Below are 69,323 nucleotides of genomic sequence, written 5' to 3' on the forward strand. Positions count from 1 at the left end.
GAGGCGATGATCTGCTCGAGACGCTTGCCACAAATGCAAGTCAGTGAAATGGGGTAGTAGTTATCGGGGGGCGGGGGGGGGGGGGGGTGGGACAGAATTATCTCCACTCCTAAAGACCGGAACTACTTTTGCAGTTTTCCATTCGGTGGTTAGCTGTCCGGATGATTCCCTGCGTCCGAATTCTGCGTGTTCCCTGCGTTCCGTAAGTATTGGTCATTACAGTAGTGCCCCGGGATATTTTTTTATTGTTTTTCATTGATAAATATTTAGCTGCCTGAGGGTCTATGTCTAGGTATTTCAGGAAAATAAAGTTTTGCCACCCGCTTCAATATAGAGTTAACGCAGAGCTCAAGACATGGTCGCGAAGGTAGCAATATACCCTCTGTTCAAACAAGTCGCACGCTCCCGCGGAGCATATTACTCCACAGTTCAAAATGAGGGAAGTTGGAAAGAACATTTCCTTTATGTGCACTTGGATTTGCTCATTGTAACTACCACTTTCTTTGCTCTTTTTGTATTTAAATACCTAGGCTTAGAATCGGCTGTATAAGGCGTGCCGGTTGGGGATTTCAAACTAGAGTATTTACACGGGAGGCTACATGTGGACAGTGAGTGGAGTGCTCCGGCTTAACTTTAGCTACATAGCGATATCTAACTGGCGTAGGTATCTTCCTACATGGCCTGCTTCACTTTTTTCTCTCCATTAGAATCTGGTGTGCAATTCTTGAATGCGTATTTCGGGCACACAAGTTGATTTGCCCACAAAAGCAGGGCCTATACACGCCGCAGTAGGTGCAGGCGAATCAAGTGCACTAGGAGTTTCGCATTTAAAAAATTCATCAGCCCATCAACTCTGTGCAGAAAGGTGAGCAGCGAAGCTGTAGTGTGTTTTATCTCCATCGATGCATCTATGCATGAAACAAAACACATTTGCTTGTAATTTGGAATTGAGCATACTTGGAAGTTATTAGTTGAGGGAAACTTGGAAATTCCAAGATTTTATCCTAACGAACAAACATATGGATGTTTGTTTCCTTCCCTGAGATGGCCATGCATTGATAGCAGACGGGATCCCCGTAACTGTTACAATTTAATTGTGAACTGCGTAATTGCGAAGAGTAAATTAGAAAAGACTCAGGTTAGAACCGTTTTGCAGGCTATGGGTCACGTAATTTGTTCAGTAATAGTTTTGACAGAACAAGTGTTGCAGCCATTTTCTGCAACCATACTCCCTCCCTGTAAGGACAGGTAGTGACAGCACACGGGCAGTCTTCAACATTTACAATTTCACCGTGAAATTACTTTATAAGACGTGCAAACCACAGTCATGGTAACTATTTAACAATACTATTTGAGAATTTAAGCTTTTTAACTATTTAAGAATTTAAGCGGCCAATTTAAAAATACTTTTTCTGAGAGACAAGCGAGAGACTGCAAGCTACAGAGCATTCGTATAGAACTATAAACGATTTTTTTTGTCTACTCGCCGCAACGCGTAGACGTACGAACAATGGCCGCTGCCGCAGTTAGGCAATATACAGCTTCCCCAAAAGGTGGTTGGCATAAAAAAAAGCTTCTTCTACAAGATTTACGTTCACGTTAACTATTCCCCATGGACCCAACGTAATCCACTCCCATTCGCTACAGTGTTACGTTTGTCAAGACTCACGTTCATTTCTTTCTCCTCTAAAGCTCCAATGTCAAGGCAGTCGCTTGTGTAAAGGAAACGCCGAGTCCGTTCACTGGATGCGGACTGAGCCAAGACTGCTGCTGTAAGTAGAATAATAAGATGCACGGCCTTATGCGGAGCATACGGCGACGTTGGGCTCCTAACAAGAAGGGTTTTGTTTTACGACAACCGCTGATGACGCTGTTGCTCAACGCTCTCTCTCACCGTCCACAGAACAAGTTGTGCCCCAGATGTCCGATTTCTCGTCTCAACGTCACCACCACGCTCGGATTTGACTCACTTCCCGTTATTATTCGACACCATTCACAGCGCTGAATGCCTCGTGACTTGTGCTACACTATATATATATATATATATATATATATATATATATATATATATATATATATATATATATATATATATATATATATATATATATATATATATATATATATATATATATATATGCGGCACCCGGAAGCTTTGCATTTTGTAGCTTCGTTTATTTGTTTGAGGGAATGTGAATGAGCATTCGAGACACACGTAAGGCGCCCTGACGTGAGGAGTGGGGTTTTGAATGAAGGAAGCGCCGCCTGGCGTCTACGCGCGTTATCTTAACGGCCGGAACTGGGTATTTTCCGAAACGCGAGTGGAAGGCCAGCCATGGTCCTACTCAGGAGTGCGTTTGAGGAAATGTTCAGTAAATCCTTGTGTTTACCTTCCTAGTGCAGGAACTTGTGTGACGCAGTTAAGACGGCTCCTCCTGTTTTTTTTTGCGATTAGCTCATTAAATAATTTTTAATCACACACTTAAAACAAATGATCCTACGCCAGCGTTCTCCTGGTATGTCCGTGAGCTTCCCACCCTGTTTTGTTGTTCACGTATGATATGTGCGCAGGACCACAGGCCACTTAATCATTCTTCATGTCGAAAACGGTACAAGTTCCACTGCTTGCGTGTTAAAGTACAGCCTCCTTTCATAAAAAATATCTGGATCTTGTATAGCGTATTTCAGACCTGTGGAATCGAAACGTAATAAGTACACATTTCATATTTTACTCCCCGTGTTTTAGAAGAAAATCTCTATTTTCCCCGATACATTTCCTCGATAATACGCGAAACAGTAAACGATAACATGTCGCCATATGTCAAATGGAAAGTCGACCGCCTCCACACTTTTCTTGCTCTGGCTGAAATTTAAAACTAAACAGTCAAGAGCCGCGCGTAGACAACGTGAACGAGGGCAACGCCTTTCAGGTCTCCATCCGTCTGCGTCAGAGTTACGCAAGCATCGCGGCCACGAGGGCGTGGCCACTGCAATATCCACGCAATGCATCAGGGGGTAAGTGGTCCGATGGTGAGCATAACTGATCAGCTGAAACCGCTTCCGAAGCAACGTAAAGAGATAGCGCCGTCAAAAGAGGCGTCCGCGGGTTGAGTCTCCGAGGAACTAGTCAAATATCGCTCCATCGTTTGCGAGAACCATCCCGGCGCACCCCTCACGTTCGTACCCACCCGCCCCGTCAGTCCAATCTATCACAATGACCCGACAACACTACCTCAGAGCTCACTGCTGCGTTGCAGTATTGTTGAGGATATTTTCATTTGCCTTTTATACATCGCGCAAAGAACGCACTCTGTTACCCCACTGTTTGTTGCTGCTCCCACGTAAACTATTATATTCCGCGATTTAGAGCATATATCTCGTGTTTAAGTTTGCGTCTTCGTTGCGCATGCCTCCGTAACCCGCCGCGGTGGCTCAGTGGCTAAGGTGTTGCGCTGCTGAGCACAAGGTCGCGGGTTCGATTCCCGGCCGCGGCGGCCGCTTTTCTGATGGAGGCGAAAAGCAAAAACGCCCGTGTGTGCGAGATTTCGGTGCACGTTAAAGATCCCCAGGTGGTCAAAATTAATCCGGAGCCTTCCACTACGGCGCGCCTCGTCGCCTGCGTTGCGTCGGCGTGTTAAACCCTACCAATTAATCAATCGCATGCCTCCGTAACGGTTTCTTAGTGCTTTATTTTTTGCGTACATTTCTATCGAAAGAAGTGAAGAACATCGCGAGGGAGGGGCGTTAACCACTAATGAGTTGCATCATTGTTGTGCGGCTTGGCATGTGATTTATTTAGCCTGCCTTTCAAATCTGTTGCTCTGTTCGGTGTTTTTCCTGGACCATAAACTTCGATAATGAGCTATCTACTGATAAGTTCTGTCAGTGTGGTTTGCATTTCTTATGCGGGTGAAGCTGGTAAAAAACAGTCGTCGAACTGAATAAAACGGAAATGAGGCAATGACGTCTGCAAAAATTACGCCCATCTTCCCGCGAGGGGAACCATGATGTGATGCGACGTATCGGGGGGTTCATTTGGCGTTTCCATTGGTTGATTATCTATGGTCGTAACGTTGCCTTGAGCGTTTGGGGTGACGCTGGTATTGGATTGCGTCAATCCACTCGCTGAAGGGACCGTCGCTTCCATCACGTCTTCATCGGAAGAATCAAGCCAAGCATGAAGTCATCAATCGAAGTCACGCGGAGTCGAACGAGAGCGAGCGCTGACCGAACCGCCGCAGCGCGCTGCCCGCTTTATATTCCCAGCGCCTGAAGGACAGGAGACAGCGGAGGAGAGTCGCGCATGCGCGCACTTGCGCGACGGGAGCGGAGCGAAGCGAGCGAAGCGCACGCACGCAGCTGTTGTTTATGATAATGAGACGGAGTAAGAGTGTTGCGCACAGCTGCCGGAGAGAAGAGCGGAGGAGAGTCGCGCATGCGCAGGTGGCGAGCGGACGCCGCCGACGCCGACGCAGGAGGGACATGCCTCAGAGCAAGAGATGCGTCGCATCTAAAAGCCAAAGTATCACATCGCCAAAGAAACGCAGTGTTTTTGAATAAATAAAGTTTATTGAAGCAAACTTGCGCTACTGAATCAACGAGAAGAGGAAACAAACGTTCAAGAAGCAGTCAAAAAAGTTACACCCACAGTCGAGCGTAGGCGAATTAAATGCCGCGGCGCTCATCGGCACGCATTTATCTCGAGTGCTGCCGTTTCTGCAGACACCGTATGAGACCGAGACGATTGCTGGTCGAACAAGAACCATTTCGGATAATGTCCAAAATCTAAACTCTTTCCTGAAATCGCACAAGATTGTCGTTGCGGCATAGGAAAGAAGGAAACGCGCGCTTTGCCTGAACAACGGCGTTGGCTTGAATAAGGATAAGATAGCAGACCGCGGCCAGGCGCGGCTAACAAAGCGGAAGAAAAGAAATCACATTGCAAGTGGGCGGAATTCAGTGAATTCAAGGACAACAGAAACCATAACTGAGTGGTTTATTTTATAGGGCACTATTGCTAAGGTTATCTGCAACGGGACTAACACAAGTTCCCAGAAAAGAAGGGCTGATCACGGCTTAACAAATTGTATTCGAAGAATAGCGAAAACGCTAATTTTTCGACAACAGCGAGTGTGGCTTCATCGGTAAAGAATGCAAAGCTAAATTTACTCTCGCGCCATATTTCAGCGTTTATTGGGAAGTCAGGAGATGCCATTGCAAGCTGTTTTGGTGAGAGCTGGAGTTCGAGAAACTAATCTTGTACGTAACAGAAAAGCAGAACTAGTGCTTTTCTTCGACGGCACCAAACTATAGATTGACTAACTTGCGCGATGCCTACACGCGGAATATGCATGAATAGTGACATTACTTCACTGAAATGTTTCCCATAAATTACATATTTCTACATGTTTCGCATCTATGTGAGGCTTTCGCGCTTATTCGGCGCTTGATTACCCGCACATAAAGCGCCAGCAATATTCAACGCCCTCCTCCAATGTTCATGGTAAATAGCATTGTACAAGGAAGCATAGGATAATAAAATCAGGACCATCGCACTTTGTGAAGGTGGGTGACCGGACCAGCTATATAGAAAATCAACTTAGTTAACATGCCCTATGCAGTTCATGATGTCACCCGCCGAAAAAACACGCATTGGCCTTTTTTTTCAGAAAAGGATTTTATTAGGCAATCGATAGATTACAAAATTTTCGTATACAGAAGGACGTCCCATAGTCAGGTCACATTTGCAGAAGGAGGTCCCATTTGCAGCTTTTTATGCTGTTATTTTTTTACGACGACTTGGCTGTATATATCCTCGTTACGGATGAAAGACTGGTGGTATGTGAAGAGAGTGTACTGCAGCTGTGAAGCGCAGGTGGTGAAGGGAGAGGATCACAGTGGCTGCAAGATACGCACGTTACGACGCACGAGTGGCCAGTGTGCACAGTAGCTGTGAAGAGAGCGCCGAGGATTAAGACGCGAATACTGGAGAGGGTGCAGCGTGGCTATCTTTAGCTGTATCTGCCCTAAAGGATTTCTCGTCTACGCGCTCGGTCTACGCCCAGATCGATCTCCTGAACTCTAGCGTAAAACAGCTGCGCTGTAAAAATGTACTGCAGAACGGTTTTCTTGCATTCTGAACTGTATAATTTTCAGGCCTATAAGCCGGATATTGTCGTTCAAGTCTTGGATTCCCCGAATTGTAGGCATGAAGCATCGCCAAACTATTTTTGCCTGCTCTCTTTCAGGTGGTGCAATTGCTATCAGGGCTCTGAAGGGAAGGAAGGAGAGGTGTACCAATGATGCAGCTTACTTGAAACGGCAGTGTAGGTTTTACATTTTAAGGTAGGCATTGCAGCATATCGCAAATATTCCTCAAAGCAGTTAAGTCTGCCGGCATCCTTTGAAGGGAGAAGGCTCGCAATGTGTTTCAACGATTTCTTCACGGCTGCTTCCTATTTGCGCCCCTTGCTCTGCTTCAGTTTCTTCGTCTTTTTGTCGTGAATGATTTTGACTAGCTTCATGGCGTAGCACAGCGCGAAAGCCAAGATACAAAAAAATGGGGTTGATCCCTCTTTCATAGGAATTGGTAGAACGTGAAAGGGAAATGTGCCTTCACAGGAGCATTAAAATGTTTATTGTGAATCCGTATGAACTTGCGCAGCGATATTTATGTTACGTCGGTATGGCACCGTAGAGGCATCAACGTTAGACACTGGATTGCACGCGTCAGAACATTGCGGAAGTCCGACTGAATCCACAGCCCCTTGAAAACCATGCGAACGAAACCGAACCGAAACCGAAAGCAGTAGGTGGCGCAGGGTGCCTTAATTCACACACGTCCCATGCACACGAAGACGTTGGCATCGAGGCTCCAACTGTCGGCGCTAATTAGTTTCATTTGTTTCGCACTCGAAACCTGGCAGTTAATTGCGTGAAAGGTATTAAACCCGCTACTTAGCACAAAATATTTCACATGCTACCGACAGATCATATGAAATTGTTTTCGCGTGGAATGCTGCCATTGCTCAATTTTTTTCGTTGGACATTTTTCGCCAATCACGTTATAACTTGTTATCGTAAATTTCACAAACCGACGTTTAAACAAGGCCTTGGACTATTGTTTTTGGAACTCGGGGACACGTGAATAAAAGTGTGAGGCTGGCACTGCAGCCGGATGCGAGGTCAACCTTCGGTACGGTTCCAATGAAGGTGGGAGGCTTCAGAGCAGAGAGGAATTTTTAGCCTGATTTCCGCAATTCATGCCATAGGACCCGCCGCCACCTCGTACGATGCCAATCATCGCCACAAGAAAGTTTGCGCGGTTGTGGTCCGTGAAAACTCAGACACTTACAGTTAATGCAAAACGTTTCCCTGTGCATTTATTTTATTGCAAAGTGGCGGCCAGACTTCCCCGCTCATGAACCGTGATATCCAGCCACGCTAAGTATAGCGCCTTTGTTTTGGTGGCATTGCCTACAGGTAAAGCAGTGCGAGGTAAGCGTGTTGTTGCTATTACTGGAGCTGATGAATGCCTTAAGAATTTTTCCTCGTGCTTTCTCCTGCCAGGGAACGGCGTCGATTACACGCGGGAAGATGTTAGGAGGGCGTTCATAGTTATACGAGGGGCGGCATATATCCTGTCTTGTAAGCCGGCGGTCCGGTCGACCTCGATTTTGCTCACAAATGGCAAGCCGTTCACCGCAAACCTTTCGCTATCGGAAGGGGATCTCGAAGGAGCGCTGGAAAGCATACGGTTCGTTCACCCGTCTTGTTGGCATACGGGCAGGTGCGCCCGACTACGGGCCACGCTAAACGGTGATCTCCGCCGACAGCCATCATCTTCGTTGCGTCTGCCGCCCCTCTCTCAGCGTCTCAATAACTCTCCCAGCTGAGCTGCTGAGAAAGATTGTTACATTGCCTGTGAAAGATTACCACTAAAGGTCTGTATGTGCACCTAATGAAAACCTTTATGTGGCGTCTTGCCTGTTGCAAAACCTCGCCCACAGAAAGAATATCAATGCTGCGTTGTTAATAGTAACGGCCATCGCTTACCACTGCAACGTAATCACCCTAGAAATGAGGAGGGTACTTCTAGCGGCGTTGTTTTACCGCGTTCTGCAGTACCCCGCCTGTTGCTCTGGTTTCTGTATGCCAGCCAAGTTCGTGCCTGAGGAGCTGAAGGCATACCGGACAACATTGAAGGTTGAGGCCGATTTTAGTGCTAATTGCGTGCATGGTAGAAGTTGTATGCGGGCACGTTGATAGGCCGATCTATATGGCGCGTCTTAGGATGCTTGAAAATTTTGTGTATCAGCACACGGCATTTATTGAACCGAATGGCCTTGATTTTACGGATTATGGCAACTAATGTCATATTTGTTTACCAATGCGTGTACCTTTCAGAAGCCGAAGCCTCCAGGCCGCAGTCAAAAACGTATAATAGAGAAGTTAGGGCTTTACGCAGTAACCTTCATTAAACATGATTGAAGAGGAAAGTAAAGGAAGTATTGGGAAATTTTTACTATTCCGCATTCCATAAAGGTATAACCTAGCACAAAGGTTTATTGTCTCTACGTAGAATGCAAGCCTACGCTCCTGTCAAAAAGAACTAGGAGGCTGGAATTGCGTTAGGTGGAAATCAGTGGAAAGATGAAATCTGCAAGGTACTTTAAATTCCAATACGCAAAAACAACAAATATTTGACACAAACGTGTCAAGCGTCGCGAGGCGTATACTGCGATGTCATAGAAAAAAAGATAATTCATGTCAAAGGGAGGCCGCTTTCCCGTTCTGGTCCTCTGTAGCGTTCGATAGGGAAGCCATTTTAACGGAATAACCCAAATAGTCAAGGACTTGGAATTTAAGAGCGTTTACACGAATCCGACAGAGCGAAGTTCAAGACGGTCATGACGCCGTCCTAGACTTAGAAGTAGAAAATCATTAAGGTAACATAGAAGAGGTTAAGGTAATAGCCCATCAAACTCCACAAGAAGATAGCTGAAAGAGCGGGGAACCAACATTGGTAGAATAAATGAATTGCCTTTGCAAGGTATCGTCGGGTTGCTCTTAAAGGAGCACTGACACCAATTTTCGGCGTTAATATTATTGCACAGTTCGCTTCCTTCACTCAACAGAATACCCTGGCTGAAATATGAGCGGCCTGCGACGCGAAGAACATAGTTCAATTGGATCGCATTTATCGCGCCGACGGAGCAGCGCGCGGAGCGGCACTCAGCAAATGGACATCAGCGTGACATCACTCCAGGAGAGGAAAAAGAAGTGACGCGCAGCGCTCGCCAAAAGCTCGTGACGTCACTTCACGCGCGCGGCCCCACGAGCGGCGAGCGGGCGCAACACCCTCTCAAGCAGGCGCCGGTGACGTCCGCACAAAGCGGTGAGGTCAAACCGGGAGGCTGTCATATGCACCGTTCGGGATGAAAGCGCGGGAATTTGAAACAAACGATTTTCAGGCCGTTCAATGTAATTAACTATCGCGCGCTGAAGTATTTGAAGTGCTGTTTCAGGTTCGCCAGACCATTAAGCATCTATAAAAGCAATAAAAGTGTAACATAAAATTTTCGTGTCAGTGCTCCTTTAAGTTCGACGGACGCTCGCCGCTGGGGATCAGGCACCTGCCCACCGGAACGCACGGTAAATGTGCTAGGGGTGGAAGAACCAACATTCCCTCCAGTAGAAAACACTGTTGGGCAAGTTGGTGCATATTTTGAAAACTTAGGGTGTGATTCAACAAGGACGACAGAAAGACATCAAACACAGAGAAACACAGTAATCCAACAGACAGACGACAAACACAGAAAGACATAAAACAGAGCCCTTCTCGTCTTTGTAGTCTTTCTGTCGTGCTTGCTGCACCGCGCTTTAATATTCACCCCCTTTTAAGTGTAAAAATTTTTGATCATAAGGTTAGAGAGCGGCCATTTGATTACATCTCTTGTACACTTCTATATAGGGTTGTACATGCCTCGGAAGAGATACGAAATTGAACCTCATAATATTTATCAGTAACCTGCTCACCGCCATCCTCGGGGTTGTAGGAATGGCAGCACATCTGTAGGGTTGTAGGAATGGCAGGAATGGAGCACATCTGCACTGATTCATAAATTTTCGCTTTTCCGAGCAACGGCAACAGAAATCAAAGATCACTCATTCCAAAGAAATCTCGAGACCGCTTGCAGGAACGGAGACAATTTGCGAGATATTGAACCTTATCAATCGCCAGGCGCACGCTCCCTTCTACTTCGGCCTGTTTCACCCGAACACTCTGTGCCGTCAGCTGATGTGGTTCAACGGACAAAGGTTGAACCATTTCTACCATCGCCGAGGAGTCGCGAAGAACTCGGCATGGTTTACCGTTGACCACGGGTTAACGCACGTACTGCTCCAGAAACTGCCTGCTCTCCTTACTCTGGTCTATTACGCGAAAGACGAGCTTGCCTTTCTTGTAACTCGCACTGAAACGCCCCTTATCGCTGCAGTTCTAACAGATAGCCTGTTTGCGCGCTTCAAAAGCTTTCTTTCGGCGCTGCTCCTCAGTGTCTGCGCTCTTTTCCTTTTCACGGGCCGTTTCGCCATCCGGGAAAATGACTGTGCTGGTTCCACCATCTTCCTGTGGAGCTCAGCCTATCGGCCCTCACTTATCAGGTCTGAACTCCTCTGTCTGAACTCCTCTTGGCCGTTTTTTCGGCTCCTGCATACCTCGACGTGCGACGAACTCGTCGTCTAGTTGAGCTGCATGATCCATGTGCACAGTATTTACCACTGGCCTGGCTTGCACCAAAAGTCTCAAGGTCTCTGCTAGTCGACGGTAAAACTTTTCCAGACCGAAGGGCTCCACTACCTTGTCGTGCTCTCCAAAACCCTTTGCCTCTTTGAGCCACTCTTCGATGTTAGCCCTCAGTTTACAGCGAACTCCTAGTATTACTCGCCCTTATCTATCTCGGCTTCCCGAAATTTCTGGCGAAACGCCTCTACCGACGTCGCATACTTACGCAGGAGGCTCGACTTGACTTTATCGTAGTTTTCCATCTCCTTTTTTGGCAGGCGGGCTATCACGTAGAATGCCTAATCTGGCAAAAGCGTAAGAAGCTTGTGCGGCCATGTTTCTCGGCTAAAATGGGCCTTCTCGCACGTATGGTAGCAATTGACCAAAAAAGGACGATGTCCTCCTACCTTGTAGGGTCGCATTACGTCACTCATTTGCAATGTAGGTCATTCAGTCACCGCATACTGCGCACTGCTGCCACTCTGACGACTAGGTCGAGCTGCCGCGACCTCTGGAAGCTTCATTTCCAGCTCATGCGGTCGCTTTCTTCCATCATGCTCTCGCTTCTCTCGCTCCAGTTTCGCCTCACCAGCCTGCTGTTTAGCGGTCTCTCTGTCACTGCTCAGCTCAATGCACTCCGATAGCTCATCATCGTCAGCCCCAACAGCGAGTATAGCCTGTATCAGCTCAGGCTTTCTCAGCGCGTCCAAAATTTTTAAGCGCAGCTCTTTTGCAAGCTCCAACAGGTGTGTTTTTTTCAACGCTTTCATATTCATGGCCGGGTTAGAGTACGGTTCTCCCACTCCTCCAAAATTGTTTTTCGCGAATAATTCACGAGACAAAAACAGATTCCCTACCAGCTATCCTCAGAAGCCTGGTAAAACTCAGTGAAGAGCGGTGTTTTGTATTCAGGAAACTCGTGAAAATGAAGCCTTTCCTCCAAGCTATGAAACGCGAAGCTGCGAAATAAAGAATCTCCTGTTTCCTGAGGTACCATCATCATGATCATCATCATCATCACCCTATCTACGCCCACTGCAGTGCAAACGCCTCTCCCACTATTCTCCAATTACCGTGGCCCTGTGCTATCTGCGGCCAATTTATCCCTGCAAGCTTCTTGATCTCATCTGCCCATCTAACTTTCTGCCGCCCCTGCCACGCTTCCGTTCTCTGGGGATCCACTCTATTACACCTAATGACCAACGGGTATCTTGCCTTCGCATTACATTCCCTGCCGACGTCCATTTCTTCTTCTTAATTCCTACTAATAGGTCCTTAACCCGCGTTTGTTCCTTGACCCACTCGGCTCTCTTCTAGTACCTTATGTTACGCCTATCTTCCGTTCCATTGCGCGCTGAGTCGTCCTCAATTTAGGTTGAACCCTCTTAGTGAGCCTCCATGTTTCTGCCCCGTAGGTGAGTACCGGTAAGATGCCGCTTTCATACACTTTCTTCCTCAGGGACAATCGTAGGCTGCCTTTTTAATATATGAGAATACCTGCCGAATGCACTCCACCCCATTCTTATCCTTCTATATATCTCTGCCTCATGGTTGGGATCCGGGGTCACAACTTGGCCTAAGTAGACATATTCGCTTACCTACTTCCACTACCTCGCCCCCTATCCCAAACTGATGTGCTGTCCCGAGGTTATTGATCATTATTTGGGTTTTCTGCATAATAATTTTTAGGCCCACGGTTTTGCTCTGCTCATCCAGTGCGGAAAGCATGCTTTGCAATCCCCCCTCCCCGAGTTACTTAGCAAGGCAACGTCATCAGCAAATCTGTGGTTACTAAGGTATTCTCCATTAACCCTTACTCCCACCTGTTCCCAATCGAACGTTCTGAATACTTCTTGTAAACATGCTGTGAATAACATTGGAGAGATTGTGTCTCCTTTTCTGACGCCCTTCCTTATAGGTATTTTACTGCTCTCCTTATGGAGGATGATGGTAGCTGTGGACCCACTGTAGATATCTTTTAGTATTCTTGCAGAATGCTCATCTACCCCCTGCTTCCGTAATGCGTGAATGAGTGCAGAGGTTTTAATCGAGCCAAATGCTTTCTCATAATCTATTCAGCGCACTTACCTATCACCTGATTCGTGTGAATATGGTTCATTGTTGAATAGCCTTTACGGAATACTGCTTGTTCTTTAGGTTGACTGAAATCTAAGGTTGCAGAAATTCTGTTAGCGATTACCTTGGCAAGTACCTTGTAGACGACAGATAGTAAGCTCATCGACCTGTAATTTTTGAAGTCCTTCATGTAACCTTTCTCATGGATTACGATGATGTTCGCGTTCTTTCAAGATTCCGGTACACTTGCGGTCATTAGGCATTGCATATACAGGTTTTCCAGTTTTTCAAGTACACCATCCTTCAAGAGGTCTGCTGTTATCTAATCCTCACCAGGTGCTTTGCCCCCATTCGTTTCTTTCAAAGTCTTCCTTACCTCTTCGCTCGTTACTGGTGGGATGTCTATCTCCTCTGAACTATTTTCTCTTTCGGCATTATCGTGGATGCCCCGGCTACTGTACAAATTTTAATAGAACTCCTCGGATACTATAAGTTTACTATCCCTATTTGTTACGACATTGCCTTGTTTGCCTTTAAGTGCACACATCTAATTTATCCCCACGCCAAGAAACCTCTTCGCTGCTGTCAGGCTGTCTCCGTTCTTCACAGAATATTCGATCCTCTTGATATCATAACTGCCGTTGACCAGCTGTCTTACGCTTATTGATTAACTTCGAAGGCTCCGCTATTTCTATTCTCTCCACTGGGGTGGAGATTGTCATGCTTTGCCATTTCCTAATTAGATCTTTCGTCGCCTGGGATAGTTTACCAGTATCCTGTCTAGCCGTAGGGCCCCCGACGTCTACTGCACACTCCGTGATAACGCGTGTAAGATTGTCGTTGGCTTCCTTTATCCTGAGCTCTGCTTCCCCGGTAAGAGCTGAATATCGGTTCTGCAACGCGAACCTGAATTCTCCAACTTTACGTCTTACTGTTAGCTCATTGATCGGCTTCCTTCGTACTGGGCTTTTTGCGTTACCCACTCAAATCTAGCCTAATTCTAGATCTTACCATACGGTGGTCACTACACCTTACCCTTCCAAGCACTTCTACATCCTGCATGACGCGAGGGTTATCACATAATATGAGGTTTATTTCATTTTTATTCTCCCAATTGGGGCTCCTCCATGTTCACTTCCGGCTCTCCCGCTTGCAGAAGAAGGCATTCATGATGCGTAGATTATTCCGTTCTGCAAGCTCGACTGGTTGGTCCCCCTGCTATTTCTATAGCCCAGACCATAGTTCCCAATTGCCTTGTCACCAGCCTGAATCTTGCCTACTTTAGCATTGTTGTCTCCCAGAACTACGGTATACTGTGTTTTTGCTTTGGCCACTGCCGATTCAACATCTTCATGGAGGCGTTCAACTAGCTGATCATCGGGGCTGAATTTGTGCACGTAGCCCTGTACCACCTTGGGTTTGTACCTCTTATTATGCCTAATTAGAGGACCGGGTGTCCTATAGTTATGTTGTAGTATTCGTCTGTTTCCAGCTATGCTTTAATTGAGTAGAATTCCCACTCCCAGTTCTCTTGCTTAGACTAGACGACGGTAACATAGGACGTGGCCATTTATCAGCACCGTACGGGCTCAACCTGCCTCCTAATCTCAGTAAGCCCTATGAGATCCCATTTAATGTCCTCTAATTCCTCGAACAACACCTCTAGACTCGCCTCACTGGATAAAGTTCTCGCGTTAAACGTTGCCAGGTTAAGATTCCAATGGCGGCCTGTCCGGCACCTGAGATTCTTAGCACCCTCTGCTGCGTCACAGGTCTGATCGCCACCGTGTTCAGTTGCTTCGTAGCCACCTGAGACTGAGGGCCGTGGGTTAATTGGCGTCTTCATGGGAGGTTGTGGCCGTTACTACACCAGGGTGTCCAATCCTGCTCTGGTGAGGAAGGGCGTTGCCGGCAGTGGTCGCCGGGGTCAGGCCGTACCCCAAGCCTCATCCCGCAACTGATCAACAAGCGGAGCTTTTTACGTCCGGTGGGAATTGTTCGGCACCGGGATACCGCGGTCCTTCTGCACGCGAGGCGGATGCTCTACATCTACGCCACCGCTGCACACCTCTGAGGTAACGCCACTCGTTTAATAGCAAACAGGTGCGTGCACTCACTCACGCACTCGCTCACCCACTCACTCACTTACTCAGTCACTTACTCAGTCACTCACTCACTTACTCACTGATTCGATCCCTCTCACCCCCTCACTCACTCACTCACTCACTCACTCACTCACTCACTCACTCACTCACTCACTCACTCACTCACTCACTCACTCACTCACTCACTCACTCACTCACTCACTCACTCACACCAAGCTTTTCACCGCAAGCTCTTCAAAATGTTTAAAACATGTAGAGTGCATGCTTGCGGAGACAGACACCAACATTTTGCCTCTGTGAACACGTTTTAAAAGAGCTCCCAGGAGCTGGGGACGCACAAAAGGAGGGCTGAATGCACCACAATAACAATAAGCTACGCCTGATGCGCACCTCAGTAGCAGAAAAACTCGCCATTTTATTGCTGTTTTGAAACCGAGCGGGAGAAACCTCAGGTATTAGGAGCCCGATGTGCTAAAGCTTTGAAACTGCCGTAATTGTACCCGTTCTTGCCTTTATCTTTGCTTGTTTTATTTATTAACTTATCGTGCGCCTTTGCTTTTGTTACCCAACAGCCTTCACCCACGCTAGCCCCGGTACATCTTTGGGACTGAATCTGTCACGCTTAAAGGCATTGAGAGAGGGGTTGGATTTGCCATGGGCGTCCGGGTCCCGAGGACAACTTGCGGAGAAACTGTCTCTTGCATTTACGGAAGCCGTGTGTCGTAAAGAAGTTGAAATCAAGGTTTTATTGCTCCGAAGCGTTCACGAGCGCATCAGGCGTTCATTGTGGAGGGCTAAAGGTTACTTTAACCCATTGCAAATCTCAGAAAGACTCCTAAATATCAAACAAACTGTCGTAAATCAAGGATTTATAGGTTAGCGCCAACGGACACACAAAACAGTGCCTTCGACGTGTTGATTGTCGCTACATGCCTGGCCAGATCCAACCTGAAATCACCAACCGGGAGATGAACTCTGGCATTAACAAATAAAACCCTACGAGGGTAACCTTACCGACGCACACAACAAGGGAGCAATGAGCTGACAAAAAAGCATCGAGGCACTCTGCTGTAACCAATTAGAAAGAACTTCGCACACAAACTAGTGGTGTTTTTTTCGACCCATTTGCTTTCGCCGCCGCTGCCGTTTGCAGTAACATAAATTGACTGGCCCAAGCGAAACGCCAATTCCGACAACGGTTCTCTGCCCCAGGCTTGAAGACAGATAAAATACATCCTGCTACTCATTTCGTACGAATCGCGCTCTTGTTTTGTCCTTTCCTCTTCTTGAAAGCGCATGACCGGCGTTTAGTTTATCTCCCTCGCGTACAAATCCTCCGCGTTTATTTTCGCGTACGAATCCTGCCGTGGCTGTGTCTATGCTTTCTGATGTCCCGACCCTTCCAAAGGTCCGGCGGTGTTCGGTCATCGAATGCGCGAAATCTCCGATGCCAAAGTTCTCTTTCTCTCCTCTCTCTTTTAATACCCCTTCCCTCTTGACTTCGCCCACTGAACACCATTCGAACGAAATGCCCCGGGGTGTCTACTGCTTCCAACATTATCGCAACTATTAGGCTTGATTGGCATTGGCATGCTGGCATCCTTTTGCGTCGTCTAATTATAGAGACAGTATTAAGTGAGTGGTTAGGGCGGGTTGTAATATTAGACCACGAACTTTGCTCACGGCTTCATTGCCATTGAAGAGACATAAACCGCTTGGTCCGGTAAAAAAACGTGCTTCCTACTCTTCACGTGCGCCCGGAGTCAGCCGGAACGCTCCACACAGCGACCGTGGCCGTGCTCGCGTGTGCACGCTGTCCGAATCTAGACGCGGTCGTGGCTAGCCAGAAGCCGCAGGGAAACGATTCGGCGCTGGACGAAATCAGCCAACGCCGTAAATGCGCGAATCTGGGGCAAGTACCTCCACTCGCCGACACCATGCGGGCTAGTGGTCGCATCCTGTCTTCTTTTCCTCCGTTATACTCCTTTGCGGCGAGCGAGAAAACGTCACGATCGCTCGCGACGTTGCCATCGCAAAGGCTATGCGCAGCTTTTCGTGGCGACATCGTGGTTCCGTTTAACTCGCGCTTTTTTATCGCTGCTAAGGTTTTGTCGTTTTGCCCCCCGGAATGCTCGTCATTGAGAACACCTGCTTAAACAAAAATACTTTAGTTAGGACACTTAAATTTAGCGAACTCTGCAAAACTAATGAATAAATACGATGTTTTCATGGTGGTAAGTTCAGAAGCATTGAAGATGCTGAAACTACCCGCACCCGGACATAAGGTAGAAATTGCTTTGCCCTGGCATGTCCTCATTTGCTTGCGAGAAGAAACCAAGGATCACATTCATGGTGCCTTGACGAGGAAACCACCCTTCCAGTAGGTCACCACAGAACAGCTTCTTATATCAGACATAAAGAAAGCACAATGATGACGTTTCGATTGCGCTCATTCATGGCAAAGCAGTAAACTCACGGCCCCTAGCACCATGGTTAGAATGACATTTCTGGGGCAGAACGTCAGGTTTGGGTGACATTTTTTCCGTGAACCAGAGTCTGCTAAGGCTTTCGTGTATTTCGCGTTGTTTGTGGTTTGACCTCAATTTCGGGCGCCTTCTGTTATGGAGGAGTAAATTTGATGGGGCCTCCTTATGTTTCTGCGGACACATTCCCCATTCTATGAATCGCCTTTAGAAAGCCTCAAGGGACCCGAATTCTGTTGATACCCATGTTCTACTTGCATGTTGATTTCCTTCAAACGGGATGATGTTCGACCGGAATACGTGCGCGTGCTGATCCATTACATTTTTCAACGGCGTGAGGTATAAATGTCGGTAGAACAGAATTATTGTAGCTGAAGGTCTTATAAGCTTCGAAATGCATTTAAGGGAACGAACTAGTGTGCGCCCTCACGTGGAATGCCTTCACGCAACCTCTGGAAATTTAATACGTAAGAACAAATACTACATAAACTCAATAAATTTGAGATCCTTTGCAATGCATTCCTCTTCAATTTAAGCATTGTTGCAAGGTTTTGTAAGTGACTTAATATACAGGAGCTGTGCCGATAGATCAGACACAAAAAACCGCTCGTAGAAACTCGGATATACTTCCCTACCACTGCAAGAACCTTGCTCTTTACTTATAGCCGATGGCATGCAAACAGGTACGAAAGAAATGGTGGACTTTGGTCTTGGAAATATTTGTAGCACCTTGTATGTAAGGTCACCGAAACAGCAGGCGTCTATTATTTTCCTACGGAAATCCGGTAACGGTGACTTGGAATTTTCTATTGTACACAATGTGAAAATTAAAGGAGAGTCAACAGCTGAACCTTTCCTGCAATCTTTGCAGCAGAGGCACATTGACGTCGGCTTAGCGGCAGCGCTGCGTCTTTTTAAACATTTACGAATCTGGAATTGTTATTTACATAATTTTTGTTCCCTACGTGCTGGCAGCCGGCGCAGAAGATATTGTGGCTCCAACACACACTGTGCATATGGTTGGACTGCTACGCTGTAAGGGACACCCACAACGATTTCCCATGCGACGGTCACTTCAATTCTCACACGTGGCTGTACAAAGAGTGAAACCAGAGAGAAGTCAAACGTGCTTAACCACACTTTCTATTACTGCGCAGCGCCACTCACGAGCGATTTGTGTACTTCTTGTTCTTCCGGTTCTCCTGGTGTCTTTACTTTCCGTGGTCTGCCCAATGTAGCCTGGAATGAACTGAAGGAGGTGGTATACCGGTCTCATTTTTGCTCATAAAAGCGTGGTGACGCCACTACGTGATTTCTACCTATCAAGTACTGTTGCAGTAGGAATAGCTTGCACAACCGTAATCTTTACCCGTATGGCCAGTCCCCCTCGGTAGGTATGTGACTGCTGTTGGTGAGTATGTGGTCACCTTCTTAATGATGATAGCTTTCTGGTGACATCGCCGCGAAAGTTTGCTTGAGTGTACAGGTATACTGCTTTCCAGTAAAAACTAAAATAGCGGTCATCACCCGCCTACGAGTCTGCACTCCCATTTTAGTCAACGAATGCAGAAGACGTACTCACGTGGCTCGCCGTATTGGTGGCAAGTTATAGGTAATTGTGAAATCTTAGTAAATTCGAACTGCAGCTGCATTTCTAATTTACCAGCTACTATACGTACCTCAAAGACCGACGTAACGCCGATGGGTTAGCAGTGACATCAGCCGTGACAGATATGAGCACAACGACTCCAGTGAAAGTGGAAACGTACAAGAAAATGACTTGGTAATGATTGCGTCAAAATACCTGCAGTGCACCAGTAAACAGGTTCCACTTTCTGTACGTTATTTTGTACGCCTACATTAACGAAAAAGACCTGAATGCTGAAGCAGACGTAAGGCGTTTTTCCCATAGAACGTGTCGTGCAAACCTTGACTAGTCCGCGACGGAGAATTCCGCCGGTTTGGTGCAAAGACGGGATAACCGAAACGTTTCTGCTAGAAGACAAATTATTTATTTTATTTAGTGCACACTGCACTCCGAAGAGCAAGCCAGTAGGTTTAAAAATACAAAAGATCGAGTACAGCCACAAGAGAACATTGGGAAACGAGGTGAAGTTGTGCATGTCTAGAAAACAGCAAACCAATCAACGAAAAGTCATGAAAAGAAGAGGGTTGTGATGCTACAACGTTTCGGCCCGACGTTGAGAGAGTAGATGTTACGAGAAGACGAAAGCCTGTTTTCCCACCACAGAAAAAAACAAAAAAGGGTCCTAGCACAACAATCCCGACACGATTGAGTGCACCGGACCAACGAAGGCGGCCCCAATGAAAGCCGAGTGCAAACAGCTCAAGCAGGTGGCGTGGCGACTTTCGTAGCGGTGCGTGGGCTTTCCGCGCACCCTCTCAGGCCTTCAATCTCGGCCGCGGAGCTTCTTCACTGCCATGCCTGCCTCGTTGCTGGCAGACGTGTGCGCGGTAATCCGTTTCTCACCGCTGAAGCTAACGCGCCCGTGGAACCACTTGAGGCCTCTACGCAAAGACGCACTCCCTGTTCCGTAGTACATCCGGTGCTACGTGCCCAGGAGCCTCAAAACAGCCACCCCTCTCATATTAGGAGACTGTTGCGCAATCTACCCGTGTTGCATAATGTTGCCGGCAGACATTGTCGTACAGATTCGCTCTCCCGTAACAGGGTTTGCTTGCTTCATTGCAGTTGTCTACAAGTTTTGATGTTTACGTTGTATCGGTAGATTTTGAAGGCCCGCTTACCAAGCGACGCAAGTATATAATAGATAAAGGAGACTAAACAACATTTAATTTCTCGGATAATAATGGTTACTTTGAATAGCTGTCCGGTAAACTGTTCCCTTCGTGTCTCCTATACGCGAATTACATCTAGGTGAACCCTCTTTGGATTTACACGAGGACGCGGGTTCGATTTCCAGCCGCGGCGGCCGCTTCTCTGATGGAGGCGATAAGAGAGAACGTCTGCGTGTACGAGATTTCAGAGTACGTTAAAGACCCCCAGGTGGTCAAAATTCATCCGGAGGACTCCACTATGGCGCGCCTCATCGCCCGCGTTGCGTCGGCGCTTAAAACCCTGCAATCAATCAATCATCTTTTAATTTAGGCACCTATTTACCGAAACAAATATCAGCTGAACAGTATTGTTTCAGTGTGTAAAAGCCATTAGCCTGAATAGTGAAACTGTCATGTAAAATAACACGACTCTTTTTCATACACACTGCATTGTTTTTATAATTTATCACAACAAAGCCGATGCGTGTACATCCAGACACCTGCTTGTGAAGAGAGAACCCCTGTCACGTCCGTTTCAATCTGAAATAACTGTGTATCCACAAGACGCACCTTCAGTCACGCAAGGTGGTTTTGCGAGCCAGATTAAAGGTGAGGTCACAATATAGAAAAACGGCTGTGAAAATTTTATTTAGTCTTATAATGGAACTTTTTCGTCTTAAACTGGAACGTCTATACACGATGGTTGGTTGTTTACACTGCACCAAACTTCGCAATAAATAATCGTACTAACTACATAACCACAAAGTTAGAACACTCAAGGTGTATGTGCACACCGCATACTTATAAAAATAAACTAAACATCAAAGTTAAAACACAGATTGTGTATGTGCCCACCGCATACGTATAAAAAATAAACTAACTGATCATAACACAACCGAAAAACGTAACTTCGTCATGAAGATAAATTAGAGCAGACACGCCGCAGGGATGGACGTGCGAGAAGGATGGAAATGCTAATTCCTCACGCGGACACCCTAGATGCAAACACCAATGCAAGCAACAATGCAAGCACAATAACAATCGGCCAAGTACTGTGACGGAAACATAAATTTAGCCCCGGCGAAATAAAAACACATGTATAAGGGAGAGTGTCAAACCGAGATTTTGAGTGGTTGCGCGCCAATATCCCCAAAAGGTTGGATGGCGTGAGCTTAAAATATAGGCATTTACGCAGTACAAGTGCTCTCTTTCCTGAACTAGAGACAGGGCTTTTTACAGTAGCTGTGGACAGAAACAGTTAAATATTACAGTTTATAGTTGTCTAATAAGCCACTGTCAATTAGGCCTGGGAAAACGTTCGCCATACCTTCCAAACGTATTCGTTCAAACATAACTAGCAGCTCATTAGCCCACCCGCCGCGGTGGCTCAGTGGCTAAGGCGTTGTGCTGCTGAGCACGAGGACGCCGGTTCGATTCCCGGCCGCGGCGGCCGCTTTTCTGATGGAGGCGACAAGCAAAAACGTCAATGTGTACGAGATTTCGGCGCACGTTAAAGATCCCCAGGTGGTAAAAATTAATCATGAGCCCTCCACTACGGCGCGCCTCACCGCCTGCGTTGCGTCGACGCGTTAACCCTACAATCATAATCATCAGCTTATTAGCCCGCCCATCGCCAAGACAACACAGCACTCCCGAGCCCTGCGGTCCTGACCGAAAAAAGTTGGGCTCGCGGGGAAGCGATCTTTTCAGCAATTCCGTAAGTACTAATTTATCAATTGTTGTGTTGGTAGATATACGTGTGGCATCATAAACAACCGAGGTATACTCTACATCGGAACGCGATACAGTTCAGTTCAGTTTTCAGAGGGACCCAGAGCTCCAGAATTAAGTACTCATGCAGAAACTTGCTCCCAAGTGAAGACGAAAAGCGTGTTTGGTTGTTCTTACCTGGGGATTAGATAATAGCAATACCAATAGCTCATAATATAGCGGTTATTTTGTTTTCAAGAAACTGCATATAAACACAAGATAACATAAACAGGCTCTAGGTAAAACCTTATCCTCGACAGGCACTTCAGCCGAATGTTGCGGTGCTGTTCTTCAGCCTTAAAATATCAATATGCCACATGTATTACGGCCCTCACTGTGACAGCCACTCCCTTTAAAGTCCCGCAGGTAGTTATAACTTACTTCGCTGAAAGCATTGCATCCATTTTTTGCGGCATAGCCTTACGCATTGAAACACATGTGGATACCCATAAAAGTTATGTGTTCACATTTTTTTAAGTTTGTAGAAGACACATTCCACGTCTTCCAAGTGAATTTCGGCGGCATGATTGACCCTCTCTGCGACAGTTCCTAAAGCAATATGGGCACAGCTCTGAGCCAATCGTCCTAAAGCGTTGGAACAAGGGTACTATGACAATTCTTTTTGGTGGGTATCTGCTTTGTCCTGAACTTTTGAGTACAAGTCTACATTCAGTTGGTATTGCGAGAAGGGTCCACACTTTTCTGTTCATCTACATTTATCCAGTCGCACCATGTTGCGCAATTTGTAAACTAGGTTGGCTGAAGCTTAGAATTGTGAGCATTGCCCTCAAAGGCGCAGTAAGTGAGCCAGAGGGACACACTCTGTGCTTCTTAAAAGCATAAAAAAACATCTGAACATTTAAATTATCAGTCAGCTTGGCGCTGAAACAAACCGAAACATTCTGGTTATTGTAGGCTCGACGGGTAAAATAGAGTTTGTGAGCCGCCCTGCTTGAAATAGGATCTTCCGAGCGGTACACATGATGCTGTACACGATAATAAAGCCCCGTATAAGTATGGGCACATAGATAAAAAATTTCGTAATTCTGATAATGTATAGTGGAAATATGCAAGGAGCGTAGTACTAACATAAAACAGATGGCCGGTAAAAAGAAACTTATAAAAAAAATCACAGGTAAGCGGCATAGTTCACTCAAGTTTCTAAGCTTCCATAAGAATTGCATCGAAAAAAATACCAGTACAGGTAATAGGAGACGCTATATTCCAGCGATGCTGAAAGAACTAGCTTTCTATGATTGCACTGCTGCTGCCACCACCGAGTGAAACCGTTGCACGTGGTGAAGCGTAACACAGGAGTAGGAGTAACACATAATACAGGTACACGGACCTCCCTAATAAGTTACGGTGTTCTGAGATGAATAGGGTCGTACCGGACTGATGTGGGCTATTCCTTGAACAATGGCACCCCGTCCCGCCGACATGCACGTTAGAGGAGCGCTCGGTCACTTAAACTGCGTATACTGATTACTCACGGTTTTTCCTATCTTCGTGTGCGTTACAAAGGCGCTCTTGTGTAGGGAAGCTTTGGCCAGCTTTTGGCTTGTGATCTTGTTCGAAGACGCTGATTTATGTCTTGGATAGGCAATGCTGTGCCATCGTAAGGAGCGCGGAAGTGCCTTTTCTAGTCGAGTCATGTCGGACCTCCTGCGAGTTGTGGCTGCCATGCAGGAAGAACAGCAGGGCGTATGTATGAATGTCCAGGAAGGTGTGCCGTCGCGGGTTTACCTTGCATCCTGGAGCGAGCTTCGGATGCTGTGAAGAGAAACTACCACGGCCCCTTATTGCAACGCCGATGGATAAGCAAGCGGTATTAGAATAATAATGTTTTGGGGGTGCCTGTAACTTGTCTTGCAGCAAAGTTGTGTGCTCCTCGGTTTCTACGTACCGTCAAAAGATGTGAGCGGTCGAAGTAAAAAACTAAAAAAGCATTCGAGAAAATACAGGGTTTCTGTTTTTTAACCAGGTTAATACTAAAAAAAGCGCTTCTTCGGAGAAATTTGTTTTGATGCTACCAAACTGCATTGAGGAAAACGCTTTCGGAAATCAATGCCTTGGCGCAAAGTCTTGCAGAGATTTTGAGACCGGAAACTCTGCTGGGACCCTTCTGATGCATCATGTAATAATTACATTCTTTTCAGTGTTAACAAAAACACTTAACAGGCACTAAGTATTTAGGTGGTTTCAAGGCAAAAGCCACCGATCATCGAGCACGTCTTCGCTGCTGCATCGTGTTTGCAGTACCTTCACGTTCACCTGTCATCCGGCACGCATCCGATAATTCTTGTTCCATCCTGGCACAGTACAGTGTTAGGGCTGTGGTACCGCACTTGGCTGTGGCTATTAACGACCAGGGTTCAAATCCCATTTGAACACAAATAAGCTTTTGTGTATATTTCTTTAGTTATTTTTTCTACAGCGGCTCTAGTTCGGTTTCATTCGTGTAGTGGCTAGCAACTATGGCCGGATTTCATGTTTTATAAAACATTCAAGAATTTCGCCCTAAAAAGTATGTGGAATTTTTTATAGATGCATGGGGAGTCGTTTTTTCTTTTTTTAATTGTTCAGTTTTCCGAAAGAAAAAGCATAAAAACATGTTTTTTTCACGCCCTTAATGATTGCATTAAAACTGACATCTTTAATACCATCTGCGCGGTGAAATCGTTGTAGACCAACCATGTTTTGCTCCATAGATCTATTGTTATGTGTTTCCTTGTTCAAGAGCTCGTGAAGTGACGTTCTCGTGGGTGTTCTTCGCGCACAGCTTGAAGGGCTCCCGAAGTAACGGTTCGGCCTGGTTCTTTAATGTCGAAGCACGCGCATACTAGCGGCTCTCCTTCATGCGTCCGCAGGGAGTGTGGGCCGAGGGGGGCGTGCACCAGTCCTTTCAACGTGGTCATCTGACGAGCCGATGCGACCTTAGGGCGCTCGTCCGTAGTCCTGCGGTTTTCATGGGTTGCTGCTTTAGACATATAGTAAGATGCCCACGACACGGGAGTGAAACGAACATTCCTATGTTGTTTCGCTAAAATAAATCTTTAGTGCTTCGAAGTTTCATTCAGCGAATTAAGTAGGGCATAGGCTCAATCACATATTAAAAGCAAAAGTATTTTGTTTCGCTTACAACTTGCCGTGCGCAATGCTTCTGTGGTAACCATTCATTACTTAGAGGAGGCGCATTGACTTTTTGTAATTAAGAGGCAACCATCTCTTCAAACATTTTCAGATTGACCGGTTAAGAATAGCGTAGTCGTATTGTTACGGTTGGTCACAGCGAGTATAACCTTGTACAATTACGTTTCCCATAGGGTATGCGAAGTCCTATGTGCTAAAACAACAGGACATACCGAATCTGGGAAATAATAATATTTACATGCCATTCAGTAAAGGATAAAGAAAGAAAATAAAAAAACATCCCCCTCGCGAGGGGCACGATCAAATGCAGAGCATTTCTGCGGGGGGGGGCGCGCCTGCAAGTCGTATGGATTACGTATTGATTGTTGTTGTAATTGTTGTCTTCCAGCGTAGACATTGTCGATGAAGTCGATGGTGAAACGTGCCGTGAACCCCCTCCCGCGGCTATGACGCAACGTGGAGCGGCTATGACGCAACGTGGCGCGGCTATGACGCAACACAATCCAATACAATCCACTTTAATCCAATCCAATCCAAATCCAAATCCAATCCAATCCAAGCCAATCCAATCGAATCCAATCGAATCCAATCCAATGCCCCTCGCGAGAGAGTGTTATAGCGCCGAAATCGCCACCACGCGAACGCGTGATGCTGACGTCACGATCACGCCACAGATGTTAGCGACCGCAGCGCGCGCGAACGACATATGTGGTTTAAGCGCGAACCGACCGCGGCGAGAGAGCGCGATGCGAGCGCCCCACCTGTTCTTGCGCGCGAACCTAACGGGGCTAGAGAGGGTGTTGAGCACGTCCCCACCTGTTGTGCGCCCGAACCGAACGCGGCGAGAGAGGGCGTTGCGAGCGGAGAGAAGGCGAGGAGGACGCGGGGGAGAGGGCGCACCTCTGGCCGACGGTTGAATGAGTCAAGGATATAAGGCACGTTCGTAACCTTCCGTTCTGTGTCGGCTTTGTGCCTCAGTTGGTAGAGTACCGTGCACGTTGCGTTCCGCCCGCAGGGTCGTAGGATCGAAACCTTGCGCCGGCAAGTATTATTTTTTTATATAGTGTAGGGGGAGCGATGCGGACGCGGACTACGGACGCCAACGCGGGTGACACCGTGAGTTACTGAAATGCTCTGCATTTAAAAATCGTTTTTTTAAGGAAAGTCCAGTGCAATACGGAAGCCATGGCTGTCAACATGTCTTACACCAGAAATGATGAAACAAAGGATTACGATTTTGTACATTCTCACCTTTTCGTTGACGGTAGACTTCGTTGTGAAGCCGAAGACCCACACAGACGAAATGCAAATATCTAGTATTTCGGGCAGCAGAAATTAATGGCCGCCAAGGATGGTTGGTAGCTATTTAGGGGGACCATCAAGCGTTGAAATATATCCCAAGCTTGTTGCTTATACAGCATTGAAAAATTTTGTAATTTCAAATTCTTGAAGCTGCATGCTTATTTATACTTGTTTTTCACAAATTGAGATTTTTCGTCAACAGTGGTGCTTGAGCAATTGATGTCTCTTATCCACAAATCATCTAATCAGGGCTCAAGGTAAATATTTTTGCTCAAATATGGCCGCTACATAGGCTATGCTTATAATGCAGTTGTTAGAAGCTTCACCAGCCTTTTGGCGACTAGGAGCAGCCCGCCATGCTATGTTGACGGTGGTAGCTGATAGAAAAAAATTCCGCCACCTTTCCCACGAGGGGAACCCTGGGGTGATGCAAGGCATTTCACAGGGTTCAATTCGCGTTTCTGTTATGTTGGTTACCCAAACGTGGTTGAGGTGTAGTGAACCTTAAATGATGCTCAATCACACGTAGAGTTCCAAGTACGTAAAGACCGTCTTCATCGGAAGATTCAACGGAGTCGTTGTCGTCAAGCGAAGCACGAGCAAAGTCAAGCGGAGTCGAGAAACTGTGTCAAGCGAAAGCGCGCGCTTAACTGAACGGGCACCGAGTGCTCACCGCTTTATATGCGCGCTTGAAGGAGAGGAGACAGCGGAGGAAAGTTGCGCATGCGCACACATGCGCGCACAAGCCAGCCGGAGCACATGCGAACGTAGGCGAAGCGTGCCAGCTGATGTTATGATAATGAGCCGGAGAGAGCGCATAACGCACAGCTGTCGGAGAGAAGAACGGAGGAGAGTTTGCGCATGCGTAATGAGGAGTGCGGACTACGCCGGTCAACGCGGGACAGGCCGAGTGTTAGAGATGCCTTGCATCTAAAATTGTGTTCAAAACTCTGAGCCTACGTATCGCAATGTGACGCTTCAGGTTTTGAATTGGCTAGACTGAAAAATACAAGTTGAGTTCATTACAAACATTGCTTAAACCCGGTAACAAAGGTACCAATTATGTGGCAAACTTGAAGTAAAACCACTAGATTACTAAGAAAAGGTAAAGCATTGATGGCCCCCTCCACGTTTTCAGGATGTCGCTTTCAAAAGCCCAGAAGCTTCATGTGAAATTGCCTGCCGCTAACCGAAGCCCCCGCAGAGAAATACAACTTGACGAGGGTAGTGTGTCATGTAGTTCTGTTTGGTCGCATCCCTTCAAACGTAGCGTAGGCATCACCCTGTTTACATCGTGATAACGGGGTTTTCAGCGTTTCCTTCTATTTTATCAGCATCGCTGCTATTGCGTCGCTACTAACTTCGCGCTGTGGCGTGAAGCCACTGCTATTATGACCACTGTAGCTGCTATTGCTTCACTACTAACATATTTAGCGCTGTAGCGCGAAATTTGAATGTTTTAATTGTTTCTTACTTCTTATCAGGTAAAGACAGCTTTCGCGGCTGGGAAGGAGCTGAGTGAGTCCCCAAAGGCTCGTTTATTTATACTGAACAAGGTTGTATCTCGTCTTCATGCTCCCTTTAAACCACCTCAGGATTTTAACGAGAGACGTAGGGTACATCAGAGGTCCTACTATCTTAACTTTCAACTAAAATACCACCTTCCGGGCGGGAAATTGAACACGTGACCTCATGTGCATACACGCGGCACTTTAGCCTGTAAATCATTTTTAAAAGAAATATGAACAGCTTAAACTAAGTCTTCCGTTTCCCCGAGCCCGCGGGATGACCTTAAGTGTGGAAATGAGAACCCAGATGGAATTGAGCTTTTACATACAGCTACTCAAGTTTCGTACTCGACATCCTGAAAGTATTACACCCTTCGGCTATACAGCCTTGTCCCCGACCTTCGCATGTACGTTCACTTGCCGGCAACAGCTGGTGAAGCAACGACAGCTATCTCACTTGTCTAAGAGAAAGATGAGTGTACTCAGTCAACTCAACGGGTAGCAAGCACCAGTTTAGGCTGCGGAAAATCCCTGAGGCATGTATTGTCTGAGCGTCGTACACTTGGCCACACGAGTCCTACGCACTTAGCCGATCTCTATAAGGCCTCGCACGCCCTCGATCTAGATCTCCTGAACCTCTCGAGCCAGGGGCGGGTAGTATACGTACGTGGAGCACACTTTATCTGAGACTGAATCGATATCGCGCATGTCGGCGAAAACAAATAACCATTGCTTACACAACGAATGTGTAGAGAAGGCAGAGAAGGAGATGAACAAGGACCTGGATAGACGGGGCAAGGTTTAGCGGCGGCACCTAAGTGTCATCGATAGTGCCTTCACAAGTGCCAGACGCGAGCATATCTGTGCTAAGTGCTTCAATCGCGGTTCCTGTGACCCTCCTTTCTGTCCATGTTACGGTCTCCAGAAGTGGCAGAAAAAGAAAGATGGTTCTAGTCAGGTCTGAAGCATTGCGTTGTTGGGCTATGACAAGGCTGGTATTTCTTTTTGCTGTTTCACATTGGCGACTTTAATTTCTTTTGATGAATGCTAAGCTGCCTGAAAATGCGGCATAACCTAGTGATGCAATAGTGATACAATAGTGATGCAATAATGATGCAATATTCTATTCCCTGGAACCTGGGACTGGCCACCTCAAGGTGTAGAAGAGAAGTGTGATAAGAATCTTTATCAGGCTACGGCAAGAACGTCATAATAAGGGCAGTGTGTTTAAGCTAATTAAGCTGAATCCTGAAAATTTGGAGACTGTACACCCAACTTTTTTGCGGGACCCCGCTTAAACTTTATGACAGCGTGGTTTTGATATATTTCACTAGATCCTGCCTCGGCCTCAAACATAATCTGGAAACATAATCTTCACCAGGAAGACATGGCGGTGGGTTCACGTTCTTCACAGACGCCTTTTTAGGCATAATGTGATTTCGATGGTGAGCGCTTGGCATCTTATTCATTGGCGCATTGGCGTTTTGCTCATTAAGAAGAAACCATTGGGGATACAGGCTACAGCTTTTCTGTAACAGTCTCGTGTCTTCGAAGCACGAAGTGTTCTAACGCCAGGCAATGGTAAACGAGTGTCCCGGTGTGTTTTTTTAGTACGCGTTTTTTCCCATGGAGGTGAAACGTTCTAGCGAAAGGCGTTGGAACACTAGTGTCGCGGTGTGTTTTTTAGTACGTTTACGTTCCATCACAAGGCGTCCGAAAACGCGAGTTCCGGTGTTTTAGTACCTTCACTACATGAGACGACGGGAGATGCTGAGAGCCCAAGCCCCTAAGGTGCTTCGCTCCTAAAACAAAATTTCCCAACAGCATCATATACAGCGTTGGTGGAAAATGACCCGACGGACTCGCTACCAGCTCAACTGTGTGCGGAAATACTTCGCTGCCAAACAAACTATAATCATGATCAGCACGCACGTTGCCTTCAAAAATATCTAGAGTTGGGTTCAAATAACTGCTTTACAAGGTTGTGAAGCCTGCACTACGACTCAAGACCAGCGAAAGTTGAACCCTGCTTTGTAAATCTAGTTGGTTTTTTGAGAAATGACGTTTTTACAGTAGCAACAGTTGGGCACGATAGGAAGAGTAGCGTAGGAAAAGTGGTTGGGTAGCTTCAGCAAGGGGCTTTGGTTGGACTTTGCTCGTGCTTCGATGGACGGACGCTGAGTTTTTCGCATAGTGCATTTTTTGAACGCTGCCAGACATCAGCTATTTGGTATGAAAAATTCGTTCAGGGGGAGATCAATGAATTTCGATAAGCATTATTATGTTTCTACTTCTTATGAGGCAAGTAACAATTTTAAAATTTCCCAAGTGCTAGGTTAAAATGAGCAGTTGCCCCCATCTTGCATTCGATGAGAGAAAATTGTATTTAAATAAATCTGCTGGACAAAGTTCGAAGCCTAAGCTTGGAATAAATATTTTCTTTTCTTCTCCGTCGTTTTGTTGTTGTTTTTGACCACGGATTATTCATGGTTAGAAGAACTGTCGTTGCAAAAAACAATAATTCACTGAGCACTTTTCACGCCACTTGGCATAGAAACGTGCTCTTCATCGCAACTTTTTTGGAACAGAATGTTTTTGCGGCCTTCTTTGTTTTCTTACTACAGTCACGGCACACACGAACGATCTTGCGCTGGTGCAAATGAAAACTCAACCACACGTGATCGCCGAAAAGAGATCATGAAATATAACAAGCGCGGGCATCCCCAACAGCTTTTCACAGCCAGCCACGAATCGTGGCCAACAATTTTCCCGCATCTGCAATCAAGAAAAAGCAAAGCAACCGGACGCTATCTTGAAATGCGGGGCAGGTAACTGTTTGTCTGGCGCAATATACGGTAGTAAAGTAGAAACGCGGACGGGGCGTTCAGATTTCTGCATAAAAATACGGTGCCAACGACATGCAAGCGCTTTGTTTTGCGTGGTGGGGGCACGATTCCAAACTGGGCGTAAGGCAAAGTGCGAGTTGAGAAAAAACACTGTGATTGATTGATTGATTGATTGATTGATTGATTGACTGCGGGTTTAACGCGCCGACGCAACGCAGGCGATGAGGCGCGCCGTAGTGGAGGGCTCCGGATTATTTTGACCACCTGGGGATCTTTAACGTGCGCCGAAATGTCGTACACACGGGCGTGTTTTTTTTTGCTTTTCGCCTCCATTAGAAAAGCGGCCGCCGCGGCAGGGAATCGAACCCGTGACCTCGTCCTCAGCAGCGCAACGCCTTAGCCACGGAGCCACCGCGGGGGGTAACACTGTGAAACCAGGAAGCACTTCAATGCAAAGTAAGGGCAGAAACCTTTCTCCCAATGAAACACCGTTTTTGCTTGAGGTAGGGCATAGCCTTGGTATGACCACGTTGAACGAGCGTACATCCTTGGAGTGTTTATCTGCTACAAAGTAGAAAGGCTCTGTCGTTGTCTATGACGTGAGTATACTACTAATGCTGCACGGGCGGCTTACAACCACCCACTCTCTTCTTTCTGGGGTATAATGCGAGGTCTCAGGGAAATCATTTAAGAATATGCAAAATTTTTCTTCGTCCTCGTTCCACCTCTTTCTATGGTTATGCCATTGTTAATACGCTCTGACATGCTCAACAGAGCCACCGGAAGCTACACAAAGTGATGGTTTCCTTGTGCTTCCAGTGCTTCTTCGGCGTTCGATGGTATCTGTGCGAAAGTGGTTGGACAGCATTCTGCAGGAACGCCACTTCCCTTGTACAGTGTGCGATAAAGACTTGTGTCTTGTACAGGGCGGATGATAAGTTAAACGAAGAATGTATGCATCTTTTCGTCACCCATTTATTACAACGAAGCTGTCTATGTCTACGATCGAGCATATTACGTCCGTGAATAGAGCGATGTACACAAGAATCGCACGCGAGCGTAGAACGACCTTGCGGCGGCCACTAAAATACGCGGGGTCACAAAACTGTCCACCACAGCTTCAGCGTATGAAAGACGTACTAATGAAAGAAGTCCTAGCATGGAACCCTGATAATAAGACTTTCAAGGGACAGCGAGAAAGCCTCGTATGACCGGGGTGTCGTACGAGCGGGGTGCGGGTAAATGCCGGCCCCGTAGACGGTCGCATGTGACAGGTGGGCTACGAACTTCATCAAACTTTCAAATTTAGCGCGTTCTCACGTGATATTCCAACCTTTAGCAGAACTACCAAGTTAAAAAAACCACCGCTTATGTGGTGCCCCCTCTTCTTTATGGCGTCCAGTAGCCCGCCAGCCAAGCGCCGCGCGCTACGCGATATAAGGCCAACATTGTCGAGCGAACTGAGAGGGGAAAAGTCGAGTATCAAACTGCATAGGCCAATCGAACCGAACGACAGTACAAGGTGGAGATGAGCAAACAACGGCATTGCCGTACGTAGTGGAGATACCCTTTGAACGGTCCCGTGCCGCGCTATTGGGTTTCCCGCAAGACCCATGAACGCGAAATAGAGCATTCAACTTTCGCGAGTAAACCATGTTGCGGCGAAAATTATAGGGCGCTCTCGCTACAGTGACTTGCTGCGGCGGCAGCGAGTGACCCAAAATGGCCATGCCAAAGGAAAAATGTCTAGACGACGTAGTGAAGTAGTGTCGACCCCATGCTGTGCTCTTCGTAGTTCGGAGTTTTTTTGTGAACTTAAGGTTTTAGGCAGCTAAACGGGATTCTACTGGTGCGCACTGACGATCACGATACTGCCCGCAGGCACCGCGCAGCCACCCAGCCTCCCTCGTGCGCCCGAAGCACCCGTCGACATGCAAGCTTGGTCCGCTCTTGGGGCGCTAGGCCTGCCGCCAGCAACCTGGACCTCCGGTAGGATTGCCGGCGCAGCAACCAACAAATGCGTCACCTGCAGGGACTGCACCGCAAGATGTGAGTGTGGCTAAGTGCACTAGTGTCATGGACCATGATGACAGCTCAATCTCTTTTATCTCCTCTGAGTCCCTCAACACTGTGATTTACGAGTATGCCAACAATGCCACGCCGCCTTCATCCGAAGTCGACAAATTTCAAGTTGTTCCATCCAATTGGCGGCGTCGAGCCTCAAAAATGTCTCTTGCTACTCCAGACAACGCTGTGACTGCGGCTCCCCCGAAGCATGGGCTTACTGTGACTATGAAGCCCGTGGAATCCACTAAAATAATCACGCACTTCAACCCTTTGGCACTAAAGGACAGCATGGAAGCAAATGTACCAGATGGGGTCTTGCAGCTACGGCGAACTTATAGGCTAAACCTACTCCCCATCGATACAAGAAACACTGCTGCTACATAACACCTCCTGAAGATAACTGCCATCAGAGACACCTGTGCGCACGTACGAGCCCCGCCAAGTAAACTGTGCTCGTGTAGTCATCAGAGGAGTGCCACAGGACATTTCTGATTATGAACTTCATGACAACTTGCGGCAGCGAACACAAGTGCGATCAGTGCGGCGTTCGGGAACCTCGGGGGTAGCGCAAATTCTATTTGCTACTGACACGAGACCAGACTACGTAATCTTGGGCTACACTCGATACCAAGTGCACGACTATTCGGAAAAACCAACACAGTGCAACCACTGTCAGCGCTTTGGCCACATCGCAGCGACATGTACCCCCAAGTTGCGTTGCGCGCGCGGTGGAAGAGATCATGAACTTGCGGCATGTCTGTGCACTGAAATGCTATGTGCAAACTGTGGCAAAACTCACCAAGCCGATTTTCCTTACTGCCCAACATTCCTGCAAGTGAAAGGCATATATCGGTACAAGAGGGAGAACAAGGTTGACTACAAGGCGGCGAAAGCGGCAGTCTTATCTAAAAAACGCTCTCGGAAGCGAAACGTACCAAGATTCACACAAAGGAGCCAAGTCAGACAGCGTCTGAGGACATGGCCTTTGACGTTATTGACTTTCCGCCGCTACAACCCCAGTCGTCAGACCAAGTTCCTCCATGTCCTGCTCGGCCCGGAGGCCCACAGCAGCCTGCCTGGAAATGCTCAAACCAAATGCGTAAGGGCTGGTCCAACAGACAGCCGTCGGCAAACGGAACCTCCTCTCTTCTAATGGTCATTGAAGCAGTGCGTTTAATCCTAGCGGCTTTTTTGTCTCTTGTGGCTCAATACATTTTAACCCTCCTAAAGATCATTACTCCGCTCTTACGGACATTGCCGTAAACCATCTCGGGAGTACCGAATAAGTGCGCATGCAAATCGGACAACTGTGTTTCAGTGGAATTCCTGTGGTCTGCTCTCCCGCTTGTCTGACCTCCGGCAGTTAGATAAGAAGCATAAATTCACGGCAATTGCCATCTCAAAATCCCGCCTGCGATCGGATATTCGTCTGTCGGGGTACACACTGCATCAGTCTTCGACGAGCTGCGACCACAGCAGAGTGCTACTCGGAATTCGTTAGGACTTGACCTTTGTGCTTCACATTGTCGCACAATGCGCATCCAACTCATTCATTACACCAACAGTAAAGCATGGCCGTGCAACCTTCACCATAATAACCGGGTACGTCCCACCGAGGGCCTAATTCAACACAAAGCTCCTGGAAGACATTTTGTCCAGTACACATCCCCCGCACTTGCTCAAGGTGATTTCAACGCGCACCACCAAGCTTGGGGCAACACAAAGACTACGTCAAGGGGAAGCAGTTTGATCCGTGTTGCCAACGAAGCGAACCTGGACATGTTAAACACTGGATGCCCCACATTTTTCCGCGGCAAAACGTCAAGTGTGTTGGATATAACTATGGCCTCTGCTTCCCCGCTGCCGTCCGTGTCCTGGCAATCCCATATTGAAAGCTTTAATCTTGCGAAATGTTCTGCAATTGGGCTATGCGCATGAAGTAGCTTGGGCATGCACCAAGCCGGCGGGGAGCCAAGACGAAGAGAATGACGATCGGCTACGGCACTGCGTAAAAGAAAGAGGATGAAGATAAAAAATGTAGCCTGATAGACTATCGCTAGCTTCGGCCTGCCGGGGTTTTTGTAGTTTTCGCGAATACACCAGCTTTTAATCTCCTTCAACGCGACAACTTTAGGGAGCGCGCGGGGTGCCTGCTCGTATCACAGAGCCCCTTGGCGGACGCCACGTTACTCAAGAACTAATGATCATGGCCAGCAATGGAGCCCCCCGCTCTACCACACCACTTGTCGTGGTCTATCAACCCGGGGACCCAGGTTCGTCCACCAGAACCGAGGGATTGAGACATCGCGGACTGGATCGGCAAGTACGAGTGAGGCAGCGCCTATAATCTGTGGGACCCAAACATCTCGCTTGCGAATGTCGATTTTCTTACGAACGGAACGGTCAAGGCCTGATACCTAACTTATGAACATAAGGTAACCAGCCATGACTTCAAAAAAAAGCTGCGCTGCTTGTTTGGCGAGCCACCCGATCGCCAACTTACACCGAAGAATGCATAGCCACACGCGTGCAGGCCTCGACCGAATCATAGATGACCTACATTCAGGACATCCTGTCCTTTGCCAGAAATCTGACGGCTAGATGAGTAAGTCCGATATGGTGGGACATGTAATAAAAGTGACTGGCGATGATGCTTTCCACCTGCTCATCTGCAAAGGGTATGCTACTTTCAAGGCTAACATCGAGTGCCGCCGGTTCGTGCAGGCGAGGAACCACCGCATCACATCGCAGTTCACACAATTCCCAAATACGGCCCCCACCCTCGAGCGTATGATGAACTGTCATCTGCACCGCCTCAAGTGGAATATGTGTCTGGTTTACGTACTTAGCGTGACTGTCTTCTCGTTTGAAAACTACATGGCACGAGTACAAACCTGTGTCGAAGTTTTTAGGCGTGCCGGTCAAGCTCAACTCCCAGGAATGTCGCTTTGCACACTGCCGAATCTGCCTTCTTCGCCACCTCGTGAGTGCGTCTTGAGTGCAACCTGATCACAATAGGTTTCGCGCAGACACCAGTGCCCACTGGATAGGGGCTGTCTTGGTTCAACGTCCACCACGCTCCCACAGAGTTATTGCCTACGAGAGCTACCCGCCGTCCACACCCCAGATCGACTGTTCCATCACTGAGCGCGAGTAACTTACGATAGTTTGGGCAGTAGCGAAGTTCCATCCCTTCTTGTGTGGCCGCGCTTTTTAAGTCGTAACAGAGCACCACCCCCTGTGTGGCTTTATTGAAAACACCACGAGCACGCTAGGTGGGTAGCTTCGAATCCCCAGGAGTATACAATTGCAGTCACCCACAAGTCAAGTCGCTTGCCTCAAGATGCCGACTGTAGACCCACCCGGCCTTGCTGGAGATGATTCTGAATCTTTTGTCCTCGCCATTTCGGTCGTCCTCAGCATTGGGGCAAACAGAGCCGTGACACTTCCCTACGCGAAATTATTGATCGCATAGATTCTCCATCACCGGATTCTCCTCTGAATACCTACGTGCTCGATGGTGGCGTGCTATTCCATTATAACGTCCTTTCAGATGGCACTCCATAACTCGTAGGGGCCCCCTGACATCAACGTTCTATAGCACTCGAGCAGCTCCATGGCGTTGCCACGGCTGATATCTCTGGCTTAACAGCTTAGCTGCATTGCGTACGGCAGCGTTTCTTTTAGACTTTATCGTTACGTACGACGTTACATCAATTCCTTTGATGCCTACCAACGACAGAAACGGCTGGCCATAGCCCCAGCTGGTCTTCTGCAACCGAATAACGTGCCTCCTAAACCCGTCTTCCCCACGGGAATGCGCCTTCTTGGGGGCTTTCCTACTTCCGCATTCAGAAAAAAGGGGATAATTTTTGCCGCAGAATCTCCTACTCGGAATGCATTATACGTGCAATTACAAGCTGTGCGACTGAGGTTGCACATTTTTTTTCAACATAATATATTTCTCCACCACGGAGCTCCTACGCTACCACTCATAGAGAGAGCCCACTGCTTCTTACCAAAAGTTGTCACCGAGAGTCTCCGCTCCTGCTCTAGTCAGCACAAGCTCACCACTGCATAGCACCCCCAAACTAATTGTCTAACAGAAAGACTGATCCTGACACTCACTCACACGCTCTGCATGTATGTGTCGGCCGATCATCGCGATTGGGACATCCAGTTGCCCTATGTGACCAACGCATTTAATTCATCTCATCAAGACACCACCAGATTTTCTCACTTTTATATCCTCTTAGGATGGGACCCACCCTTGCCAACAGACACCATGCTGCCATCACTTCCTTCGTCGACAGAGTATGCTGGTGAGGCTATCGCTCGTGGTGACCATGCACACCCGAAAGCCCGTACCCACTTCTCCACTTCACAAAGCTTACAAAAGGCTTGTTACGAGGTCAGGCACCATGACGTCCGTTTTTTTCCCAGATGCCTTGTCGTCCTATGGTCGCCTGGTTGTCGTGTGGGCCTTTCAGAAAAACCTCTCACGTGCTACAGAGGCCCTTGACCCGTCATCCACCACGCCACTGATGAAGGTATGAAATCAGCGCTGTCGTCTCTTCTACTTCACCACATCGACTTTCCACTGACACAGTGCATGTCGACAGTTCAAGTCCTACTATTCCTTCATCACACGTCGTGCATCTTAGCCACCACCGGGTCGGTGCTTTTGCGACCATTGGCTATGTTGCGATGAGTTATGCAGCTAAGCTATGCCCCAATGAAGCTGGGGCATGTACTAAGATGGCGGCGAGCCAAGACGAAGAGAATGGCCACCGTGTCCGGCACTGCATAAGGAAAACAGGAGGAAGATGATATATGGAGCCTGTTGAACTATCGCGAGTTCTGTATGCGGCGGCTTGTGGGGTTCCGTAAATACACTAGCGTTTAAGTCTCCCTCCCCGTAACAATATATCCCGCTTTTATTATCGCATCTATTTGAAAGAGTGTGCTGCGTGTTCTATATACGGTACATTTACTTTGATACGAATAGCTTTGTTTCCTAGTTAAATAAAGTTCGTTCAGGCTAGATGCTGTGGCATAAGCCCACACTAGTACGCAATACCAGAGCTTCCAGTAAAAAAACACATTTTACACGAGCTTTTCCAACCCAAAGAGTAACAAGCGTCTGTTGCGGTTTAAAATGCCTGTTGTTCTAGTCAACCTTATTGGTAATTTTTTAACGTGGACAATCCATGACGTGCTCACAAAAGGTAACGAACAGTGTCAAGTTATTTTTATGCTGCAATAAAGGAGCCTAGAATAACCGAGTCAAAACGTCGTACGTAGGTATTCATCATCGGGATTCGCTGGGCCACTGTGCGATTCGGCAAGGAATCCGTAGGTAATTTGTGTGGAAATTAGTCATCATAATCATCATCACCATTATCAAAGGTCTATCTACACCCACTGCAGGGCCAAGACCTCTCGCAATAATTTCCAATTATCCGGTTCCTGTGCTAAATGCGATGAATTTATCCCCACAAACTTTTGATCTCCTCTGCTCAACTAATTTTGTGCCGCCCCCTGCCACGCTTGCCTTCTCTTGGGATCTACTCTGTTCCCCTAATGATCAACGGTTGTCTTGCGTTCGCATTACCTGCCCTGCCGAAGTCCATTTCCTTTTCTTAATTTTTACTAATTTGTCCTTAACACGCGTTGTTCCTGACCCACTCCGCTCTCTACTTGTCCCTTAATGATACACCTATATTTCGTTCTATTTCTTGCTCAGTCGTACTCAATTTAAGTTGAACCCTCTTTGTGAGCCTCCAAGTTTCTGGCCCGTGGGTGACACTTCCTTCTTCAGGGGCAATGGCACGCTGTTTTTCATTATCTGAGAATGCCTGCCGTATGAACTCCACCCCATTCTTATCCTTCTTATTATTTCTACCTCATGACTGGGATCCGGGGTCACAACTTGCCCAAATGGATATATTCGCTTACTACTTCCTCTGGCTCGCCACCTATCTCAAACCACTACGCTGTCCCGAGGTTATTGATCACTACTTTGGTTTTCCGCATATTAATTTTCAGGCCCACGGTTTTGCTGTGTTTCTCCAGTGCGGCAAATATGCTTTGCAGTTCGTCCCCTTAATTATTTAGCAAAGCAACGTCATCAGCAAATCTGAGGTTACTGAGGTATAATCCGTTAACCCTCACTCACACCTGCTCCCACTACAATGTTCTGAATGTCTTGAAGACTTGCTGTGAATAACATTGGAGAGATTGTGACGGCTTGTCTCACGCCCTTACTCATAGGCATGTTACTGCTATCCATAGGGACGGTGATGGTAGCTGTGGACCCATTGTGAAGATCGTATAGTATTCTTGCATAATACTCGTCTACACATATAGTTTTTCCGATCTTCTCATAATACACCAGCGCTGTCACGAGATTGACTAAGGGCACCATGTGGCGACACACTACTAGTCGGTCCTTAGGAGATCCATCCCGCATCGACCAGAGGAGCAGGCTGTAATCTTAACTTGGAAACGTTGATCTTACACGCTGGCCTAGGAACACGCAACTATTTCCGATTACTACACGCCGCGGTGGCTCAGTGGCTCAGGTGTTGAGCTGCAAAGCCCAAAGGCGTGGGTTTGATCATGGTAGTTGCAGAGCGTGTTTTCGGATGTATGCGAAAAGCTAAAGTGGCCGTCGGACGAGAGTTTGGCGCCGATCAGCGATGATCTACACTAGTTTGACGCACCCCACCAGGGCGCGCCTCGCAGCCTATATGTAGCTTCTGTGCACAGAAAATCGAAATTTAGGATTTGAGTTTCTGATAGAAAAGTTAGAAACCATTTGGCTCATAAAAAGGCACAACAAACGTAGCTGTAGATAATTCAGTGTTAAGCAAAATTACTCTAAATATTTTGATGATTTCCTAACAGTAGCAAATATAACTTTGTGATTGCCGCAGTATACAAGGATGAGGTCAGACCCGCTTCGCAATTGAGTGCTTTATCGTCAGTGAGGTTCTATGAAGCAGCACTAAGTTGTTTGTGTAAGTGAAGCATTATGATCGTCAGTCGACCTAATTCTGATACATTCTCAAACCGTTTAATGCTTCCCAGAATGTTCATGCATAATTGCCCATGTGTTTTCTTCATGATATCTATTCTCCCTGTTTCGTGTCGTTACGAGAACTCGCAGCCAATAAAATCCAGTGAGGGTAAAGTGATATGTCGACGTCCAGTTGCATCTTCGGAAGAGAAAAACGAAAATAAGGAAGTAAATGCACTTCATCGCTGTAATTTTACACATTTACAGCATTAGCGAAAAGAGACAAAACATAAATTAAAACGAATCACGCAATCCAACGTCTTTCGCTGCTCATAGCCAGATATGGCTCTAAAGAGCTCACACAATAGGTAATGAGCATAAGAATGATACGCATTAGTCAACCCTTTTTAAATGTCTGCAGTTTTTTCATTACCAATATATACAGTGTGGTGGGTATGAGTTGTTTAAACTTACCTTTCGTGGTGTCTCGTTTACTTTACGCCTTCGTTTTCACTACTGCACAGTAAAAATGTATCACTCTAGTTCATAAATCATCGTTACTAGGTGTCACAAACATTACTGGTCACGTAAAGTACGGCGAGAAGAGTGAAGAAGCACTGAAATGTAACTCATGCGAACAGCCATACATAAGCTACCATTTTAAAAATATTGCCTATTCGCGCTCTGGTGCACAACGCTTGTACTGAATGAAAAGGACCGTCTATGTACATTTCATGCCAGTTTAGAGCATCGCGGCAGCTGCCAGAAAACCGAAAAAGCCCAATTTACGAGAGATGCGAATTTAAAAGCTGACTACAAATAGCAGTAACCAAACAACGTCCCCCGCCCAATACCTGATGGACGAGGATGGTTGAGTGTTAATCCGTCACACGACACAGGTGACGCAGAAAGCAACTGGCTCTTCGCCTTTCTCATGCATTGCTACGGCACTTCGGATGAAAGCGAAATAAACAGAGAGCTCGTGTAGAGTGCGCGGCTAGTAATACCAAACGGTCCACATTCCTTCAATACGAAAATAAATTCGGATTCCTAATCACACATGAACATCATAGACGACAAGAATTCGAAGGAGACAGAAAACGTTGTGCAGATTGTTTATTGGCTCTTTCATCTAGCTGTTAATTTGCTGAAGACAGACAAACAAGAAAAATACTACACACTCACAGCGCATGACGTTCCGAAGCCTTAAAAAAAGAAATATTGAGCTAGTCTCTTAAAGTAATGAGCTCAGCTTCCTGAGGCAAAGAACACCTGAATCTGCAGTGTTGTAAAGTTATTTGAAGTTTCCTGTCTATGGCATTGCCAGGCCCAGCTGCTAATTACTACGACGTCTCGCCAAGATTCCTACAGTTCATGTCTAGAAAAACCGGTGCTGTCTCTTCACATCGATATACCTCTAGGAAGACAGTGGGGTGTGATGTCACTATCGCCTTCTGCGATCCGGGCGACCTTTAGTGGGTCTAATCATCATGAGGACGCTGGGGTAGGAGAACCTATACACGTCCACCCCTTCAGGAAGACCTTCGTCGTTCCACTGAATTCCGCTGTTCGTGGGAAAATCTTCATGTAGATGTTTGCCATTGTAGTTCACGCCATTTAGATTGGGCCCATGGCAGTTGAATGTGTACCACCAGGCGCCACGGTACAGTTTCCCGCAGCTTGGTTCGTCGCCATCAATCGTCTTGTCGAAGGTGGAAAACGGCATGCCATCTATCTTTCTGAAGGCGTCCCAACCTGATTGTTGAGAGGAACAAAAAAGCAGCGAAGCGCCAGGGTAATCAATTACCTTTTGTCATGGTCATTTTAAAGAACGCTCTATTGTGCTATGTAAAGGTCTGGGTATTTTTACGTGGTCTGCATATTCTGAGACCGCCATTAAAGAAACTTCTAACACAACAACACGCTTATGCAAGACTTCCGAGGGCTTACAACTTTGTGTGACACATCTGCTAGCCCAAAAAAGCTTCTCTGATGCGACCTCAAAATTCACTAGTCCGAAGCGGTTGTTCCTCGCCCCATAATACAAATTTTTCATATAGTCCAGAAATTGGCAACGTTATTTTAGCGCTAGGGTCTACTAGAGCGTACCTGCGCTCTCCAACAATATTGTCACGTAGCCAAAGACGACGCAGCTGTCGTGAAGAAGAAAAAAAAAACCCGCCCGCACATTCCCACGGGGGGAACTCGAGTAAATGCGTCGCAGAGTGGTGGGGGTATCGCGTGAATGTTGCGTAATTGGGTATGGTTTGGGAATGCTTAATTGTTATTTCGTCTTTATTATTCTTATTTATTGAATGAAAGGGAAGCGAAGGTAAGGAGTGCAAAGTTAAAGTCTGTCTTAATTGCTTGGTGCCGTCAAGCAAAGCGTCAAGTCAAGCGAAAGCCAAGCAAAGACGCCCTTGACTGAATTCCGAACGCGCGCTCCGCCGCTTATATACACACCGCCCGCTTTCGAGGAAGAGGAGTACGGGGGAGAGACACGCATGCGCACACTCCCGTACACAAGCGCGCGAACGTTCCACGCACCCACCACGCCGTTATCACGTGTACACGCCCTGCCGCCGTTACTGTTGAGCGAGACGCAGCGCACGGGTAGCTAAGACGCATGCGCGCACAGACGCGCTCCCCCCGCACCGCCGCAGCTGTTGTTGAGAGCGACGGAGGGCACGGGGTTCACGCACTCCTCCCGCACCACCGCACCTTCCTCCCGCACCGCTGCACCTGCGCCTAGCCGTGACGCGCATGCGCAGTCACCGTGTGAACGGCGCCGACAACATCGACGAGTGACATCGCGAGCCTAAGAAATGCTCCGCATTTAAAAAACAAGTTCAAAGGAGCGAACTGGTGCTCCCCTAACAACTCAACGAATACGCAGGCGGCGAAAGAGCAGTCAAGAAAGTGACGTGCGTCGACTTGTGTCGCTGATTCAAATACCTCGGCATCTGCTCAGGGGGAATTTATTATTCGGAGCGAAGGTTTCTGGGATAGTCGAATTGTGCCCAGAACGCTGTAGATCAACGAAGAATATTATTGGCTGTTTACGTTCGTTCGGAACACTCTCCCTATCAAAAGAGATAACACATGCGGCACAGAAAGAAAGAACGCAACGCGCGCCTCCCTTGGCACAAAGACGACAGCAATAACACAGGCCGGCCCTGCCAGGCGGCAAAAGCAAACACAAATAAACAAACCCAATGCATGGTTCGCGGCATTACCCCCCCCTCCCTCTAAGAGTTCATCGACCCGATGCTAACACAAGCAACAGTCCGAACAAATGAAAATAGAAGCCCGTCATCGTGCATAGAAAGGTTTTAAGTGAACCACGTGGACGATTTCGGGACGCGTGCATCGTCGTGATGTTCTGGAATCACCATCGGGGATCACCTCGTAGGAAAGGTGGCCTACACGTTGTAGAAGCCGGTAGGTCCGAAATACTTTTGTAAAAGTTTCTTACTGAGTCCACGTCGTCGAATGGGAGTCCAACCCCACACACAATCTCTTGGGCGGTACTCGGCGTTTCGGCGTCGGAGGTTGTAGCGCCTCACATCCACGAGCTGCTGGTCCGTTGTGCGAACTCGAGCGAGCTGGCGGGCCTCCTCCGCAAGCTGAAGTTATCCTTGGACGTCGGCGTTGAGGTCGTCTTCTTCCACGTGGGGAAGCATGCCGTCAGGCATCGTAGTTGGCCGTATTCTGTAGACAAGCTCGAACGGTGTAATCTGTGTGGTTTCCTGGATAGCCGTGTTGCACGCGAATGTGACATACGGTAGGACTTTGTCCCAAGTCTGATGTGCAACGTCGACATACCTAGACAGCATATCCCCCATTGCCTTGTTCAGGCGTTCCGTTAGTCCGCTCGTTTGGGGGTGGTGCGCCGTAGTTCTTCAGTGATCCGTGTTGCTGTAGCGTCAGATTCCTTGCATAAGCTCCGCAGTGAAGTACGTTCCGCGGTCCGTGATTGGGACTTCAGGGGCTCCATGTCACAGCACAATTTGGTTTATGAAGAACTTGTGAAGAAGAGCGGCGGTCTCTGCGTAGCGCTTCATGTAGTCTGTCGCAACGACATTCCACTTGTTCTGTGATCGTGACGTAGGCAACGGGCCTAGAAGGTCCATTCCAATCTGTTGAAATGGCTTCGACAGGACGGCGATTGGTTGCAGTAGTCCGGTGGGTCTTGTCAGTGGTGTTTCTCGTCGCTGGCAGTCACGACAACTCTGAACGTAGTGGGTGACGTCGGAAGTAAGGCGCGGCCAGAAGTACTTCGCCTTGATTTTTGCAATAGTGTGAGCTGCTACGAGATGTCCGGAAGACGGCTCGTCGTGGCACACTTCCCAAAATTCGTCACAAAGTCTGCGGGCATGACAAGTAGATAATTTGTTGTCGTTCCGGGGCTGAATTTTTCTTCACGAGGACGGATTTTTTGAGGCTGAATACTGGTAAGTTCCGCTTGAATGCCCTAGGCACGGCGACGTTGCGTCCTTCGAGGTGGTCGATCATGACGCGCAGGTCAGGGTCGGCACGATGCTGGGTGGCTAGGTCACTCACTGTCACGACTCCGAGAACGCGCTGTCTTAATCGGAGTCCTGTGGTGGTGGGTCGACGGGGGCGCGGGACCGGCAGTCGGCGTCGGAGTGTTTCCTGCCGGATTTGTAGACGATTGTAACGTCGAACTCTTGCAGGCGCAAGCTCCACAGCCAAATACGGCCAGAGGGAACCTTCAAACTTGCGAGCAACAAACTGCATGGTGGTCTCTCACAAAATTGAACGGTCTTCCATACACGTGTGGGCGAAATTTTGAAATGGCCCATATGATAGCCAGGCACACGTTTTCGGAGGCAGAGTAGTTTTTCTCCTACTTCGACAGACCACGGCTTGCATAGGCGATTACCTTTTCGCAACCACTTTGCTTTTGACATGGACAGCACCGAAACCTATATCGCTGGCGTGCGTGTGCATTTCCGTTTCGGTGATTTCGTCGAAATGAGCGAGCACGGGCAAGTGTTACAGGCGTTGTTGCAGCTCGCAGATTGCTTTTTCTTGGGCGTTTTCCCAGGCGAAAAGGGTGCTATCTTTCGTCAAGCGCGTGAGTGACTCTGCAATGCTTGCGAAGCTTGCGACGAAGTACCGGTAGTATGGGCATAGTCCGAGAAATCTTCGCACGCTCTTTTTAAGTGCGAATGCACTTTATAAGCGACCCCAAACCATCCACCGCCGGCGGCGGCGGCGGCGTCCGCAGTGCTCCTCTATATTTAAAAAAGAAACTGCATCCAGCGCCAGGTTTCGATCCGAGGACTTCGCGGCCGCAGCGCGACGCGCGACCGACTAAGCCACGGACGCCACGCTGATATCAGTGTGAGTAACGCGCCTTGTATCTTTAACGCATTCAAACTACGTCGTCAGCGGCGTGCGTTGGCGACTCAGCGGCGTTATAGCGGCTTGATAACTGCGTGGTGTACACGTGATACTACAAACCCGATGGAAGAGATGGAAGAGAAGGCGGCGAGGCGGTGGGCTGCGGGGGCCGAGCGCAAGCGCCGCAAGCGGGCCGACAACCGTGCATTCGCACTTTCACATTCTCCCCCTCGGGGAAATGCGCGGGAATTTTCTTTTGTCTTTCGGTCTTGGGAAGTTCGCTATCGCTGTTATTTTAGCCGGTTCCGGCAGGACTCCCGCAGGGTTAATAACGTGTCCCAAAAACTTAATTTCCTCGTAAGCCAAGCGGCACTGTTCTGGCTTCAGCGTAAACCCTGACGAGCGAATAGCCTCGAGTACAGACTCCAATCCTGCAAGGTGTTCATCGAACCTTCGGGAAAATACCACAACGTCGTCAAGGTATACGAGGCAGGTGTGCCACTTCAGGCCAGCTAGCACAGTGCCCATGACTCTTTCAAACGTTGCGGGTGCCGTGCACAGCCCAAACGGCATCACCTTGAACCCGTTTTGACCGTCCGGGGTTTATAAATGCAGTCTTCTCTCGGTCTCTCTCATCCACTTCAATTTGCCAGTAGCCGTTCTACAGATCCATCGATGAGAAGTACTTCGCGTGGCAGAGGTGGTCGAGGGCGTCGTCGATTGGTAGCAGGGTGTACACGTCTTTTTTGGTGATTCTGTTTAGTATACGGTAGTCAAAGCAAAACCTTAAAATGGCGTCTTTTTTTCTTCACGAGTACGACCGGCGCAGCCGACGGACTTTTAGATGGCTGCATTATGTCGTCGCTGAGCATGTCGTCTACTTGAGTCCGCGTGTGAAGACACGCGGTACGGTGATTGTCGGGTAGGACGGGTTCCATCTTCGGTTATCATCCGGTGCTTCGCCAGAGGTGTCTCACGTAATTTTGAGTTCGACGAAAAACACTCGCAGTAGCGACGACATGTCCTAACACCTTCATCGATTTGCTGGGGAAGAGGTACTTTTTTGTACCAATCTGCAGTCCGGCATTTGAGAGACATGCCAGTACCTCGTCGAGACGTTGGAGATTTCGCTCAAACGTGGTTGGAGAAACAATTTCGTCGTGGTAACAAAGGCAAGTTTTCCATTTGAGGCCACGGAGAATGGTATAAATCATGCGTGCAAATGTCGCGGGCGCATCACATAGCCGGATAGGCATAACACTGAACTCGTAAAGCCCATCCGGTGTGGCGAAGGGCGTCTTTTCTTTATTATCTTCGTGCATCGGGATTTCCCAATAACCGTAGCGTAAATCAAGGCTGGAGAAGAACTCCGCTCCTTGAAGGCGGTCCAGAGAGTCATCGATGCGGGGCGTCGGATGTACGTTTTTCCGAATGATGTTATTGAGGGCACTGTAAGGAACACGAAATCGAACTGAGCCGTCCTTTTTCTGCGCTACACGACTGGCAATAACCACGGCATCGATGATGGACGTATAACATCACGCTTGAGCATGTTAGCCACGTTGTCATCTATAATCTTGTGCTCATGCAAAGGCACGGTAGGGGCGATGGCATGTAACCGCCGAGCCATCTATTTCAATTGGGTGTGCAGCCACAGAGTTTGTTTAAGCGTGGAGGAATTCACATTAAAAGATGCAATATGCTTCTTGAATACCCGCAGCAATTTTTCCGTCTGTGTGGTTGTCAGTTCTGGGCTAATGGAAGCGGTAAGCGCGGACAGACTATTCAAAGTAGTGAGACCACACATGCCTGAAGACGTTTGGGAGCTAGACACGACAGACGCTGGCTCGGCATCGACCACTGAAGCGATGGTCTTGCCCTTTGAATGGGCTCACCCGTGGTGTTGATCACGGCCAGAGCTGCAAGTCTCCGTGAAAAAGAGAGAAGGCACGTCGACATGGCAATTCCTAGAGGAAGCAACCGGGTGGACGGCGAAATCACCACATCCCCGTCAGAAATGCTGTTCGAAGAAATCATCACGATCTCTTTACTACCGGGTGCCCGAAGATGCTTGGCATGCAAACTCAAGAACTGATGTTGGGGACTTGGAACAGAAGAAGGCTCGGTGTTCGTAATGTTAATGGCTGGTTGTGGACAGGAGATAGTGGCGGAAGTCCATGAAAGGAAATCCCAACCGAAAATGACTTCGTGAGCACACTCTGAATGAACCGCAAATTCAATGTCGTGTCCATCGTCCCCGATGAAAACGTGTGCTGTAAACGTCCAACGGGCTTCATGAGATGTTCATTGGCGGTGTATAGCGCCGGGATAGAGTATGGGGTCTCACTTTGTGTAAGCGTGAACACAAATCCAAATGCATAATAGAAAACTAGACTTGGTGTCCACTAAAGCTTGCACAGACATACCTTCCACTATTACTGGCCAAATATTTGACGGGCGCTCTGTAGGAGTTGTGATTAGATCGACCGTGGCAGTTTCCCAGCGACGGTCTCCATGAGCACAGGGCGAACCTTGTAGCTGGAGGTCTTCATTTATTATGCAGCGCATTTAAACACGCAAGTCTGGTTCTGCAGGAAGACGAGGAAGTCCATGAGCTGCCTGTAGGCGCATTCCTTGAAGGTAATCAAGAGGATGGCTGCGGTCCGTATGTCATTCCCGCTGTATGGGTTTTGCATCGCAAGTGCATTGAATGCGGACTCTGTGATTCCCTGGAGGACATGGCGAACCTTATCAGCCTCCGACATGTCTGGGCTGACCTGGCGGCAGAGGGCAAAGACGTCCTCAATGTACGATGCGTATGTCTCGTCGGAGAGATGCCAGGGGGCTTCAAGTTTGCGCTTTGCTCCATCTTAACGAGCAGATGGCATGCCGAAAATCCGACGGACCTCTTCAGTGAAGTTGGTCCAGCAAGATATGCTGCATCCGTTGTTTCGGTACCACGTCTTGGCAAGCTCTGTCAAGCAGAACCCGATGGCCATCAGCTTAAAGGCGTCGTTCCACTCATTGAATTGGCTGACGAGGTTGTACTGCTAAAGCCACTCTTCTACGTGGTCACCGCGGAGGCCAGCGAAGAAGGGAGGTTCGCGATGGCGGCAGGTCACCATTCATGTCGGGGTAGAAGCGGTGGCATTCTGCGCTCCTTCTAGCTCCATCGGTCGGGTTGGGAGTGGCACAAGGCGTCCGGAGCGAAGCTCCAGGGGTGCGGCCGGGTCAGGTAGAAGTCGGGGTCGAACGCAACCTCTACCACTTGCAATAGGAAAGCAGACTGGAACAAGGGAATGGTAATTCCAAGGAACGCCTCTTTATTCAGCTCGCAGGAAACTGGGTCATTCGGCAAAAAGAGTCCGACGATGATGATTATCCGCGAATGATGATTGTAATGGGTATGCACAGGTGAGAGATTGGTCCCACTAGCGAATAGCAATTAATGCATTCCATGAGTCCTCTTGTGGAACCAGTAAACACTCACCATATATATATATATATATATATATATATATATATATAAATATATATATATATATATATATATATATATATATATATATATATATATATATATATATATATATATATATATATATATATATATATATATATATATATATATATATATATATATATATATATATATATATATATATATATATATATACATACATATATAAGGTGAACGTTGAAAAGAACGTTTTCGACTAGGGCGAAAAACCAAGAACAGATTTAACGTTTCGGCCCAGGGACCGGCCTTGGCCGAGCGAATGTCGCTTCGGCCGAGCGAAGGCCGGTCCCTTAGCCGAAACGTTATTCAATTTGTTCTTTTCTCACCGACGCCGAAAACGTCTTTTTGTATTGTATACCGGTATTTTGTATACCAGTATTCTGGGCGTCGTGGGTTTGGATCCCACCTGGTAGGCATTTTTTCTCGACTTTCTTTCTTTTCAAATTCTTTATCTGTTTCAATGACCTACCACATCCTCCCCTATGATTTCCGAGGTTTTCTTGACTGACACCCCTTATTTCTGTCTGATTACAACAAGCCCCGCCTTTCCTGTTCTGATTCGCTACATGCATAGCCAGGGCCTGGCAGTCTTGGTGCCATAGGGAGCTTAAGAGGGTTCAACGCTGATCGACCCTTCTCCACATGTCGCAGACACTCGAGTCACGGCCCGGGGATTAAAAACAAGGTCCCCTTCACCCCGAGAAGTCGTAGTGCCGCTGGCTACCATTCCAAGCACAGGAAAAAAATACATTGACATAAATACCCCAGAAAGTGAAGGAGAAAATCACCCCGCCGGTAGCGTAGTGGTTATCGCACCAGACCGGTATTCTGGAGGTCGTGGGTTCGAATCCCACCCGGCGGGAAATTTTTCACCACTTTCTTTCTGACTCAAAAAATTTATTACTTTCTATGACCCACCGCAACGTCCCCTTTGCTTTTCGAGGTTTTCTTGACTGCCCACCCTTTATTTTGTCATATATGTATATATATATATATATATATATATATATAGGGTTTGGAAATGAGGGGCTCGTTAGGAAAATACACAAAGAAATGCCGGCAATCTACAACGCCAAAGAAGGCGTAATAGGGGAATGGTTAGACTGTTTTTCACCGTAAGTGACGTTACATGATAATTTTTTATTCATTCCGTGAGGAAGAAAGAAAGAAAAACACGCGCCCAGAGTGGGGATCGAACCCCACAACCCCACTCGACTAATAAGTCTTCTCTGTGATTTTCCTGCATTGTCCCAACTGCATTGCCCCCAGCCTGCTTCTTGCCTACTTTACTATTGAAATCTCCCTCAACTAAGGTATACTGTGTTTGTTTCTTTAGCCATTGCCGATTCCATATGGTCATGGAAGCGTTCAACTAGCTGGTCGTCGTGGCTGAATGTAGGCTTGTAGCCCTGTACCACCTTGAGATTGTACCTCTTATTAGCCTAATTACAAGTCCGAATAGCCTTTCGTTAATCCTATAGTATTCGTCTATGTTGCCAGCTATGGTTTTATTGCATCGGAATTTCATTCCCTGTTCTCTTTTGTCTACTAGACCACAGTAACATAGGACGTGTTTATGTTTCAGCACTGTAGATTATTCACCTGTCATCCTAACCTTGCTATGCCCTATTAAATCCACTTTAATGCCCTCTAATTACTCAAACACCTCTAGACTCGCCTCGCTAGACATATTTCTCTTGTTAATTGTTGTGAGGTTCAGATTCTGATGGCGCTCGGTCCGGATCCAGTGATTCTAAGCGCCCTCTGCTGGGTCGCAGGTTTGACCGCCGCCGTGGTCTGGCACCCCAAATTATGCTAGATTTGATGAGAACCCGTAACAAGCTCTTGGGAAAGAATCCGATCAATGAGGTACAGTAAGACGAAAAGTTGGAGAATTCCGGATCGCGCTCCACAACCAATATTTAGCTTTAGCCGTGCAAGTAGAGTTTACCTCACACGAACCTAGGGAGAATCTTACACGCACTATTATGAAGTCTGCGGTAGAAGGCGGAGGTACGGTAGCTAGACAAGGTAGTGGTATGCGTTTTAAGGGGATAAAACGTGTAATTAGAAAACGGAAAAGCATCATAATCTCCACCACAGCTGACAGAATAATTGATTGATTGATTGTAGGGTTTAACGCGCCGACGCAACGCAGGCGACGAGGAGCGCCGTAGAGGAGGGCTGCGGATTAAATTTGACCACCTGGGGATCTTTAACGTGCGCCGAAATCTCGTACACACGGGCGCTTTTGCTTTTCGCCTCCATCAGGAAAGCGGCCACCACGGCCGGAAATCGAAGCCGTGACCTCGTGCTTAGCAGCGCAAAGCCTTAGCCACTGAGCCGCCGCGGCGGGTGACAGAATAAAACTAGAGCAGCTTTAGAAGTTATTCAATAAGGGTAATATAGCTGACAGCTGACATACGGAAGTATCATATGGAGAGGATTGAGCATGCTGTAAAGAACGGGGGCAGCCTAAAGGTAGTGAAGAGGCGTCTATGCATAGGGAAAAATAAAATGTATGCACTTAAAGACAAGCAATGCAATGTCAGCACACGTAGGGTAAAATAGTTACAGTCGCCGGGGAGTTCAATAGAGATCTATGCAGTAGCCGCGACATCCAGGATAGTACCGAACGATGAAGTAGTCCAGAGGAGATAGTCATTCCACCAGTAACGAGAGGAGAGGTAAAGAAGGCTTCAAAAGAAATGCAAAGGGGCAAAGCACCTGGTGAGGATCATCTAACAGCAGACCTCTTGAAGGATGTCGGGCAAAGTGTAGTTGAAAAACTGGCTAGCCTGTATACGCATTGTCTAAGGACCGCGTACCGCAATCTTAGAAGAACGCAAACATCATCGTAATTAATAAAAAAGGTCCCATATAGGACTTGGAAAATAACAGGCCGATCATCTCATTGTCAGTCCTGTACAAGGTACTTACCAAGATAATCGCTAACAAAATGTCTGCCGCGTTAGATTTTATTCACGCTAATCAATAAGCAGGGATTCGTAGAGGTTATTCAACAATAAACCATGTTCACACGATTACTCAGGTAATAGAGAAATGTGCGGGGTATACTCAACCCCTATATATAGCCTTCATAGAATGTGGAAAAGCATTTGACTCGGTCGAAACCTCAGCTGTCATTCAGGCATTACGCAATCGGGTGCAGACGAGCAATACGCTAGATTACTAGAGGATATCTAGAATGGGTCCACTGCTGCCATCGTTCACCATAAGGAGAGCGTTAAAATACCTACATCTACAATACCTACAAAGGAAGGGCGTCAGACAAGTAGACACAATCTTCGAACGGGAAGTCTACGCCCATCTGCTCCATTACCTGGAGAGGACCGGCTTCAGGCAGCTGCTGTAGCCCGGAGTGCAGTGACTGACTGATGCGCCCAGACTGACAGCCCTCTTTATACCTTTCTCTCTCATTTTCTCTCTCTCTCTTTATACTTTATCCTATCACTCCACCTCTTCGTCTCATCCTCTGCACTGGGTTGTATGCAGGCGAGTTTCCTGCCGCGATCAAAATATCCCCAGTGCATTTCCTTTCCTTTTCCTGTCCCGCAAACCACAACACCAATGTAATTCACAGAACGTTCACAAGAGCTATACCGAACATTGGATGGGAAAGAGGTGGGCGTAAGGATTAATGGACAATATCTCAGTAACCTCAGATTTGCTGATGACGTTGCATTGCTAAGTAATTTGGGCGACAAATTGCAAAGCATGCTTACCACTCTGAAATAGCAGAGTAGAATCTTGGGCCTGAAAATTAATATGCAGAAATCTAAAGCAATGTTTAATAACCGCAGCAGAGCACAGCGGTTTGAGATAGGTGGCGAGGCAGTGTAAGTTGTAAATGAATATATCTACTTAGGCCAAGTTGTGACGCCCCGTCCCAACCATGTAGCAGAGATAATTAAAAGGATAAGAACTGGGGTTCGTGCATGCGGCAGGCATTCTCAGATAATGAATGGCAGCCTACCATTGTCCCTGAAGAAAAAAGTGTATGACAGTTGCATCCTACCGTTACTCACCTACATGGCAGAATCTTGGAGGCTCACTAAGAGGGTTCAACATAAATTGAGGGTAACTCAGCGGGCAATTGAGCGGAAAATGATAGGTGTAACTCTAAGGGAAAAGAAGAGAGGGGAGTTGATCAGAAAAAAAAGACGCGTGTTAAGGACGTATTAGTAGAAATTAAGGAGAATTGGACGTGGGTAGGGCATTTATTGCGAAGGCAAGATAACCGTTGGTCATTGAGGGTAATAGAGGGGATCCCTAGAGAAGGCAAATGTAGAAGGGGGTGGCAGAAAGTTGGATGGGCAAATGAGATCAAGAAGTTTGTGGAGATAAATGGGTCGCAGTTAGCAGGACCGGAATAATTGGAGATTGATGGGAGAGGCATTTGCCCTGCAGGGGGTATTGATAGGTGGATGATGATATATGCGCCCGCACCTTACAGCCATTTAAAGTATCCAGCATCGCAAGTAGTTGACGCTTGAAAAAGCCTTCCATTTTTTTAGGAGGAGGCCTCTTACGGCCTCGGGCTGTTGGCGTCTCATGTCGTGGTCGCCTCATGTCGTCGTAGCATGATGTGGTCATTGTAATGAAACGCCGGGACACTCGTATTCCAACGCCTGGCGCTAGAACGTATAGCGTATAAAACAACCCACCGGGACACTGGTTTTTCATGTCCACGAGCTAAAAGGGTCGTGCTTCAATGACACCAGACCTAGAGCAAAGTTGTATACCTCTACACCCAACGGTTTCACCTCCGTGAAGATAAGCGCGAACGCGCCAAAAATAGTCTTATACACTGCATTCTTCGCCCCTCCCCAGGTTTCACGTAACGGTTTCATCTCCGTTGGTAAAAACGCCAAAGCACACAGAATACACTTATACACTCAATGCTTCGCTCTTCCTCAGCTTTCACTTTAGCGGAGGTGGCCCGCGTTTTTTTACCTGCTTCCGTAAGCCGGTGTTTTCGCAGCAGCATTAAACATGCCGCCTTGGATAATACGTTGTCGTGCTCCCAGGAGTCAAGCAGGAATTAAGAACGCAGTGCGGAAGCATACGTCTATACGCGACATATAATGCTCGATTAGCTATGGTACTTGTGCGAAAAACATACCATCTGCTCCCTTGAAATCGCCAACACTGATCCTGAAGAAGTTCTCTTCCGATGCTATCTTGAACCGTCTGTAGTCTACTGACACGCTCTCCGAACTGCTCCAGTTCAGCACGACGCGAAGAGTCATCTCGTCTCCACCGGACGTCAGCGCATGGAGAGCATGATTACCTGAAAAAAAAAAAAACCAAACCAAATTGTGTTAATATTTTCGAATCTGATCAACCGGAAGCCATAAAAGAGATAGAGAGAAAGAGGAGGAAATAACTTCGTTTGTTGTTACGACGTGGTTGCTTCCTAGTTAGAGGCTGCAGTCTCTAGGTCGCCTGCAGGCTTCTCGGGCGATTTTTGGCACTGCTCGTCGTTGTCTGCGCTGCCTGTGCTCTCATTTTCCCGGTACCTTGGAACGACCCTCTCGACTAGGTAGCAGGTCGACTTCTTGCTTTAAGAGAAATTGTATAGCATTGAAAGGCTAGTCATCGCCAGCATCCAGCCCCGGCCAAAGATTTTGAAAGGACAAGAGAACGTACCAGTCTGAGATATTTTACCAATGCATTACTACGCCGACCTATCTTAAAACATCTCTACTTTTACCCTGTCGCCAATGGCAGATGCCAACCTTCTGGGGAGGTAAAAGGCACATACCACATAACCTGGGCCTCATTACCCAGCCCTACCCGCCATCCAAATCCTACCAGAGCGGCAGGGACGCAGCTCTACTCGGTTGTTCACAAATTCAGGTACCGAAGGCCTTGGTACAAAGAGCCAGGTTTGCGGCTTCGACTAATGGGGTCCCTTTATAGGAACTCTTCCAAGTATGTACGGCCCCACTATTGAGCACGCACGTATCATAACAGTAGTAAATGTTTTTCACCCCCACCTAAACAATGCCTCACTTCAGTGCTCCCCTCATTGAGGGAGTTTGTAAATTTGGTCGCAGCCTCCTGCCGTATGATAGAGGGTTACTAGTTGGTGGCACTTGCGGCACAGCTTCGTGTATTGGGTTTGATCAAATTTCGGTTGGCAGGAACGATGAGGGAAGGTGTTCCTTTGGGTGTAGTGGAGTGCTGCTCATTCATGCCTTTCCATGCACGGAGAACCTCGAGCAGTCTTGGTGATGGTATTTGCGACAACGCGGACCCCGAGCCCCCCAACATAAGCTGTGACCTACCGTGGTGATGTGTTTGAAGGTGAATGGTAAGAAACCACGAACGGTGGCCGTCGGAGCCCAGGTCCAGCTCCGGCAGATAGGCTCCCTGTCTGTATACCAGGAAAGGAGCTCCGGGACCTCTCTCTTCAGCTATCAGGGTAAGTCTGACGACGAAAGTACCCCCATCTCTCTGATTTTTCCTACGCCATATGGATAATTCGAAAACCCCCCAAAACGTGATCGGCCCCCGAAAAGGGGCCACACCAATGTCTCCTTTCCTCCCTTCCCAGAGTTGACATTTCCAAAACCTGACAATTTCTCCCGGTTTTTAATAATGAAATCTCTCGACCAAAGCCCGTCACTGCACAGTCTGTTTTTCTCATCTCCAAGTTTCTTGAGGCCATTGTCAGGAAATCCTACAAAGCCAAGAAACACAAAACAGGGGAAATCCTGATCGAACTTAACAAGCGGCAGCAATCTATCAACCTCCTCAAACAAACCCGCATGGTAGATATTTACATGAAGATCACGCCCAACCGCACGCTGATCAGCTCCTAGGGCGTCATCTCCGATCCTTACCTGATGAACGAAACAGGGACAGATCTGCTCGGGGGCCCTCGAGACCAGGGCGTGACAGGAGTGCGAAGGATAACCATACGTCCAAATGACACAGAAATCTGTATAAAGTACTTCATTTTGACATTTGACTGCTCAATGCTCCCCGAGTCGGTCAATGCAGGCTTCATACAATTTTCAACAGGACCGTACATACCGAACCCGCGCCGCTGCTTCAAATGCCAGCGGTTCGGACACGGGACAAACTCTCGCCGCGGCAGAACGACCAGTGCCAAATGCCCGCACAGGACCACCCGACAAATAATTGTAACTCCACCACCTTCACTTAAGTTAACCGTGGGGACCACACGCTGCGTACTCCGGCAAGTGTGAGAAATTCCAACAAGAAAAGAAAATAATCAATGTGAAGGTAACAGAGAACATCACCTTCCCAGAGACACGAAAGAGATTTTCCTCTTTCTCCCTGGGGAAGTACGCGGACGCAGCTCGCTGGAGGGCAGAGCGGCGTCTGGTTTCGGCGGGGACCCGATACCGCGAGTCAGACTTGGTCCCGCTCCCGCCCCCGCCCAGGGTTGCCCCGGGAGCCCAACCCACCTCTGCACCACTCGCGCAGCCAGCTGCGACTGTGGTGGCAACCACGTCCGTTGGGGATGCCGCTGCGTCCACCGCTTCCTCTCAACCGGCCCAAAGCACGTGCGAGGACACGGATTAGATGAATACGGAGGCACCCGCGGCAGTCTTCACCCCCGCCGCACCGCCTGTGCCTCCCGAGGCGCTCCTGACGCCCTCGGCGGTCGCGGCTCGAACGAAGGGCACCGGAAAGGGTGCCAAGTGTGGGGGGTCCAGTCCGCCGGGTACCCCTTCCAGATCTGATGATGACATGGATGTAGGACCTTTCTTGTCGGCTTCGCAGCGGAAGGAACGGATCCCTCTTTCTTAACCTCCAGAGAAGTTTAAAAAACCCCTTCCAAGAGTCAAAGCCCCGAAAGACGCCACATAAATACTCACACTCCAGTAGCTCTGACTACTTTATATTGAGAAAAGAAAGTATTGTTCAATGGAATGCAGATGCCTTGTTAATAATCTTGACGACATGTACGAGATTCTGCATGCTAGTCAGCCAAGTGTAATGTCCAAGAAACACATTTGAATTCCAAACTCACATATTTCTTGAATAGTTACCTGGTATAAAGAAAGGACAGGGATGGCTGCACACACTCTTCTGGCAGTATGGCCATAATTGCCGGAAATTTTTACCATGCCACCCTGTCACTTTGAACACTGTCCTTGAGGCTGTAGCAATTAGCTTAATAATATTTAATATGTTGATAACGGTATGCTCCATATACATTCCTCCTGAGGTTGCACTTTCGAGCTCTGACTTCGAGGCGCTGGTTGACCACCTGCCCGAACCATACATTCTCACAGGCGACCTTAAGGCTCACAACTCTCTTTGGGGCTCTTCTCGCACGAATGCGTGAGGTCCCCTGTTAGAGATATTCCTTACATCTACAGGAGCATGCCTTTTCAACAATAAAAAGCCTACATACCATAACATAGCACACAACCCATACCCATATCTCGACTTGGCTATTGGTTCTGGAATTCTCTTTCCATGTCTTGAGTGGGGTGTGGCCACGAACATATATGGTATAAACAACTTCCCCACCTCACTAACGTATATAATTAAAAACCGATGCAGTCCATCTTCCCAGAATAGGTTCAATGAAGCAAGAGCTAACTGGAATATATTTACAGAGACATCCAAACTACACCATACATTCATTGGACAGCTACACGTTGAAGAAGCTACCCAACTCCTCACGGCGCACATCCTCGACGCCACCGAAAAGTTCATTCGCCACGCCTCTGGTGCCCCGAGCAACCCGAGGAGGCCGTGGTGGACTGAGGACTTTAGGCGACCGCAAGAGGCCCAGAACAAGGCGTGGGGTATCCTCCGTCGGTACCCCACGTCGGGTAACCTTCTTTTGTTCAAACGGGCCAAGGCGTTAGGAAAACGTGTGCGCCATGAGGCCAAACGAAACAGTTGGCGTTCATTCGTAACATCAATAAACTCCTACACAGACACACAAAAAGTATGGACACGAATACGCAAACTGAAGGGACAACAAACACGCAGCCTGATTCTGGTCAGCACAACAGGGGACACACTCGACGACCAGGCTGACACACTCGCACAACACTTGCAACACGTGCCAAGTTCAGCACACTACACAAACACTTTCATAAAACCCAAACAATTGGCCGAAAAGAAGCCTTTACTAGATAAGAATAGGTCAACATCTTATAACTCTGAGTTCGCACTTCATGAGCTGAGGGGTGCTCTGAGCATGTGTAAACTCTCAGCTCCAGGCTCTGAGATCACATATACAATGATACAGCGCTTACATGAAGACACTCTTGTAAGACTCATCCACCTTTACAACAAGATATGGCTTTAGGGGCACATTCCAAAGTCTTGTAGGGAGGCCATAGTTGTAGCGTTCTTTAAGGAAGGGAAGGGCCCTTTCTCTCCGGCTAGCTACCAACCCATTGCGCTGACCAGCCGTCTGTGCAAAGCTTCTCAAGAAGATGATCAATAGGAGACTCATGTACTTGTTAGAGTAAAGTGGTCTTCTCGAGAGCTGCCAGGCGGGCTTCAGGGCGGAGAGATCCACCAATTACCAACTGGTTGCTTTGGAATCATATGTAGAAGATGCCTTTATTCACACACAGTATGGTATAACAATATTGTTTGATATGGAAAAGTCCTACGACACGGCCTTGCGACACGGCTTCTTGAGTGACTTGAATTTATTCGCTGTTTCGGGCAACATGCTTATCAGCCTTTCTAGTCATGTATGAACGAACTTTCCCTGAAAGAATTGGAAGTGCGGATTCTAACGTACATGGTAACGAAAAAGGCGTGTCTCAAGGCGGTGTTTTGAGCTGCACACTCTTCAGAGTGAAGATGAACTCGCTCCGTAAGGCATTGCCACCAACCATTTCGTGTTCAGCTTACGTAGATGATGACCAAATATCTTTTGATTCGTGTAATATGTCAATCTGGGAACGTCAAGCCCAGCTCGGCGTGAACAAACTTGCTGGCTGGGCGGACACAAACGGTTTTAGGCTGAACCCCGTAAATGGTACTCGCGTTGTGTTCACCCGTGTGTGCGGGGTCTATGTGGACCCTTTAATTGCTCTAAACGGCTTGTGGATTCCTGTTAAAAAGAAGCACAAGTTTTTAGGCCTAATATTCGACAAAAAACTAAAATTTCTTCCACATCTGGAAATGCTTAAGCAAAAAGCCTAAAAACTATAATTATCCTTACAGTCGTCTCACACCACTTGTATGGTGCAGAGAAGCAGCTCCTCCTGCGTCTTTATACTGCACTGGTAGGATCTCACTTGGACTACGGCAGCGTCATGTATGGGTCGGCAACGAAAACGGCACTTAAAATGCTCGACCCGAATCTGCATTTGGGGCTTCGCCTTGCTTGTGGCGCCTTTCGCCCCAGCCCTGTTGAAAGCGTCTATGCAGAGTGTCACAAATTGTCCCTGTATCACCAGACGATATACACTGATTTGTTATATGCCTCTAGAATCATGTCTATGTATAATCATCCTTTTTACTTGACCATTCAATGCATCCTTGCAGGCGCTCTTTTTAAACCATCCATCTATTCCCATGCCGTTACCTCTCAGAGTGAGAGCAGAGGCCTCTGAGCTAGCAGTTTCCTTTTCGCACATCCGCGAGACACCCATCATTAATTTTTTGCACCATGTTTAACTCAGGGCTGTTTTTTGTGAACTGTCTTTTGAGTAATTCGACAAAAATAGGGCAACAAGGGCAGCTATTATGCAGCATTTCCTGTTCTTGGAGGAGAACCACCAGTGAGCAGAGTTTTACTGCGACGCATAAAAGACAGCTGATGCTGTGCCTTGTGCTGCGCACAGACCGAACTTTAACGTTAGAAAAAGAATGAACTCCCACAACCGCATTTTTACGGCTGAAGCACATGGTATTTTACCTGTTTACATCTCGTTGTCCAACATCACATTTTAAAGTCCGTAGTGTACACAAATTCTGTTTGCGTTGTACGTGCACTTTTGTCCAGAAAAAGCTCAAAAACTTATGTTATCAATCATATTTTTAAACCCCTTATGTCGGCATACGCCTCAAGTCTTGAAATAACAATATGTTGGGTTCCTAGGCACCGTGGAATAGCCGAGAATAAAACCACAGATCAAATGGCCACTTCCGCTACTCTTGAATTCAGAGGAAATAGCAACAGTGCTGTACACAGACATGAAGCCACACATCAGACACCAACTTCGGAACACATGGCAAACACACTGAAGTGAACAGAGAGATAACAAGTTACACGTAATAAAACCACACTTGGGATCATACACTACTGACTCACACTGACACAACAGACACAGTGAAGTTGCCTTAGCGAAGTTGCGGATAGGCCATACACATGTAACACACTCACACCTGCTCACTAGCTCTCAAGACCCGTGGGTAGCAGGTGTGGGGAAAGCCTATCCGTAGTCCACACCCTAATCACATGCAAAGCACTCAACACAACAAGACACAGACACTTCAAGGAACTATACAAACAACACATTCCGCTACACCCTTCCTTGTTTTTGGGTGACAATGCGATCGTTTCTGTGCAACGTGTTTTTAAATATTTGTCTGATGTCAACTTTTTAAACCTCATTTCCTACCATGCGTAATCAAAACTGGCCCTATACACCAGCCATCACCATTGCTTTCAATTGATTTTACTGTTTTTCTGGGTTACACATTTTAGTAGCCGCTGTTTCTGTAATATACTTTTGTTTGGCGCTCTTTGCCCCAGCTGGCCTTGCGCCAAAAAGTCCAAGCATCTTCATCATCACCATCATTATCATCATCCATGCTTTTGTAATTTATTGCCCGGAGGAGCGAAATTCATTGACGTTCCTTTGTAGTAGTGTAGGATTTCGGAATATGCAAGTACTACCGGGGCAGACAAACCTCGGGGCGGTAATCTCTGGGACCAGAGGCACGAGACCAGCCGTAATCCCCTTGAGTGCCCTGCATTAGAGTTTTATGGTCGGGTGCCCACATTATTTTGTATAAGTTATTTTATTGGTAGCCGATGGCTACGCTGGGAAAAGCGTTGAATCGGAGCTTTCTCGTGTTTCGTTCAGGTTCGGATTCAAGCCTTTCGAGTTCAGTTCCGGGTTAAGTTCTAGAGCACCATTCTGTTCCCGTTCGAAAGGGTTCACACCAGTTTTGACGGGTTCTAATGGCTTCGTAGAAAAAAAACACAAGTGTTTTTTGTGTTTAATTTTTTAGTGCTGAGTTTTAGTTTCATTGTAACGTCGGTATAAAAAGAAATTCATATTGTAGGTTTTTTGGGGAAAATGTCCTTGTTTGGGCGTCTGAAAAAGACCCTGCAACTATTTTTTCAACTTTAAAAAAAATTCAACTGTTTGCAGAACGTAGTCAACCAAAACAAGCAGTAATAAGAGTAGAGGGCCACAAAGCACGTGAGCCAAAAATTGCTGCTCTATACCCGTCAGTAACTTGGGAACTTTCTAAAATAATTTTTCTCTCTTTCCCTTCCTCGACCACCGAAATTCGGTCATTACAGCGGTGGAGCGGCTATTAGCCGGTTTTCCTTCAGCAACAGCAAAGAACGCATTCGATAGCCGCATAAAGAAACTTGGCGATGCTTGCTCTATATAAGTCGAGCTAGGCTTGAGCCATAGCGAAGCAGGAGGACTTCTCTCTACGTAAGCGCAGAAGAACAGCACCACGCACTGAATTAGGTTTTAAATTCTTTATTTACAGGTTTTGTCGATGCTTTTCACTCTAGTAATAGTAGCCTTCGCCATATCTTCATGCATGATTGGAGGGCCTGGATCGTTTTGTCTGCAGGCTTTCACATTTTTCCGAAAGTTTAACGCGTCAGCACGGGCTAGAGCCAGTGACAACCGGATTCGTCAACTGGGCATCTATAGCGCGAGATGCCTCGATCACCAATGGAGACGCGGACGCACGTGGACTGTTTTCTTGGTATTGTGTCTTGAGCGCCACGCGCAAGCGTGGACGTCGGGGGGCGCTCACTATTAGGCGCATGCTCGGCTGCGAGGTAAGCGGCGGGAGTAACTGTAACCCGGGGTTTTCTTATCGAGCCGCTTACATTAGTGCCAGGAACAACAGCTCTGCTATTACACATGGTGCGGCTTGCCCTAGTGGCGCAAGGTTGCAACAAAAGCGGAACTGAGGGCCAATCTAGCTTGTTCCGATATTCCTACGTTTTTCTAGGTTTTTCTAGGCGTCGCGAAGATATTTAGGGCTCGCGTTGTTCTTGCTAGGCTAGGCTAAGTATGACTTTGGTAAGATTTGTTACTGGGAAAGACCCGAATGCAGTTGTCATCATAGCATTGTTTTCGTGGGGGCCGATAATGTCGGAGTAGGGTTTTTTGTGTGGTCCATACAGCCAGAAGGCACTCGTTTTGGGCGTGTACCCGTGCACTTGCACTGCCATACCTGAAATTCATTTGAATCTAGTCATTTCCCCTATCCTTTGTTGTAACCCTTTACCGGTTTTTAATGTGTTTTTACGTGCGAAGTACCTTAGGACCGCACAATGTTCGTCCGCATCCGTGCGCATACCATTTACAATCGCAAAAAATCACACAGGGACCGTCAGAATTTGAGCCTGTGTCTGATAGACCTGATAGAGTTAGTGTCAGTCTTCTTATTCATTGGGCTACGACCGGCAGTTAGTACCCGATAATCAAAACGGCTTACTCCCTCACATGTAACGGTGCGGAGTACTTTAGGACCTCCCAATGTCCGTCCGCGTTCATCCGTACGCACACTACCATCAAGCGAAAATGAAGCGGAGTTCGATTTGAGCCGTGACTTGCAGTTTCATTTAGAGAATAATCAAAATGCAACTCACGGCTCAAATCGAATGATGGTCGGGGCGCAAATCGGATGTCATTTCGAGTCCCCGTACTCCGCACTGCACACCCTCGCCATCATCCGCGGAGTGGAGATGCTGCCATTTTGTTCAGTCATTTTGATTTCTTTGTTCTTTGCTCTACGCCGTCATTTAGTTCGCCCATGATGCATTTATAAAAGACGAATAACTGTTAGTTTTAAAAGGAACCTTTGCAGTGGAACCACTTTGCCGTCGCGGAAATTTTAACTTTCATTTAACCGCAACTGTGTCGTATTCTATGCAACGCATCACGGGACTCGCCGGGCTGAGCTCAGCCAACGGCCGCGTTGGCTAGCCGCAGTGGCTGCTGCTTCCGCCAGTGCGCATGCGCTCTCTGGATCTGGTTCGCGCCTGAGTACGTGACTAGCCTCGTGTATGTGAGCTTGGCCGTGCATGACAGCGTGGCCGGGTCGTATTCTCTGAGCCTTGCGCGGGAAGGCTTTGAGCCGTCCTCGGCCAGCCCCGCGGGATGGGTAATGCCGCGGATATCGCCTGGCTATCCACGCGGCCAAGAGAACGCCGGAAGCGGCAGCACAACCACAGAAAAATGCAGGCTTTAAACGAATATAATAATAATTACAGCTAAATCACAGTGAGGTAGTAAAAGTAAGACTTTACCCGGCTGAGGCAAAATTTCGATTTTCATATTCATGCTAACTGAGCTAAGCCACAGTCATTTGTTTCTAAGCTGGTGGAGCGCTTGTGTCCCAAAAATGGGATCAACAACGGATCCGGACTGAGTTGCCGGAGGGAGGGGGGTGCCCAGGTTATGCTTGTGGTGATGAGGGAGGTAAGGCTGGCGGTTGAGCTTTGCGATTGAGTAAAATGTCTGTCCATGGCTTGCACTTGCCCGGGTGAGAGGGGTAAGGCCGCTGTTGGGGTTGGGGGTGGTAAAGGGTCGTCTTGGTCATATGCAGTGCCCTAAGTAGTTTCTTTTTTCTAGAAGTTGCTTTCTGAAGTATTGGGCTTGCTGCGCTTTCCTTTGGATTCGTTTTATTTATGATGGAATTTGATTTAAAGTTTGGTCGCTTTTGTTGGCAAATTTTAGGAGCAAAGGAGGTGAGGCGGTCTGCCCATCTTGCCAATGGTGGTTGCTGTTCGGGGTCCATTTTCGGGCTTGCCTGATTTCTGATGGGGATCTTGGCCCGAATCCGGCATGTCTTCTGTTGTCTCCGCGCTCGGCTGTCCCTGTAGTTTTGCGGTGGTTGATGTGTTTGCTGGTATTTCTTGTTCTTACCTAGACCGGTGTTGTTGTCCAGCTTCGGCCTCTAGTCCTGTTTTCCGGGTGGCCGTTGTTGCAGCTCTGTTATGTGTGGTTTGTTTGGGTATTCCAGGTGGCCTGTATCGCAGGCTGCAGACCTTGGGCCACGTTGAGCGTTGTCGCTCACAGAGGGCGCATTAGCTGTGCACAGCTCTTGCTGGTTGTGTTTTTATCTGCAATCGCCACATGCTTCCTCTTGTGTGTTCGTGCACGCGTCCACCAAGGGTCCCATTTTTCGCACATGCTGCATACGAGTGTGGATCTTCTTAAGAGTAGCGTCAGGCATATTCACCCCAGTAGCAGTTATGGTTGGGCACAGTTTTGTCCTGAATTGTGACCCCTGCTGATGAGCAGTTTCCAAACCTCCTTTTTCTTGTGGCGTTACAAACGTTAGCTTGTATTTGGTTTCAAGCTACACCTGTGTGGGGCCTTGTGGAATTTGGTGAGTTACTTCCTTGATTTAGTTGTCTAAAGCCGCCAGACAGGCGGAATATTACTTTACACAAGTGCCCACTGATGTGGATAGCGCGACGTCGTTTTTAGCTTTGCGGCTGCTTGGCCATGGGGAGTGCTTACAGCGTCGATGTTTTGAGTTGGCCTAAAGAAGAAATTCCAGGCCCTTTCATAATTTGTTTAATTGCTTGAACACCTTCACTAACCATCCTGAGTTGTTCGCCTGTCCCGAAGGCGTTTAGTCGTTGTCCGTTCCGAGATCTTGTGGTGTCTTTGTGTTCATTTCGTGGGTAGCGCTGTGTTCCGACGAGGTGTACTGTTTTACTAAAAAGGGTGTTCGCCCAAAACTTCGCTGCCATAGTTACATTGCGGATAAAACGACCCAAATGGACAATCTCACCACTAAACGCGTTTCTGTATGTTGGTGCTGCCTCTACTGCCATGTACAGTGAAGCATCTACGTTAGCTGCAACTTTGCGATGTGTATTTATTTATTTATTTATTTATTATACCTTACAGGCCCATTGAAGAGCATTGAGTAAGGGGGGTTACATTTTTGAAAGAACACCAAAAAAAAACTAGTGGGGAAAAAGAAGAAAAGACAAGTACACAATATAGAGTTTGGGTAATCGGCTTACAGACGTAAATGAAACACGTCATACACGTTTCTAACAGACAATGATCACAAACGCACAGGGTTTTTGTGGAATAAAAAACATCACAAAAACACAAATACAAGGGGGAAACACCCATAAACAGTAACAATATTATTCTAGCAATTCATCATTACACAATTACTAGAAAAATGTCGGTGCAGATTATCGCTAAAGCCATCTTGACTAAGTATGGATGCAATTTGGTCAGGAAGATCATTCCAGTGCATGATTGCTCGAGGCAATGCAGATGAATTGAAAGCAAGCGTCTTGCCAAAAATTGGCGTGAAACTATGACTATTATGAAGGCGGCGTGACGTACGTACTGGGGCGTTAAGAGGAAGTGGGTTAGGTGTGACGCGAACTATGTATTTATGAAAAAGGCATAATAGCGCGATAGTGCGACGGGTATCTAGCGGCTGAAGTGATAACTCTTGTTTGATTTGGGTAACGCTAAGATGACGGTCGTACTTGCGTGTAATAAATCTGGCGGCTCTGTTTTGAATAGATTCCAGCTGGACGATTAGGTAGTTTTGGTGAGGGGACCAGATCGCCGACGCGAATTCTAGCTGTGAACGAATAAAGGTTAGATACGCATGTTTGCGGACAAGGGCTGGTGCGCATCGTAAATTTCGTCGCAGATAACCGAGCGATTTAGAAGCCTTTGCGCAGATGGCGGAAATGTGGGTACTCCAAGAGAGATTAGGTGTTAGATGAACACCAAGATATTTATAGGAAGCGGCTTGTGAAACTGCACTGTGGTTGATGGAATAAAGAAAATCTGAATTATCGTGTTTCCGACTAAAAGACATTACTTTGCATTTACTCAAATTAAGTGACATTTGCCATGTATTACACCACTTGTAGATTATGTTTAAGTCATTTTGTAAGGAAAGGTGGTCGTTAAGGCTAGTAATCGTACGATATATAATACAATCGTCAGCAAAGAGTCGTATCCGTGATGAGATGTTGAGGGGCAAGTCATTTATGTAGATCAGGAACAGTAACGGGCCCAGGACGCTCCCCTGGGGAACTCCAGAAGTAACATCAGTGAGGTGTGAAGAAAAGTTGTTGACCACGGTAAATTGTTGGCGCATAGACAGAAAGTTCCGAATCCATGATAAAGTTAAAGAATCCAGGCAAAGGGCTGATAGTTTTGTAATGAGGCGGGAATGAGCAACACGGTCGAACGTACGTATGCAACTGTAAAAGGCCTCAGAAGATCAGAGAGATCCCAATAATATGCCATCGTGAGCAGACAGGAATGTGCTTGCGGCGGATCCAACCACTACCTGCCGAGGCCTTTCCAAATCTTAAGACGAGAAGATTGCCCACAGGCATTCACTTCTCGGGACGAGGGCATTGCTTCAAGAAAAGAAGGCATTGTCAACACTGCCCCACCATTAAATATAAAGGTTCGTTTTTTGTACAGGATAAAGTTGAGTCCATTGTTTTCGCAGTCCCTCTTGCCAGCACCCTGAAGTGCCCGCTCACTCCTGGTGTTGTCTCTACCCTTTCGTAACGTAAATAGCGTATGTCTATTTAGCATTATTCCCTTTTATTTCAGGGCATATCACCTTTCTCGTTAGCTGGATCGGTTAATTTACGGGCTATAAATTTTACTTCTACTGAGATATTTTGAGGTGTCTTGACCATCAAAGGTAATATGGCGCGGTTATCCCGTAAGTGTATTTTCATTGCCTTTCAGTTTTAAATGTTTACAAAAAAGTTTTCTCACCTATCCAGTACTCCTTCTCCACGTCACCAAAGCCAGAAGCGTACTCGGTCCAGTTCCTATAGAAGTAGTATATACTGTTTCCGAATTGTCCCCGCCTTTGGATCACCTGCGTGAAATGATATATATATATATATATATATATATATATATATATATATATATATATATATATATATATATATATATATATATATATATTTATATGAATATATATCAAAACTACGAAATACTTCTGTTTTTAGTTTCTATTAAATCAGAGATAGTTTTACCCAATATAACTTGGTATGTGTCTACTAGCGCAGCGTGAAAACATCCACTGCTGTTTGAGCACTCGAAATATATTAAGCCATAAAACCGCTAATGGTTAGGTCATTCGCGTTTGTTTATGAGGTAGAGGTGAACTCCTGCCCCCCCCCCCTTCCGATAATTTCCTCCAGAGGTTATCTGTTGTAGCACCAAGAGGTCCTCGGGCCTTCCACCCTCCCTATCCAGATTTCCACTCTCTAAGTGTGTCGTTGTACACGCAACGTACATTGGAATATATCGTTCTTACACTTCGGTTTGCCGCCCCTTCACTTACCCTGAACACACAGGTTGCATTGATTTTTCTGATTTCAACGTTTCATGCGGACGACTCTTCAGCAGCGAGTCATAGCGCGAATTCCCGCGCACATGTAGAGTTCCCGGCCCCACACCGAAATGTAGAATGCAGACGAGCAATATGTTGCTTCTGGTGCATTCATACGAGCGAAGGGAACGCTATCGAAAGCCCAGCAGTCTGCTCTAAGTCTTCTGATTTTCGCAGTACGCCGCATTTTCTATGGGACTGTTCGTTTTCACAATCATCACTTTCAACACATCCTAAATTTCTTTCACCCCCTGCGTTTCCTCCCAGAGACTGGCTCGCCCCACCGGCGGGAGCAGTCCCTGCACCCTGATGGCGAGCTTTGGTGGCTGTCGTTTGACAGGTCATCCTGTCTGTATAGCTATTTTTTCCCAGAACCCCCCTGACCTTAGCAGTTTTTTTTGTCAGTAAACGTTCTCAACAGTAACAACAACAACGGGTGATCGGGGTTGCAGGTCGGCCGCTGTATGCAAATAAAGCAGCAGTAGGTGTGGTGAAGCGGCGGTTGAGAATAAAAGCCGACGCGATTATGTTGGTGATTACTTTAATACGATCAGTTTTTTTATATTTTCCCACTTTCGACAAAACACTTTGCAGATATAGTTGAACGGATTCCACCCATAGCTTAGTCACCCGCGCATGCTTTCAGACCGCTGACACTGAGTTGAAGCCATTTTGTAACATAATAGCCAGGGGCTTCAAGAGAATAATCATCTGGGCCGTTGAATTAACATTTCCCCCAAATGGTGTTCTTATAGGGCAGGACATCCAGCCGCCCAACTGTTTCTTCTGGTGATTCCGTGTGTATTCTCCGGTTGTACAGCCCATCGTTTAGATAAATTAGACCGGTTCTGGCAATGTTTCACGTTTCACTGCTTGAAGCGAGCCATATCGTGGTGGGAAAAATGCATGCGGCGGTGGTACCGTTTTCACGCTTTCGGCAGTTTCTCCGTTGAAAGGACACCGAATCGAATACGGCAAAATATTGTTCGGGGAAGTATTCCGCGTTTTAACCAATGTAACCAGCTTGGCCTGAAACCTTTCGTCTAAAACGGTAGATTTGTTGCACTGGTCGCAGAAACCTAAATAGAAAAACAGACCCCCTCTAATCTCTCTAATCGCAGAAAAAATTCATATTATTACCTACGCTTTTACACTTCAGTGTGATATGGTAATTATTTAACACAATGTTCACAAGTCACTAAAGGCCGCTGCATCTGCCGGTTGCACCTATACATTCATGGTGTTGTAATCAGCCGGCATAGGCTCACTGCGTTTACGGTGGCGGCTCCGAACGATCAAACTCTCACCGTCCAGTCTCCCCCATCTGTCTCCATGTCGCAGAGCACGCGTTGTCCCGATATTCTTTCCGCGCTGGGGTATATGGTGTACACACCAGTCGAAGTTTGACCAGCATGGCGCAAATGGCCACAGTGTTGTGGTCGTACACAATCTAAAAAAACAAAGAAAACAAACAACCCAGGCGTACGCTTGAAAAAAATTCAACAGCTCCTTGACGACAGCTACGTCCAATGCGACACTGATGAAGTCGTTGCAAAGTGTTTAGTCATCCTATTTTGCTTGCAATGAGATGGAGTGCTTATTTTCTAATCAGACAACAATGTTGCTCACTGGCATGTCGATCCCGAAGACTCGGAAGATATTTCGATCCCGCTACTGCGGTGAGTGAAATCACGGCAATTGCTAGGGCAGCGGCAGAAAACAGCATGGGCATGGAGTGATCCTTGGTGGACCTTTCATCTTGGTTTGCAGATACTTTATTTCTGAAATGAAAAGATTCGGGAACAAGATCGGTATCGTTCAGTTGTCGCGTCGACGAGACAGGATCATGTATCAAATAGGGCAGCTCGTAATAGAAAAGCTCTGCAAGACAGTGAAACT

The 69,323-nt window shown here is 47.3% G+C and overlaps 1 protein-coding gene and 1 non-coding gene across 2 annotated transcripts; one reads left to right on the forward strand and one right to left on the reverse strand.

Annotated features, from left to right (window-relative positions):
- Positions 1-41,015: 41,015 nt before the first annotated feature.
- On the reverse strand, positions 41,016-55,250 carry LOC144143589 (ryncolin-1-like). Its single transcript, XM_077675399.1, has 3 exons — positions 55,121-55,250; positions 53,953-54,120; positions 41,016-41,671 (listed from the first exon to the last, which is right to left on the reverse strand). Exons 2-3 carry the CDS (start codon positions 54,077-54,079, stop codon positions 41,361-41,363), a joined length of 438 nt encoding a protein of 145 aa, XP_077531525.1. The 5' UTR covers positions 54,080-54,120; positions 55,121-55,250; the 3' UTR covers positions 41,016-41,360.
- Positions 49,596-49,668, forward strand: Trnat-ggu (transfer RNA threonine (anticodon GGU)). The gene has a single exon. It is a non-coding gene; the product is annotated as a tRNA-Thr (tRNA).
- Positions 55,251-69,323: the final 14,073 nt, after the last annotated feature.

This window comes from Haemaphysalis longicornis, unplaced genomic scaffold, assembly GCF_048455015.1.
Source record: "Haemaphysalis longicornis isolate Haplotype H1 unplaced genomic scaffold, Haemaphysalis longicornis Haplotype H1 scaffold_6, whole genome shotgun sequence".
NCBI classification, from domain to species: Eukaryota; Metazoa; Arthropoda; class Arachnida; order Ixodida; family Ixodidae; genus Haemaphysalis; species Haemaphysalis longicornis.

What these genes read in the sequence shown, in the direction of transcription:
- LOC144143589 (XM_077675399.1), bottom strand. Translation starts at nt 54,079, where the DNA reads ATGACTCTTCGCGTCGTGCTGAACTGGAGCAGTTCGGAGAGCGTGTCA. An exon ending in CGATTTCAAGGGAGCAGATG is followed by an intron (nt 41,672 to 53,952) that starts GTATGTTTTTCG and finishes CTCAACAATCAG; the next exon opens with GTTGGGACGCCTTCAGAAAG.